General features: G+C 37.2%; 5 protein-coding genes across 7 annotated transcripts in view; 1 reads left to right on the forward strand and 4 right to left on the reverse strand.

Annotated features, from left to right (window-relative positions):
- Positions 1 to 8,958: 8,958 nt before the first annotated feature.
- On the reverse strand, positions 8,959 to 15,124 carry LOC110809870 (protein SLOW GREEN 1, chloroplastic-like). 2 transcript variants are annotated; one of them, XM_088209504.1, is made up of 2 exons: positions 13,987 to 15,124; positions 8,959 to 9,521 (listed from the first exon to the last, which is right to left on the reverse strand). In XM_088209504.1, the coding sequence occupies exon 1, from the start codon at positions 15,044 to 15,046 to the stop codon at positions 14,018 to 14,020; it is 1,029 nt and encodes a 342-aa protein (XP_088065630.1). In that variant the 5' UTR covers positions 15,047 to 15,124; the 3' UTR covers positions 8,959 to 9,521; positions 13,987 to 14,017. The 2 variants fall into 2 exon arrangements, with proteins under 2 accessions (XP_088065630.1, XP_021891528.2); XM_022035836.2 differs by lacking the exon at positions 8,959 to 9,521 and adding an exon at positions 9,548 to 9,723.
- A 9,458-nt stretch (positions 15,125 to 24,582) lies between these two features.
- On the reverse strand, positions 24,583 to 26,407 carry LOC110809895 (argininosuccinate lyase). Its single transcript, XM_022035865.2, has 3 exons — positions 26,163 to 26,407; positions 25,945 to 26,050; positions 24,583 to 25,366 (listed from the first exon to the last, which is right to left on the reverse strand). The coding sequence occupies exons 1-3, from the start codon at positions 26,202 to 26,204 to the stop codon at positions 25,224 to 25,226; spliced, it is 291 nt and encodes a 96-aa protein (XP_021891557.1). The 5' UTR covers positions 26,205 to 26,407; the 3' UTR covers positions 24,583 to 25,223.
- Positions 26,408 to 29,931: 3,524 nt separating this feature from the next.
- On the reverse strand, positions 29,932 to 36,572 carry LOC148240407 (uncharacterized). 2 transcript variants are annotated; one of them, XM_088209917.1, is made up of 3 exons: positions 36,213 to 36,572; positions 35,932 to 36,002; positions 29,932 to 35,706 (listed from the first exon to the last, which is right to left on the reverse strand). In XM_088209917.1, exon 3 carries the CDS (start codon positions 34,190 to 34,192, stop codon positions 32,819 to 32,821), a length of 1,374 nt encoding a protein of 457 aa, XP_088066043.1. In that variant the 5' UTR covers positions 34,193 to 35,706; positions 35,932 to 36,002; positions 36,213 to 36,572; the 3' UTR covers positions 29,932 to 32,818. The 2 variants fall into 2 exon arrangements, with proteins under 2 accessions (XP_088066043.1, XP_088066042.1); XM_088209916.1 differs by having other exon boundaries at positions 35,932 to 36,572.
- Positions 36,573 to 65,358: 28,786 nt separating this feature from the next.
- On the reverse strand, positions 65,359 to 69,567 carry LOC110825472 (serine/threonine-protein kinase AFC1). Its single transcript, XM_022055931.2, has 12 exons — positions 69,222 to 69,567; positions 68,565 to 68,739; positions 68,169 to 68,195; positions 67,846 to 67,999; positions 67,715 to 67,763; positions 67,475 to 67,589; positions 67,165 to 67,256; positions 66,885 to 67,041; positions 66,737 to 66,801; positions 66,324 to 66,421; positions 66,133 to 66,238; positions 65,359 to 65,814 (listed from the first exon to the last, which is right to left on the reverse strand). Exons 1-12 carry the CDS (start codon positions 69,330 to 69,332, stop codon positions 65,653 to 65,655), a joined length of 1,311 nt encoding a protein of 436 aa, XP_021911623.1. The 5' UTR covers positions 69,333 to 69,567; the 3' UTR covers positions 65,359 to 65,652.
- Positions 69,568 to 69,929: 362 nt separating this feature from the next.
- LOC110825513 (diaminopimelate epimerase family protein) overlaps positions 69,930 to 72,089 on the forward strand; it is a 4,643-nt gene continuing 2,483 nt past the window's right edge. The window contains exons 1-5 of the mRNA XM_088210118.1: positions 69,930 to 70,305; positions 70,559 to 70,726; positions 71,214 to 71,284; positions 71,399 to 71,456; positions 71,610 to 71,789. Coding sequence (XP_088066244.1) covers positions 70,012 to 70,305; positions 70,559 to 70,726; positions 71,214 to 71,284; positions 71,399 to 71,456; positions 71,610 to 71,789 — 771 coding nt within the window. The 5' untranslated portion in view covers positions 69,930 to 70,011. The remainder of the gene's footprint in view (positions 70,306 to 70,558; positions 70,727 to 71,213; positions 71,285 to 71,398; positions 71,457 to 71,609; positions 71,790 to 72,089) is intronic.

Raw genomic sequence — 72,089 nt, forward strand, 5'->3', positions numbered from 1 at the left:
CCTAGAGTATCCAGTAAACCTTTCATACATAGATTCACACAATTAACCAATTACTAGTTACATACCAATATCTCATATTTATAAATCAACCGTAAGTCATGCAAATAGGCGATACATACATCAAGAAACATGATTGAACCATTTATTGCAAAACAAATCAATAAATGAGGGTTATGCAGTTAGGTAAACTAAATAACGGAGAAAATAATTAAAACTATCAATTTGATGCACATAATATAATAGTAAATATTTTAAGCAGTATAGGAGAAAATAAATAATAAATTAGGACAAATATGCACTGACCAGTTCTGCCTCCACTAGTGACCTGTAATTATTTTTAGAATTTTCTAATTTTTATAAAATACAATATTGTTGATTATTAGGCTTCAATTGCCATAATAAGAAGAAGGATGAGGAATTCTTATCCTAGATCAGTGTCTGAAATACCGTACTTTCCATTATGCCTTCTAGTGGTCCCCAAATTTCTTGAATTTTTCTGCAGAAATTAAAACACTCATCACGTATCCAAAAATATCCCAAAAGGTCAAGATAGGCATTAAAAAACTTTTTCGGCCAATTTTAAGGTTCTGGCACGGTGCCGGCTTCGCTGCCCACGGCGGCATTTTACCTCGGCCAAATCGGTTTCGGTTTGTTTAGGTTATTTTTGACCGATTTTACACGTAAATCTGTAAAAAACTAAGTTAAGAGGCCTCGGTTGGCTGAAAAGGGTAAAAAATCGAAACCCTATTAGTGAAAGGTCTCTGGGTGTGGTGGTTCCACCGATCCTTCTTCACTACCGAAGTTTTTCTTTGGCTATCTTGCACCAGAAATTGACGAAGAACACGATGGTCAAAAAATCATGTGAAATGGGAAAGAGGAAGGGGGTCATCGGAGAGGGTTTTTGGTTTTGGTCGCGGTGATTCACCAGAGTTTTACCCGCAGTTTTCGGCTCACCTATCAACCCTTTGGCTCTGACATTGGTATAAGGAGACTCGAGATTGAATTCTGAGCGAAAATGGAAAAAAAATACTTATTTTGGCATTGGTGGTGGCTTTGGTGCAGCAACGATGGTGGCCAACCTCCTTCTCTGGCGTCTGGTTTTTTCTCTGACCGCCCTTCTTCTTCTTCTTCTCGGGTCACCCCTCTGTCGGCTAGGGTTTTGGTTCTTTGCGAAGAAGAGTTTAAATATTCCTCTCCATCCGATCTTGATTGCTTGTTTGAGTCGACGTGGAACGAGGATGACCATTCGATGATTTTCCGTTCAGGTCGATTGTGTAGACGACTTTGGACCGTCTATCGCGAGCAATCTCATACGTCCGATTGTGTCTAAAGAGGGAATGCATATGGGTCGTTTGTGCATGGGGGATGCAATTTGGGCTGTCAGATTGCCCAAGCACGCAAATCGCCTGTGTGGCCTCCCGTGTGGAGCCGATGTCAGTATATCCGTCACGCGGCGTATCCTAGTTTGTTGTGGCTGCTGACCGGGCCATCCATGTGGCCAAACTTTTCTTTTTTGTGATTTTACCTTATATTTCTAAATTTTCTTTCAAAAACACTCATCATATTCACACTTTCACCTATTTTCCTTAGAATTATTTTTAATTTCATCCCTAATTCATATTTCTAAAAAATTTAACAAAATTTAAATTAAAATAAAATTTTAATTATTTATATATATTTTATAAATTAAACAAATCATCCCAAATCAAATTTTCGGGACCAGGTATTACAATATATATAAAATCTATAGTCCCTGCTATCATAATGCTATGTATATAAAATTAAAGGTTGGTTAGTTTTTTAAATATTAAAATTATAAAATTTTACAAAAACTTTAAATTATAATATATATGTATATATACAAAAGTGGGTCCGATTCAGATGAATTGTTTACTTTCAAACCTGAACTTACTTTACTCCAGTTTAACTTATAACATGTCCCAAACCAGTCCACATCAATTCGATTTCGTTAAAATCCATAAGACATGCAATTTTGGTTTGGTTTTGATGGGTATCAAGTTCTATTACTTTCAATGAAAGGGATTATACGTAGAGATAACACAAAGATGATTTAAAAATTGTGATGGATGGTGAAGGAGAGATAGGTGAGATAACGGAGTTATATTCTTACAATAAAAAAATAAGGATTTAGAGAGGACAAGAGAGAGTTATAGTATAGTGATTTAAGCCAATATGTTTGTGGAGGTACATATAATTTGTAGGCACCAGATAAATAGAAATATTTACTTTATACATGTATCATAAGTTTTTAGCAAATATGTAGATCAATAAATGTCTTTTTCTTTTCCATAGGATTATGTATTATCAATGAAATATTATATTATACAGACATCAATCTCACTCATAAGTCAGTCAAGTTGAAAATCTATAACATTTAAACTATAATCTCTAATCAAATAAAAAAATAGGATATTCAAAATCAATTATAACATAACATGAAAATCGACATTTTGTATGCAAGTTGGACTTGAGGACATGTAGCGCCCGGGAAATTGAGAAAAAAAAAAAACGTGCGCGCTACGTCAGCAGCCACGTCAGCAGACCCAGTCAGCAGTCCTGGCCAACCAGGACCTGCCACGTGGCAAAACCACGTCGACCGGGGACGAGCCACGTTGGCGATCCGCGTGCGCGCGATCGGACGGCTCAGATCAATCGCGCGCACGGACGGCCCAGATTTAATCGCACGGACGGCCCAGATTAAATCAAAAACGGACGGCCCAGATTAAATCAAAATGGACGGCTGAGATCAAAAGGCAAAAGGGTATAAATAAGACCCCCACACCAGACCCCAAACCCTAGCCGCCGCCACCCGCCGCCGCACCGGAGGGATTTCCGACCGCCGATCGAGGTAAATTTCATACCCCCGACTCGTTTTTCCATGCTGATTTCCCCAGTGGCCAAATCGGAGCCAAAATCCCGGCCAAATGGCCGGAAAACACGGCCGAAAGCCAGCGGCACCGCCGCGCCCCTTCTCAGTTTTTGCCTCCGATGAGGCCCTTCCCGGCCTCCGTTTAATGCAATTCTTATATCACTGTGATCACCATTCTTTTCTCTACAGGTTGATCGGAGCCGAATCACCAAAACACGAACTTCACCGGAGAGCCGCCGCACCCGAGAGCACCGCCGCCGGTAAGCTTCGGTTTTTCGTAAATTTTCGGCCCCCTGAGGGCCGTAGAGTTGTTTTATCGCAGGAACCAATGCGAGTGTGGCCGAATTCGGCCGGAAACGGCCGAAAACGGTCAACCCGAGGCGAACCGCCACCACAAGTGGCGGCGCCGTCACCGGAGCACGGCGGAGCAGCCGTGCCGGAGTTGCAATATTGGCCGAAAGGGGCCATGGGCCTAATTTGGGATTTTTTGGAACACGTGCAGGTACCAGTAGTGCGTTTCAGTTTCCCGGAAAAAAATTCAGGGAAAATTAGGTACAGCCTGCAAGCGCACTGTGAAGCCGTGTTGGGACCCCGAAACGAGTAAGGACCCCTCACCCTATTTTCTATCACGGTATTAAAGTTCAATAATGATAAAATGGTATTTCTTGAATCAATGAATGTGTGAAATTGCTTAAGGTCGCTAATGGAGCCCGAGTCTAGTGTGTTTGTCGGTTAACTGTTATTTGGCATGTTTTACAGTTTTAAATGCAGCATGAGGTTCGATGTTTTCATTTCATAGTTTCGTGTGCATATTTTACTGTTTTATTGATTATGAATTGAATGACTGGGATATTGATGCTGTATGTTATCTGTTTGGCATAAATTATCGTTTTGCTTGTTTGTATGTGATTGATAATGCTGACTGAGGGAAAAGGAGAATGAAAGATTATGTAAATGGAAAATTGTATAATGTGGTCAGCTTGACTAGATATCCTGAGAGATGGTGGACGGATCGGGTCCGTAGGGAACCCTACCGGGATTGTGGTCTCCCATACCAGACGGGGTATGGAGATCTTATGTGTTTTGGCGCCCATACCGGACGGGGTATTGGGACGGCCCGTTTCACCCTCATACCGGACGGGGTAATGAGGTTTATAGTTTGGCGCTTATACCGGACGGGGTATGGGGACGGCCCTGGAATATGATTTCAAGTGTTAAGGGTTAACGGGTAGCGGGACCCCTATGGATCCCCATGGATACTAGTGGGCTGGTAAACGAGGAAAAATATGTTGTGTAATGATTGAATTACGAGAGACTTGATAAGTATTATGTCATACAGTTTATATATGATTTCATGATGATGATGATGTTATTGCTTTCGTATATTGTTTTAATGAATTTCACCGAGGTAAGTGAATGGTAAAGGTTTTATTATTGATAAAAGGATTTGTTGTAAATTATGCTCCATTGGTCTTTTTGTGTTTTCTACCCACCTTTACCTCCGTGACGGTGAGATATCGTGATGTCTTTACTGGGCTAGTGTAGCTCATTCCTTATTTAATCATTTCAGATCAGGAAGACATTGTTCCCGAGCCGGTTCCGCAGGAGGACGACGAAGGAGACGCCTAAAGACTCCATAGTCACATTCATAACTTTTACTTTCAAGTTTCTCATTTAGGTAGTTTAATCTTTTATATTGTGAGCACGTTTTTTGTTTTAGTGTAAGGGATGTTAATCGAATTTTTGACTTCGCTTCCGCATTTGATATTTTTAATATACATTTCATTTTGAATTTCCGGGGCTGTTACAGGACATGCATTTTCACTACTATAAAAAGACATTATTGTTTAGATTTAAACTTTCGATATGCATAAAAAATATAGAGATAATAGATTCTTTCTCATTTAATTCACAATATCTAATACTGTTCTAGGTGATATGCCATAAAATTTGCAAAATGCTTAAATTGGTTTAAGAATTTTGAAATTAGACTATTCTTGAATTAGATTAAATTAGTAACATTAGCGGTCGATGATCTAATTTTTTACATCTTTAATTGAATTTGAATATTTATAATAGATAGCTGATATTTAGAAGCAAATCATTAAATTTTTCTTGAAGCTTAATCTTTCAATCGAATGCATCTTTTTATTTGGGTATTTGGATATTTATTACTTTGAACTCAATATTGCATCTCTTTATTTTAACTAGGAGTTTCTTGCATGTAATTTTTTTCCCCCTTAAAATTGTACTTTTTTAATCTTTAAAGTTGAATTTAATTTTTTTTAATTTTTTTTTGAAAAATGATATTTCAAATTAAGGAGATAACCAACATATCTCTCAATATACAACTAAATGTATGGTACTATTCTAAATAATTAAAGAGAATTACATATTTGTAATCTAATTTTTTAAAAATTAATGTGTCGCTCAATACATGGTATCATAACATACAACTAAAAGAGTTAAAGAGGCAAATTACTTATTTTTTTTTTCTTCTAATTCTTTATGTCCAATAACGTGATTCACCTTTGTAGTAACACACGAAAGATCTAAATGTCTTGAACACTTATTCCGTAGGGTAAATTATCAAATTAATATTTGAATTTTGGTATCTATTATAATTTGATCTTTAATTTCTTTTTATTACAATTTTATTTATAATATTTTTTTATTTGTTCCAAGAATTTTAATAACCTTTTAGATTTTCTTGGGCTATAGATTCGAATTCTTTTTTACAAAACTTGAAAGTTGTTGCAATGTAGAACTCTCTTCTTGTTTCTAATTTAGTCTTCACATTCCTTGAAATCCTTCGATCAAAATATCCTTCCTTAATAAATGTTTTATATTTCATTTAACATAAGCTCATAAGACACTCATTAGCACAAATAAAGTATTGTTCCTTAATAAACTATCTTTTTTTAATCTTACCGTCCAATCTCTTCATCAGAAAGTGCCAAGAAAATTCCCATTCTCTTGAATTCTACAATCATCTGTTACTATTTGTCGTTTCATTACCAATAAAACAAACACAAACGTCCCTATTTATATTTCTTGAGTAGTAGAAGGAGAATGATAACATGACAATGTTTATATAGAGATATTTGTATTTGTTTTATTTTACAATTAGGGAACGTATAGTTTGGAGAACGGTAAGATTATGCACTTATTGATTTTTTTTTTCTACAAACGTCCATATCCATTTTATTAGTACGTTGATTAAGTCATAGTATCGGTTGACACTAAATTAATTTGCATCTATAATATGTGTCTTCATCACATCAAGTCTTTTCCTCTAATCTAAAAACACTTGTTTTTTTTTTTCAACTTTTTCATTATTATTATTACTTTAGGTATTATAATAACTCATTTCGGACAAAATCTAACAGTTTGTTTATCTAAATGCTTAAGAAAAAAATATTAATTTTGAAATTCTATTTTTTATAGATAAATTATTTTCAATACCCAATTCAAGAATTACAATTTTTTCTTCAATCTTCCTTATCGACACATAGGAGATTCCTTAAATTATAGCATCAATTAATTTTTCTTAAGGAAAAAAGATATAATTTAATATTTATTATAGGTTAGTTAAAGTTACACATATTTGATATTTATAATAAAATAAACTTAAGTTAGGTTAATAGAGCAAATGAACAAATGCTCTTTCTTTTTTTTTTCTTCCTTTTATGAAGAACAAATGCTTTGTCTATATATTTATACCTCCTCCAATATAAGAATTTCCCTGTGTGTGTATGCATGCATCTTCTTACCCTAGGACCCAGAAGGCATCTATTTCAGTGTAAAATATTATTAGTATTCCACCATGAAACCTCTGGTTGTCCCCCAATGTCTAGAAAGAAAGTTGATTTAAAGTTTTAAGAGCTGGGTAGGTTATGGTCTCTTTCCACACATCACCATGATTGATGGGTGTTTCTACAATCAATATGCTTTTCTCATAGAGACATCCAAAGGAGATTTGGTTCATAAAAGCACCCACCCACCCACCAATAACTTCATCAAATAATATTCATGTATAATCAAACCACAATTAGTTTTCAATTCCAATCTTCACTATTTTTCTTTTCTAAATGGAATTAGTTTTCTTTCTACTTAATTCTCAAACCTCAAATACAATATTGAGAATCATTTCAATTTTTACGAAGAAAACCCCCTTTAGTGTATGAGTGTTACTAATCGATATTTTGGATGTCTTAGATTTGAAGTTATCTCGAATTATCAATTTGAAAAAAAAAAAAAAAAATTCGTAATAAATTATTACTTTAGTTCATGAATTAGGAGTTAATTTGTAATTTAGTTTCTTAACCTTTTTTTTTCGTTACAATTTAATGTTTGAGTTAATAAATTATTTTAAATTTTAATTTTAATTTTAATTTTAACGAATTTTTTTTTACCAAAATAATTTAAAATGTTTTATTTACGAGCCATCAAAATAATTTAAAATATTTAGACTAGAAATTCAAAATAATTAATTAATGAATGGAGTGAAAGATGTTGAGCTTAAACATGAAGCAAAGAAAAGAAAAGAAAAAAGAAATGGGGGAAAAGGGAAAGCAAATTGGATTGACTAGAATAGAAGAATCAACAATTATTGTCTTTGAAACTCTATAATTATCTCTTAATCTTTTAACACAACGTTGTAGATGTAATCTACCCGTGTTTTCCTAACTACGTTAGAATAGTAATTAATACATACAAAGGTTATATAATCAATTTGTGAAAGTATAATATTCTTAGTTGTTGAACGACAACTATCGTGTAAACTTTTTTATTTACTTGTTTTTATAGTAGTTACACTTTTCAAGTAGTTGCGATAGATAGCACCGTGGTATAACTAACGCTGATTAAGTAAACAATGTATAGTTATGCGAGTAATATAATAAAATGAAAGAGTAACATGTTAAATCACTACTATAAAATGTTTAAAGAATGAAAATTAACACACGGACAAAACCGAATTGCTCCAACCTCGAAACAAATCCCGCAGTTGTAGCTTGAAATTTTCATAGAATCGAATCAAATAATTATGAGTTGGTTGAGAATTTGTAAATCCACTTGGCAAATTTGGTGTTACAAAATCCAACCAAATTGTAACCTTGTGGGACCAAAATTAATAAAGTCAATATGATCAAATCGCCATTATAAACTATTTTAAAATATGATTGTTAACAGTTGACACTACAAATTACAAAATTAATTTTTGAAATTTGATATTTTTATTATAATTTAATTTATAATATTTTTTTATTATAATTTGGTTACGGATATTCTTTTATTATTTTAAACCTTCAATTTTTTGTTTTTTTTATGAAAAAAGAAAATTAAAATAGTTTAATAATTTATAATAAATATCAAAACTTAAAAAATTAATTTAATAATTTAACTAAAACTCAATTAGAGCATATTAGTTCTAGTTTATTATATAACTATAGCCCTTATACTAAGCATTGGTTAAATCTAATTATTAAAATGTAAATTATAAAATTTAGTCAAGAAACTACCGTAAGATATATATATATATATATGCACACGTCCACGTGTATGCATGCATCATATAAATGATATGGTAGCAAATCCCGAAGAAACAAATGGGTTTGTCCATTCCCTTAATGCAGCCATACGCACAGAACAGACATTTTTATTCTCTCGATAACATATCTTTTATCATATTATATACGAATTTCCATCAGTCATTTCACCGACTTGATATGAACAAAATTATGACTTTCACTTAAACAATGATTTTCATCTCCCAGATGCTTTCTAATAAGTGGTATATGGACCACTTTTATGTTGAATTATTAAGTTTTAGTTTATATATATATATATATATTATTGTTCATGACTGTGGATGTTTTTTTTTTTTGTGTTGAAATTCTTCTTAAAACTCTTGTAAGTTAAGATATAAGAAATAAGAATGAAGCTTACGACATGAAGAATCTAAAGAGAAATGATGAATGGAAATGCATCTTGGGAAGATCAAGAAGTTATACTTGTTCTGTTGCTCGCCATATATATATATATATATGAAAAGATTAAGCTTCATATCTCAATAAATATAAATTCTTAAGCTTAAAAACTCAACAAAAAAAAAAAGAAAGTATCTTAAAATGAAGAAGGCTTGTAAAGGGACTTCAATACATATGTTCTGAGTCACCTTTGAAATATATTCAAGTCAACAAAGGACACAGAAGAAGTTTGTCAAACATTACAGAGAAAAGATAAAAAGAGAAATACTCCATGGTCATCCGTGGAGAACATGTACTACTGACTCAAGACAACGGGAATAGACTGCATTTTCAAACTTCCAAGAAACTGTATACATCCACCTGCCGTATGACATAATTAATGGATAGTTTCAAGAAGTTGTATACCCTCATCTATCTTGTTGAGTCTGGAAAAAAATCTATTCTTTTTAACACTTATTTACTCTTGAAAGAGAAAGGGCAATCCTTGTTCTTCAACTCTACAACCTTAAAGAGGGAATTTCCACAAAGGAGTGAGTGGTGTAGTGTGCTCTTTGATTGTCAGAATTGTTTGGTGACACACTTGTGAGGGGTGTAGCTAGTCACCTTGATAAACAAATTGTGTAGAAATTGAAGGTTGGAACCTTGTGAAAAAGAAGTTGCATAAGAGGTGAAGTTTGACACCTTGATAAACAACCATTATAACAAATATTCTATACCGGGGACTTGAGGAGAGGACGTAGGCACACAAGGAATGGTTGAACCTCTGTAAATCAGTTTTTTGTCTTCTCTATCTCAAATCAATTCTTACTTCTTTGCTTGTTACATTATTGTATTCAGGCATTTCTAGAAAGCAGAGAATATCTAATCATATATTTTATCACATAGACATTAAACACATTAACTAATCAAGTTAAAATAGTAAAAACAGAGAAAGATTATAAAATCTAATTCACCCCACACTTCGGTCACATTTTATTAAGAACAAGTGGCATTAGAGCAGGTATCTAATCTTACTGATGTCAGTGTTCAAAGTAAAGATCTCAGAATGACAAATATGTGTAGTGGATGTCAATCAACTAACAGACTTATCTTGGTGGATGTGACAACCTATGGAGACTCAAAGGCAAGGATGAAGACAAATACATAATTGACAGATTATAATGCTTGGAAAATCGTAAGAATGGACCTTATGTACCCTTTAAGAACATAGATGGAATAGTTATAGTAAAATAGAAAGATGATTGGGATGAGAAAGATTGTAGGTCAGTATTTTTTTTTTTCCGAGATAAATAGTAGATTAGAATTATCAAATGAAAAGACTGTAAATATACTCTACTTCGGATTATCCTTAAAACGAGTATAACAGATTCTCCACATGTGACTTGACCAAAGAAAAATGTTATAAGATTTAAATAACCTGTCAAGGAACTAAGCAAGTAAAGGAATTAAAAGTTAACTTGTACATGATTATGAATTATTCAAAATGAACGAGCATGAATCTGTCTAAGTCATATTCACAAGATTTACAAATATTACATGTATCTTACAGTTACATGACAAAGTCTACTCAAGTGACGAACTTGTTTAGATGTTTGGCCAAGATCTTAGGATCCAGAAGTGATAACAATTCAAAAAACCAAAGATATAAACAAGCTCAGCTTAGATGAACTTCTAGGATATATCATGAGTCATGAATTGATGATGAAGAGAAAGAGTATGAGGATGAAAAGAAAGGAAAAACTCTCGCACACCAGGCTTCAGTAACTATGGATAACAGTGAAGAGAAAAGCTGTGATGATGAGGAAATTGCTCCTCTCAAAAAGGCTACAGAAAGTCATCAGGAAGAAGAGATCATCTCACGGAAAAAAGTTTCCCTCAGAGAGATTCTGGCAAAAAGAGAGTAATTCTACTTTGGCTGTAATAAGCCAAGACATGTGCTGATTGATTGCTAAAGTAAGAAAATGAGATAAGAGAGCCAAAAAGAAGGTTTTGGTTGCAACCTGGAATAATATTAAAGCATGTAGCTCCAGTAGTGAATATGAAGCCACTATGGAGAATATTTGTCTCATGGCATTTAATGATAGAAATCAAGCTCAATCTTCTCTGAATAAAATGACTTGTTAAAGAAGAAAATCATGCTTTGATAATAAGACTAAACAAGCCTAATATTTATGAAATAAGAAATGAAAATGATGCATTAAGAAAGAAAGTTGAATATGTTGATGAGACACTATCTAAATTTGTGCAAGGAAAAAAACACCTTGATATGAATTTGCCAAAGCAACGGAGTGTTATGATAAGGCTAGATTGGGATGTAATCTCAAAGAAACAAAAAAATATTAGAAATTTCTCTGTAAAAGCTAATAACACAAAAAGATCTACAACCATTGTGGAAACACTGGACACACATCACATGAATGTTTCTTCAAGAGAAATGCTTATAGTAATAAAACAGAAAGAATTTAGTCTACAAAAGGAATCACTTTTTCTAACAAGCAAGGATCCAAAATAACATGTATTCCAAAATAAAAGGGGTGAATAGTGTCTCTTGTATGTGATACTCCTATTTAAAAAGATATTGGTATCTAGACAATGACTACTCGAGACACATGACTGGAGCACAAAAAGAGCCTTCAAGGAGTTGAAACCAAATAAAGGAGGAGAGGTAACTTTCAAACATGTTTGAATTGTTATACACATTAAATCATTGTTTATTAGTCGGGGCAAAATTTTCATTGACTTTTCTCTCAGAAAAAGTTAAGGAACTTCAAACTCAGCTCAATAATATATAAAAGTATAAGATTGACTTATAACTTTGTTATTATATATGAAGGAGCTTTGCTACAACATCATTTGGCAACTGATCTTAAACTTTCATTGAATTATACACAAACTACTCACAGATAAAGTAAAGTTCCATAGAGTCCTGACAAGATATACCCAAAGCAACAAGATGAAAATGAATAAAACACATAACTTTTCCGAAAGATCCTAGAATGAAGATGTCAGCCAAAAGTACCGTTTATGAAATTATGTTCAAATAATGATCATGAATACATAATACGCATGCATGTTGGTAACAGAATTCCATGCTTGTACCACTAAATAGGAAGTACAATCAGAAGCATTGACAATTGAAAAAGCACTTCCAAACACCAGAGTTTATATGCATTTTGCTGCGCCGCGTACGGAACATTTAAATAACTATAGCACTATGATCATTAGCAATGTTTTGACTTACATTGGAAGAGATAAATAAAGAAGAGCACCCAGAGGGATACATAAGGCAAAATTTCAAACATTTACTTAGGCATCATAACAAAATTTATCTAAACTTTTCACTATTCTATCTGTGCCTTCAGACATGCTTGTGTCAATAGTTAATAACTACTTGTCCATCTGATCAGTATGTGTGATCTAGAGTCTAACAGCTATGAAATCTATCTATTACATTCCAGATACCCAACTCTGCTTCTCTATATCCAATCTCACATGTATCCTTCAGTTTTTCTAAACTCTACAGTGAAAGGTTCGGATAGAATGTAAAAGAGCTATGAGCTCTTCACTTGTGAATTGCCATTTCAATTGTAAAATGTCAATCAGAAACATTTCATACATCCATAAAACAATAGCAGTAACAGGAAAAGATTATGAATATTAAAATATCAACATCCAAGAACAAGCTTACTACTTCACTATATAGTCTCCATTTATAGAAAAGAAAATATATTTTTAGTATTAAACCTATGTTTTTTTTTTATTTTAAAAAAAAGTATTAAACCTATGCTTTTTGCTTCCAGCCTTCTCTAGCAGGTAGAACTCTCAGTAGCTAGCACCACAATACTAATTCATTGTAATGCCGGCATCCCTTATTGGTATTATTGTGTTCAAACCAGAGCACAGACTTTACTTTCCTCTTGGGTAGAAAACCACAACGAGAAATAACATGAAGATTCTTTAGATGTTATTCTGCAATCAACAAATACGGTAATTATCTAAAAATCTTAATTCAATCTTCTACGTCCTCGCTATATAGCCATCCTTGGCAACCTAGAGTTTATCATCTATTAAGAAATAATTTATGCTATCCTACTCCTGCAAAGGGCTATTTCTAAATACTGAAGGATAGGTAAGATCATACTACAGGAAATAGCATCAAGTGACTGAAGAAGAAAGAGAAAGCAATAAGATTAAGATTATCAATTTGCAACTGCTTCCTTCTAACATGAGCTGACACATTATTTAGTTCAACAAAGACTTGTTCATTTCCATTATTGTTAAAAATTCAGGTATAATCATACTTCAGGCAACAGCATCAGATTACCACGTGGCAAAAGCTTCATCCTAACATGAGTACTCATAGACTTTGGGATAATGAAGTCTGTGAACGTCTTATTTCATTTCTTAGCTCCTATAAATGCTAAGAAATTTTAAAACTTAGGTTCTGATTAAGCAGTAGAACCAATAAAGATTTTGAAATTCAACTAACAGAACTAAGATAGCATACAGAAGTGTTTGATATATCTCACTCAAGGGTTTAAGCAGTAAAAGTAGCTTGGTTTCCATTTGAACATAATATCCAGCAATACAAGCTGCCAGCCAAAGCTAAACTGACCTAACAAAACAATTAAAAAACTCAAAATGCATTTCACCTTTCAGGCAAAGACTGAAGCTATTTTCAAAATCAACTTGAAGAACCCCCAACCCATGTGCAACAACATGAAGCATGCACACAAATCTGTTTAAGTACAAATAGAATAATGCTTCAACCCCTATGCGGCCTTTGAACTACCTCCAATTAGATATTAATCATTGTGAGCATAACTTCTGTAATGCCACTGAGAAACAGAGGTCGCTTTTCAGCCATGAATCTATAAAACTAACTGGTACTATTCTCCCCGCTATTTTCCCTTAGAACTTAGACAAAGATAACCATTCAGCTAAAGATTAAACATTTAGCCTCCCTTTTATGCATGATATCACGGGAAGCACCTGCAGATTTTAATTCCCCTACTACCCAAAAACATTAGCCAAAGCAGAAACAGAAACCAAGAAACTTTCCAAGAAATGAGAGAAGGATCTAATAGAAAAACAACGACTATTCACCTCAAATGAACAATCAGAAAGACTATTTCTCTCAACTCTTGGACCCTGCTGTCTCCCTTTCCGCCTTCTCCGCAAAAAGCTTTGTGGCAATCATGTTGTCAACAAAATACTCCCTGTAAGGGTGATTCCTCGGAACAAGCCTCCGGAACTTCTCAAATTGCTTCTCAGCCTCATCTTTCTTCTTCAACAATGAATATATAATACCCTGACACAGGTATGGCCTAAAATCCCTAGGCTCTTCCTTTTCCAGCTCCTGATAAACCTTCAAAGCCTCAGAATGGTTACCCTCAATGACCCGAATTTGCGCGACCAGTAGCTTGAAATCCCTGAAATCCTTCTTCTTCTTCTCCTTCTTACACTTATCCATTGCTACCTCAATCCTCTTCTCTAAATCCTTCAACTTAAGACCCGACTCCGAGTAGGCCATTACTAGCCCGTGATAAGCCTCCACTCTAAGTGGGTCCTTCGCCAAAATATCCTCGAACTCATTTTTCGCCGGGCCGAAATCCCCACTATAGCTATGAATTTGGGCTTTTAGTAACGGCCATTCCTGTTCCTCTGGTTCCAGCTCGATCAACCGGTCGATAACCTGTATCGCTTCTCGGAGCTTTCGCGATTTGATCCTCACCTCCATGAGGGACCGTAATGCTTCGATATCGTCAGGGAAACGAGCCAAATGCTGCTCAATGTTTCTCTCCTGCTCTTCCAGTGTAAGATTTTCAGTCGATTCACTAGTAGGCTCCACTGTGGATGTTGTTGTTGTCGTAATTGGTGCTGCAATAGCAGGTCTAGCGTGAAGGCGCATGAAGAACAACGCTGCCGCGGCTACAGTGATGCAGGTGGTTTTGAAAAAGGAAGATGAGAGGGTTTTCATAGTTTCGATGTTTTGATTGAATGGCTCGGATGAAGCTCTAGGGACAAGCAGCTTGAAGGATACGACTGAAGAGGGAGGGGTCTTAAAGGAAAGGGAAGAAATCGGTTTGCGAGATGAAGGACGGAGAGGATTGACGGAGAGGGGGAAGGGTTGATGGCGGAATTGGAGCTTAGCAAGAGATTCCATGTCTGCTGATGGACAGAGACAGAGGGCTAAAACCCCAAAACCCTGAAGAAGATGATAATGGAAGAACAGTGTGTTCAAAACCTTAGACAACATGCGACTTGATTATTCGCCGTGTTACACTGTTCTGACATAGAAACGACACCGTTTCAAGAACCTCTGAGACGAAGAAACGACACCGTTTCAAGCACCTTTGAGACGTAGAAACGACACCGTTTTCGACCAACTTGGAGACGAGCTTCCCCCTTACCGGATGATGCCCCAAACATAATTGCCATTGGGCCCAAATATAAACAATCATTTTATAGAAACCATATTTGTAAAAGAATAATATATATATATATAAAGAATTTTAATAAACAGCTTAATAGTTTTTGTGGTTAAGACTTTTCAATTAAATGGGAAAAATTAAAAATATTTTGGGTAATATTTAAAGCTAAAATATTTTTTGAACAAATATAAACATAGATTATATACTTTAAACAATTATTTCCATTTTCAAAAAAAAAAAATCACACATTTATTTCCAAAATTAGCCTCATTCAAATTTTTTTCATTACATAAATTATTTAAATATCTATGACCATTTAATTTATAGATATTTTACAAACTTAATATAATTATTTTAAATTATTTAAATATTATTGAAATTTAAAATAAATAGTTTAATTAGCATTTGTTTATTAAAAACTAAATAATTCTTACACCCTTTGATAATTTTAATAAAACTATTTTCAGTAAATACAACTAATATTTTTTTTATAATTATTTTCATTAAATACACTATTTTTTTTAAACTAAAAATTGTATTATTGTGAAGTTATTTAGTAGTACTTTTATTACTATAAACTATGCTTAAAAGGCCTATCCCCCTCCCCGTAAAACGACGCGTTTAGACTCACTGGCTTTCTTTTTCTGGTGATCGAGGCTTTAGGTTTCAGTTTTTATTCATCATTCAAATGGAAAAAAGGACCAACAACAGATGGTGCTCTTAGGATTCTGAAATGGAAAAAAAAAAAGAAAAAAAGATGAGAGGGAGGTCGCTCAGTATGGCTGCTTCAGGGCGTTCGATGAGGGGATAATCTAATGATAATGATCATTTTCTTAAGATAAAACGAGGAAGAAGACAACAAAAGTTCAGACAATTGAAGGAAAAAAAAGGTCTGTTGAGGAAAGGACAAGGAGAGCTTTTGGGAGGGAGGGAATAGAAAAGAGTTTGAATTTTTAGATGAAGGTCTCAGCGAACCACCATCAAATGAATATATATATATATATACAATTTTGTATTCATTTTGTTTGCCCACCTGGGTAGATATTGATTCTGTGCTCATTAAGGAATATGATATATATATATATATATATATACACTTAATTTTTTAAAAAGTTTTTCTTAAAGTCATTTCACTTTTACTCTGTTATTTTAAAGCTTTTTAAGGCTTTTTCAAAGCCATTATTGGAATTTTTATAGCTCTTTCTTGGTTTTCTTTCACAGATTTTTTTAGGCTCATTTTAGAACCTTCAGCATGCGAGGCTGGTGTAATAAACCCACTCTTGTTTCAATTCCTTTGAAAAGAAATTCGAAACTATATACTTTGTAGGACATGCAACCTTAACTCCATCAAAGTGCCAACTTAATTCTGTACATTTTTTGTAACGACCCCGAAAATAAAAAATGAAATATATAATAATTTAAGTACGAAAACGAAATAAAAGGTTAAGGTTTACATCCCTTACACAATAATTTAAAAGTACTAAACAAACATCACAGAATGAATTTTCTGAAAGAAACACGAGAAATGAGAAAAGTAAACGAAAATATAAAGTATTTAGCATCTACTCGCAATCTTCTTGCGGATCGGACTCGGGAACCAGGTACTCTTGATCTGAAATGGTTAAATAAGGGGTGAGCTACACTAGCTCAGTAAGGATATCGCACTATATCACTAGCACAGAAGTAAAGGTTGGTAGAAAATAAAAAATAACCAATGGAATATTAGATTTAAAACAATACATTTATTTAAAATAAAATTATTTACTCTTTTACTTACCGTTGGAGAATTTATGAAAATAAATTATAAAAGTAATAATATCATACAGATCATAACTTCATGCACGATCAGTAACATAGAACATATCATAAATTCACATTTATTAACAATAAACTAAATTATAACCATTTTTCGTTTCACCAGCCTACTAATATCCATGGGGATCCATAGGGGTGTCTCCGCTACACGTGAACCCTTTCTCTTAACAATCTTAATTACATAACCGACCCCATACCCCGTACGGTATGAGCACTAAGACATTAAATCTCAATACCTCATCCGGTATGAGGGTGAATCGACTGCCTCCATACCTCATTCGGTATGGGCACTAAATGACCAAGTCTCCATACCCCGTCCGGTATGAGACAACGTTCACGGTTGCAGTTCCCTATGAACCCGGTTCGTCCACCATCTCCCAGGATATCTATTGAGGCTTTCGTCTTATCTGTTTATTTGATCACACCATTTTTCCTGTTTTTTCTTAGTTTCATTATCAAATCAAATATAATCACATAAACAAATAAACATGCATCTGTTAATGCCATCATCTCTTATATCTGAAAATCAAACAGTAGTCAAGTAAGGCAATAATACATGCATTTCAACCATAAAATAGATAAACCATAAACCATCATGCTTTTAGACTGCAAAATAAACCAACAGAAATCAACATACAATAATGTCTAGTTCGGGCTCCATTAGCAATCCGTAATTAATTATACATATCTATTTAATTTGTATAAAATACCGTATTATTATTTATTCAAACTTCAATCCATGATAGAAAATAGGGTGAATGGTCCTTATTTGATTTGACGTCGAAAAACTAAATAGTTTACTGTGCCTACGGGCAGTTCTTGGCTTCCATGAATTTTTCTTCAGGAACTGAAACATGCTTACGGTACCTACAAATGTCCCAAATAAATCCAAAAATCACCGTCCAATCGCGATTAAATAGGGAGTGAATATGTACCGTTCATCACAATTCAATCTGGGCTGTCCGTGCGCGCAGGAACGGATCTCAGCTGTTCGATCGCGCGCACGCGGATCGCCCACGTGGCTCCCCCCTGCGTGGCCTCCCGCGTTAGCACCTCTGCCACTTAGCGTGTCCTACTTGGTTGGGGCTGCTAACCGGGCATCTGACGTAGCATAATTTTTTTAAATTGTATTTTGACCACCGATTTCTGATTTTTCTTTCAAAAATACCCACAAAATCTAAATTTTCACCTTTTTTTTCAAAATTATTTTCAATTTAATCCTTAACAAATTTTTACCCATTTTTTCATTAAATTAAAATAAAATAAAATAAATTAAATTAAATAAATAAATAACTATATTTAAAAAAATAAAAATAAAAGCAATTATTGGGTGTTACATTTTTCACCTAGAGTTTTGGTAGATTTTAAAGATATTTTTGAGCAATATCTAACCTAAAAATTAGCCATCATATTACTAAAAAATTAATGTCAAAATTTCATGGAAAATCGAATTCAAATCTCTCAAGGTTTACCTTTGAAAGATTTCTTCCTCTTTTCCTCTCTTCTTATTTTCTTCTTTTCTTTTTTTCCTCTCTGTGTTTATCCTTCCTTCCCTCATCCCCTATCTATAAAAGAGGGGAGCCTAACGTGTTGATTACCTAACTGATGTGGTAACCTTAAACTTCATAATTGATGTGGGACTTTTATTACTTTAAAATTCCTAATTGATGTAGAACTTTTCTAACTCAAGACTTCCTAACTGATGTTAGAGTTTCACCACTCTAAAATTTCTATCCGAAGTGAGATTTTTGTCACTTTAAAATTCCTAACTAATGTGAGACTTTTTTAACTTTAGACTTTCTAACTAATGTTAAAGTTTCACCACTCTAAAATTCTTAACTGATATAGGACTTTAATCACTTTAAACTTCTTAGCTGATGTGAAATTTTTGCACCATAAACTGACATGTATCATCCTTAAGGCTTCTTCCCACTCTAGAGGCTTCTAAACTTATCCACACTCCTCCCATCGCCTTAGCCTCCTTGCAGGTACTTCCATGAAAAATTTGGGCCCATTCGAAGCTTATTTGGGTCACCTTAGGCCCATATAAACCTATAAGGCCCAAAACCTCACTCCATGCACATGCCTTCACTTCCAACGACCATATCTCTCTTGGTTCTTATGAATTTTTAGGCCATTTTTCCTTCACATACTTTGGTTTCAGCTACTTGTCCACCAGATTTGGGCTCAATCAGACCACATTTGTCTTATCTAGGCTCATTAGAAGCTCAAAAGGTCCAAATCGCAAGTAAGGATAAGTCAATGCCCATACTTTCACAATCCCATAACTTACTCAATTATTAGTAATTTTAGTAAACTTGTGCTTCACGTGCTCTTTAAATAAGCAGTTGTCACATAATTTTGGTTTAAGCTTAATCAGAGTTCATTTGGCCCACTTATGGCCCAAATAAATCCAAAAGATCAAAATTTCCCTTATTTTTATACCTCTCGAGTTAGGGCTTATTTCTTTTAAATATTCTTCCATAGAGATTTTTCTCTTTTTACATACTCTTCCTCTATGTCTTGGCTAACTCTCGACCAAATTTGAGACTAAAATTCCATGTATTTTGATCTCAGGACCCAAATCAAGTCGAAAGGAATTAGGGCTTTTCAAGAGATTTTTCTTCTTCACTCAAGAGATTTTACTTCCAATACTAAACCCGATTGTTTTCTCGTATTTCTAAAATAATTTTTTGCCTTCTTTAATGCCATTTTGGCCTCGAGAAACATTCTTGGTCCTAAAAAACTCGGTTATCTTCTTGAAAAAAAGTTATCTTTTTAAAAGGTTCCTTTTATCTTAATTTCATCGTCTTCATATCATTTGATTCAAAACTTAATCCTTAACCTTATTACATCTTCCTTCATAGATATAGATGTATGATCGACTATACCAAACTCAAGAGTTTAAATCGAAAAAAATCCTAGCTATTACACAACAAGCTCTGAATCCAAGGAAACCAACTTGACTACTCCCCCTCTACCTATATTTACCCTTGTTTTAATGTCTTTGGTCTTGCCTCTACTAACACCACCAATCAAAGAAGACCAGCAAGAGTTTGTTTTGTCGCAAGCCATGTCCAACTCCAGCAATAAGTTACTCACTTATCTAATTCCTCTTTATATGAGGATAAATCTAACATTCTTCTCGTGTTCATTTTAGAATAAAGCACATGGTTAGTGTTCAAGAATGGGAATAATTTCTGAGGACTAGCCACACGATTCATCCTAGGCTAAATTATTTAAGAAAATCTTATGCGAAATCCAGAATCAACAACACAATTTAAAATCCCACATATAATGATGTGGAACTCAGGATCAACTAAGTAATGAAAAATCCCACATATACACCAGCAACCAAAAACTCAAAACCTTAAATAAACTCTCCTTACTTGACTGACACTCAACAGGAAGTGAAAATCAAGATAATAAAGATAAATGAATTAATTACAATACCATAAGAAAACTTTGATAAATTAAAATTAATTCAAGAAAGATATTGATAAAAACGCCACAAGTTACTTTGATAAGTAAACACCAATTCCTCACTCAACAAAAAGGTTCAAGAAAATCTCATTAGTTGAAACTAAAACTTTGTAATTTTATTATTCTTAGAACTTTAATTAATACAACTGTAAATTGATGACCTATTTATAGTGTAAGCCATGTGAATAATAAATAATAATAATATCCTATTTTAATAGTAAAATTACATTAAAAATTAAATATATATTAAAATATAAAAGTTACAACAATTAAAAAGATTATTTTCTAAAATAAGATAGATATGATTTTTCTTTTTAAATGAAAAATATCTTAATTAATTATGGAGATGATTGAGTAAAGAATTAAGGAAGATTATGATCAATTTGGAAAATGATTAATTTCTCATAATCTCCCAAAATCCATGAGATTCAATCTCCAATTAAGGCATGAGATTTATTTTCCTCTTTCTCTTGATTTCCTTTACGGTTTAAGAAAGAAATCCACCCCTTGGTTAATTCTCCCTTTAAGAAGAAATTCTTTTCCCTTTCCTTACTCACATTAAAATATGTCTAGTGTGTCTAAAGAAAAATTTCATTCTAGGATAAATGTAGACCTCATAATAGAAAATCTAGGAAAAAGATGTGTGTGCTCACAAAAGAGACAAAATTCTATGAGTTGGGTAGTTTACCAAACAAATTTCCTGGGTTTTAACATGTTAAAGCCCTGAGAATAATTATTAGAGGTGCATATTTTTCTAAGTTTAGATATCCTTCAGCCAACATGCTCATTGAGAAATTCAAGTTTTACATCATATTCTGGAAATCAATTCAATGTATAGCTGAGCATTTGATTATCTATCCATTATGGAGATTTTATTTCTTTGACATATGCTTCAGGATAAACTTATGTGTCTTCGTGATATTATTTTTCAGGAAATGTGAGAAACTAAACCCACCTTAGTCCTTATTCTTTATGGATCCTTAATCTCCTGCGTACTCTTTTAAAAATTTTCCCTAAAACATTAAGAATAAAAGAATTCATTAAAGTTCCAAGTAGTTTGGTTTATGATTAAAACATGATCAAGTAAATAAAAGGTGGCTCTTCGTCTTCTCCAGCATGACGACAAAGCTCTCTATGCTACACGACCAATGGCCCCCATTTCTAGTGCTGCCCTGATGACTTATTTGTCCACCTCCAAGTTTTTAAGAAAAATCTAAGAATCTTCAAGTAGAATCAATACATTTTATCTAAGATGAAGGCTATACGGGAGTATCTAGGAATACAACAATAGTTATTTTGTAAACCATTGAGAAAAAATTAATTATGTGAAAATTTGATTATTTATGTGAATCATTTGATGTAATAGATAAGATATGGTACTTCTTATACATATGCTTGGAGTTTGTTATAATAGCTCTTGAGAAGCTTTATTTTGTATTGAACACATATTTTGAACTTTCTTTTGGTAATCTGAAATGAGTTAGTTTATTACACAAAATTATGGCCAATGTTCAGTATTTATGCTTTTTTTTTTAATTTTTAAAGTGAGCAAGCACATGGCTTTGAATGTTTTAATGCAAGAACATGGTTCCTAGCATCATTAGATTCATGTTATCCATTTTACTCATTGCGGCTTCCACCTTTGCTTTCTGATTGATGAGAAAAATGAGAGTAACATGAGAGAATCATATTAAAAGAAAATTCCTCTCCATGAAAAGTTGTGAAAAGCTATGTATGTTGGATTCATTGGATATTTATTGATATGTATATCTAATAGGTTTGTTTTGGGTTAATTGAAGATAATTATTTACGCACTTAAAATTTGAATACCGATAACTTTTTTTTTGTTTTTAATTTTTGATTAATAAGTTGGAATGGGGAGCATATAATATGGGGAAGCTTTCTCATGCAAGAATGTTATTCTTTTACCTTTTTCAAATATACTTTAAGTAAATTATAAAAAATAAAAAAATTAAATTTTGTCATCTATTAAAAAGGAGGAGTTTGTGGGAATCTTTAATTTTGATGAATTACAAATACTTAATTTGTATTAATATTTCTTGAATGAGCCTTGAAAGAAAAGTTATAGAAAAAGTTAAAGAAAAAGAAATGGAGATTGAAGATCTCATGAGAAAAGGTGAAAGAGAAGAATAAACCAAAAGACTTATGCATAAAGTACATTAATATTTGTGTAAGTGTTTCTTTCTATGTTTGGCTCAAAGGTTTTTTGGTACAGTTAGTGAAAATTTAAAAAAGAACTAATTTAAGATTGTTAGAAAAAATTTTCTTAGAGTTTTATGTAAAAAGTAATTTTAAAATAATGTTTTAAACGTATCAAAGTCAGAAAAAAAAAATCGAAACAAATTTATAGAACTTTTTTCAACACGTGTCAATGTGAAGTGTTGAATGCATTACACAACTTATGCACACATAGAGTTGTTGAGGGCATATGATATTTAAATATGCATCATAATTTTTGCATGCAAAGAGTTGCTGAGAAAATGTGATGTGATGAAATGCATTACAGTATTTCCATACACAAAATTTTTCATTTTAAAACGCATGTGTAGAAGCGATATGGTACTCCCACGCATCACACCTGTGATTGCAACTTTTAGGAACAACTTTTTCAAATCTTTTAAGCATTTAATTCTCACACATAACTTCTTTTTCCTCCCAAATGTTGTACTTTTTTGGATCTTTAAATTTCTTCTATTTAAAATATTTTTAAGAATATTTTGAGATTGAAAGTCAAATGAAAATTTTTCTCTTTCTTCTTGAGTCATTCTTTGAATCCGTATATGAATTTTATCTTAAATATTCACTCTCCTTGAGATATTCTCTTGAAATTTCTTCTTTAAATATCTTTAGATTTGTGAAAAATGTAGTAAAATATTCTTTTAAGTGATATTATAGTTAAGAGAAATACTTATATACGTATATTGACAACTCATAAACTGGCTTTTGTTAGAAATTTATTAAAAATAGCAAAAAATTCTAAGTTCTTTACTTTAAAAGATAACGTAAACATACATTAAGTGGTCGAACCTCTATAAATTAATATTTGTAATCTTTTAATCATTCTTTTATTTACTTATTATTATATTTTTTCTTTATATATTATTATATGACGTATTTCGTTTGTGCATACTATTTATGTTTTAAAGTGTTTAAATTTTTAAAAACTCAATTCATTCCCCGTCTTGGATCTAGTTTGATATTAGGTTAACTGTTTTCACAATATTTATAAATTAATTTTTCATGTATCATCTTTTACTTCTAAAAAAAAATTATAAACTTTACTAGTTCGTTATCCTTTAATACTAATTTTATTTTCATTCTCGATATTACGTTCTTTGAAATTAAAAAGAACTACTTAGACGGTCATTGCAATTATTAACTTTTAAGTAGCAAATTGAACAAGAATATTATAACTATCATGACATAATCATGCTTTGGCACAAAGAAAAACATGAGCTAAAATGTCAAATGTTGTATTCTTGAATAAATGAATACTTCAAAATCTACCAACGATCAAATATTATGATCTAGTGGAGAGAGACACATCCGCATCATTGTACTTGGTGAAAACGTACAAATTACTAATCAAAAGAAATTTCTTTCTTCCATGGAGGAACTGGTGGAAGTACGATATTGACGTACATATATATATGTGTGTATATACGAATGTGAAAGAACTTTTGGCAGGGTTCTCCAAGTAAATTACAAGTTGTAGAGACAACCCTCCACCCCACCAATTTTTTGAATGAACCCAAACCATAAAAGGTAAGTTTGTGGATGGGGACAACCTTTTTGTTCAAATCTAGGGTCCCCCAATTTTCCCGATTATAATAACAATTATTATAAACATATTCATGTAAGCCTTTTCTTTCTCGAGATTTTCATTTATTACATCAAAAAACAATACTAGAATTATAAATATATATATATATATATATATATATAGTACTTCACACAACCCTAAATTATGCCAAAGTTTTTATTTTCAAAAACAAAATAATAAGCATACGCTCTACACGCAAGCAAATTAATGACGAGGGCGGCGCCACGTGCCATGACTACTTCCTACCTCAGCCACCACACGGCTTGTCCACATGCTATCACGCTTCCCTAGTACTGTTTGGCTTCTTTCTCCGCCTGATCTTATTCAACCGTGGCCAATACGACGCCGTTCCTAGATTCCCTTCTTCACTCGCCTTCTACCTTGTAGTACTACTACCTACAACTTGCCTTCTATTGACATATGAGCAGGCAATAGATATATCTAAAAGACATAGGGATTATATATATATATATATATATACTGATCTTATTCAACCGTGGCCAATACGACGCCGTTCCTAGATTCCCTTCTTCACTCGCCTTCTACCTTGTAGTACTACTACCTACAACTTGCCTTCTATTGACATATGAGCAGGCAATAGATATATCTAAAAGACATAGGGATTATATATATATATATATATATATTCTCCCTTTTAAAGAAAAGAAAATTGGGTAAACCATATATGATCATAAAAATCATTATATATATATATATTTATGATCATTATATGGAATTGTAGGAGTACTGTTGATAATGGGCTCTTGCTAGTTCTTCTTGTCTCTCAAGGAGGGGTTACCCAGCATGTTTTGGATGCTTCGTGTTATTTCCATTTCATTTGCTCTTTGTTCTCTCTTCCTCGTGTAAGCCTCGAAGAACTCCTTGTTCTCTTTCTCCAGTTCTTGCCACACTGATTCATATAATAAACCACCGGACATGGAGATATTAATTTCAATACAACATCACATGAGTCCTGTATATATATTTTATATATTTATATTATGTGGAAGAAATTATAAAAATATGTCTCCAAGGTAACACTCGTCATAATTTTTATTTTTTTAATTAAAATTTGATTTTTTTTTAATGTTTTAAAGAAACTTTTTCTTACATAAAAATTAGGTAATATTTAAACGTTTTAAGAATAATTTTAATTAATTAACTAATAGTATTATTAAACTTTATTTTATTAAACTTAATTAATTAATTAAAATTAATTTTTTGGAACTTTTTTATCATCAAGAAATGAAAAAAATCTAAATGTTTGAAATATATGTAAAGAGATTATGGATAAAATTGTAATAAAAAAATTAAAGATCACAAATTCTGAAAATTAACTTGTTAACTGCTAGTATATTTCAAGCTCTGATAACGTATATACATATGCAGTACTGTGTATGTACGTACTTATATATATAGCCTTAATTAATTTCAAAGGGTAGGTTTACTAAGTTTTGAAGAGAGAGAGAGAGAGAGAGAGAGAGAGACCTGTAGAGGTAATCACCGGCTTGATATTTGCATGCTTGGAGAGAGCATCCATGCACTCTTCTTTACTCATGTTAAACAATAGACACTCTTCTATCAGATGATGAACCTGCGTCATCATCACATCATCAAAACCCATCATCATCAAGAAATACAGATTAAACCCCAAAATTCAAGAACAAAAACCAAGAGAAGCATGATTAATTAGCAAGATTACTTACCAAATGAATATATGAAGCAGAAGCCTCGTCACCCATGAGCATCTATAAATTACTTCTCTGCAAATCCTTTAAAACCTAGATTCCCAGCTTGCGAGAAGACCTATATTAGCATAATTAATAAAAAGAAAAAAAGGGAGAAACTACTACAGGGAAAGTAGGGGAAAAGACCAGAAAAAGAAAGAGGGAGAGTGAAGAGGAAAGATCAAGTTACTTTGATCAAGGAAGACAACTGATAAATATATATGTAGTGCGTGTATAATATATAATATATAATATAATGACTGTGGTGGAACGTGGAGCGTTAAAAATTTTATGTACTGCATTGCTGTAAAGAATTAATAAAGTTTAATTAGTGGAATACTTAAAAATCTAATATGGGTTGTGGGGCCTACAATCCCACGTGGGTCGAGGATTATGATTGGTGGAGAGGAGATTGTAGATGATTTTATAAGCAGGCATTATTTGTCGCTTACGTGGCCACTAGGCCAATGTCCACGTGACATGTGGGACCCGCTCATCTTCCGTCTAGGACTTCTAACTTAGTATGCGCCTTCCTCTGTTCACGCTCCTTGTGGGGCCTACGTGGGCCCTAACTACCAACTTAGAGTAACATATAAATATATGTTTAGTTTGGAATATAACAAAATATAATATATATATATCTATATAAAGAACATAACCTAAAGAAAACATTTTACAGAAACAAAAGAATATATATATATATATATATAATAACACCAGTAAAAAAATTTCTAGCAATCAAAAAAGAAAAAAAACAAATACAATTACAAAATTCACTCTATCTGAACTGACAACCACATGAATTAAAATTATTATACACTTTTTATTTGGATAAATTTTAGTAATAATTAATTAATGTATGATAATGACAGTAATTGAATAACAATCACATAGGATGGGGATGACAAAATTTTTTTATGTTTGGATGATTGTATATTAATATATATTAATAACATATTTTTATTTAGATAATAAAATAATATGATTGTATTTTCAGTCAAATTATTAATTTATCCATACTTATGCATGTAATAGTAAGTAGTATATAAGAAATATATAATAAAAAAAAATTTAAATTATTTACTAATATAATTATATTTGTATTTAAATAAATAATTATTAAAAATTAAATTTTTATATTTAATAAAATAAATAATAAATTGTGATAATAAAAATAGAATTAAGTATATTATATGAGGGTATAAAGGAAAAAAAAGTAACATGTCATTCACATACTACCGATTCAGTGCCTTTAAATTCATCCCAAAATTTTCAATCAGATACCGTTTGTTACCATTGAAAGTTGAAACAATTATAATTTTTTCATACCCGTAAAATACCATACATTAAAATTTTATAATTTATTACGATCCGCGATGTATGCATCATCATGTCAAAATTTAAAATGCAAAATCTTCTATACGAACATAAGCTACAGAAAAACTCTTCTATTCAAGTTAGAAAGACTTGTCACACTCTTGTATATGAAAACACTCAAAATTTAAATCTTGACCCTCCTCAATCATGGATCAAGAATGTAACGGCCCCGGAAAATATTAAAAAAGAAATGAGTATTTAAATATATCGAATGCGGAAGCGAGATCAAAATTTCAGTTAACATCCCTTACACGAAAAACCAAAAAAACGTACTTCAAATATAAAAGGTTAAACTAACTAAGAAAGAAAACTCGAAAATAAACTATGCGTATGACTACAGAGTCTCTAGGCATCCCCTTCGTCGTCCTCCTGCGGAACGGGCTCGGGAACCATGTCTTCCTTATCTGAAATGGTTAATTAAGGAGTGAGCTACACTAGCCCAGTAAGAACATCACGATATCTCACCGTCACGGAGATAAAGGTGGGTAGAAAACCACAAAAAGACCAATGGAGCATAATTTACAATAAACTCGTTTATTAACATGAAAACCTTTACCATCCACTTACCTCGGTGGAATTTATGAAAACAATATAAGAAAAATAATAACATTATCACAATCATGGAATAATATAAGCTGTAAAACATAGCACTTATCACGCCTTTTGTAATTCAATCATTATACAACATATCCTTTTCTCATTTACCAGCCTACTAGTATCCATGGGGGTCCCTAGGGGTCCCGCTACCCGTTAACCTTTAACATTCATAATCAGTTTCCAGGGCCGTCCCCATACCCCGTCCGGTATGGGCGCCAAAACCATAAACCTCAATACCCCGTCCGGTATGAGGGTGAAACGGGCCGTCTCCATACCCCGTCCGGTATGGGCGCCAAAACCATAAGATCTCCATGCCCCGTCCGGCATGTGAGACCACAATCCCGGTAGGGTTCCCTACGGACCCGGTCCGTCCACCATCTCCCAAGATATCTAGTCAGGCTGACCCCGTCATACAATTATCAGTCTATACAATGTTTCATTTCCCTTTTTTCCTCAATAAGCATCATCAATTCACATTTAAACAAGCAAATCGTAATTCATGCCGAACAGACAACATAGAGTATCAGTTCTTCAGTCATTCAACCCATAATTAATAAAACAGTAATATATGCATTCGAAACTATAAAATGAACACATCAAACCCCATAATGCATTTAAAGCTGTAAAACAGTGTAAAACATGCCAAATAACAGTAAATCATCAATCACACTAGACTCGGGCTCCATTAGCAACCTTAAGCAATTTCACACATGCGTTAATTCAAGAAATACCGTTTTATCATTTTGAACTTTAATACCGTGATAGGAAATAGGGTGAGGGGTCCTTACTTGTTTTCGGGATCCGAATACGATTCACAGTGCGCCTGCAGGCTGTCCCTAATTTTCCCTGAATTTTTCCCGGGGAACTGAAACACGCTAACAGTACCTGCACGTGTTCCAAAAAAAATCCAAATTAGGCCTAGGGCCTCTTTCGGCCCAAATCGAAACTCCGGCACGGCGGCTCCGCCGTGCTCCGGCGACGGCGCCGCCGCTGGCGGCGGCGAGTCGCCTCGGGTTGGCTGTTTTCGGCCGAATTCGGCCACACTCGCATCGGTCCTTGTCAGAAAACAACCCTAGGGCCCTCGGGGAGCCAAAAAATCACGGAAAAGCAGAGCTTACCGGCGGCGGCGCTCTCGGGTACGGCGACCCTCCGGCGAGGTTCGTGTTTTGGTGATTTGGCTTCGGTCAACTTGTAGAGAAAAGAATGGTGATCACGGTGATATAAAAATTGCATCGAACGGAGGCTGGGAAGGGCCTCGTCGGAGGCAAAAATCGAGAGGGGGCGCGGCGGCGCCGCTGGGCTTCGGCCGCGTATTCCGGCCGTTTGGCCGGGATTTCGGCTTCGATTTGGCCATAGGAGGAATCAGTGGGGAAAAACGAATCGGGGGTATGAAATTTACCTCGATCGGCGGTCGGAAATTTCCCCGGTGCGGCGGCGAGTGGCGGCGGTCGGCCTCTGGTTCGTCTTCTCCGGCGAGCGGCTGGCGGCTAGGGTTTGTGGTCTGGTGTGGGGGTTCTATTTATAACCCCTTGCCTTTTGATCACAGCCGTTCATTTCATTTTAATCTGGGCCGTTCGTTTTTGATTGAATCTGGGCCGTCCGTGCGTTTGAATCTGGGCCGTCCGATCGCACGATTGATCTGGGCCGTCGGATCGCACCCACGCGGATCGCCAACGTGGCTCCTTTTGGAGTGACGCGATCTTGCCACGTGGCAGGCCCTGGTTGGCCGGGACTACTGACCGGGCCTGCTGACGTGGCTGCTGACGTGGCCCCCCCTTTTTTTTTTTTTCCTCCTCCTTTCCGGGTGCTACAACTCTCCCCCCCATAAAGAAATTTGGTCCCCAAATTTGCCTCATTACTCTTGATCAAACAAATGAGGATATTGGGCCCTAAATTCTGATTCCAGCTCCCAAGTCGCCTCCCTAGGCGTGTGGTTCTGCCACAAGACTTTTACAAATGATATTTCCCGGTTACGGAGTATTCTGCTTTCTCGGTCCGTGATACTGACCGGTACTTCTTCATAAGACAAGTCCTCTCGGAGTGAAAGCGGTTCATGAGCCACGACATGAGAAGGGTCCGGATTGTACTTGCGCAGCATAGATACATGAAACACATTGTGAACCCGGGAGAGCTCAGGGGGCAGTGCAAGTCTGTAGGCAGTGGTACCAATCTTGTCTAAGATTTCAAAGGGTCCAATGTATCTGGGGTTTAATTTTCCCCTTCTGCCGAACCTACTAATTCCCTTGAAGGGGGTGACTTTAAGAAACACACGGTCACCTTTCTCAAAGGCCAGGTCTCTCCTCCGGGTATCAGCATAGCTCTTTTGCCTACTCTGAGCTATCTGGATGTTCTTCTTGATCTTAACTATCTTGGACGTGGTTTCTTCCACTAAATCCGGGCCAAACAATCTTCTATCGCCCACTTCCTCCCAACAAATCGGTGACCTGCACGGACGCCCGTATAGCGCCTCGTATGGGGCCATGCCGATGCTTGCTTGGTAACTGTTGTTGTAGGCAAACTCTATCAGGGGTAGATGGTCGTCCCAATGGCCTCCGGAGTCAAGGACACAAGCTCGGAGCATATCCTCCAGCGTACGGATTGTCCTCTCTGATTGTCCATCGGTTTGGGGGTGGAAGGCAGTACTGAGGGACAGCTTTGTTCCCATAGCTTGCTGGAAACTATTCCAAAACCGAGAAGTGAATCTGGGATCCCTGTCGGATACCACTGTTACTGGGACCCCATGCAGTCTGACTATTTCCCGGACATACATTCTTGCCAACTTGTACAACGAATCAGTCATTCTGATGGCCAGGAAGTGGGAAGACTTAGTGAGTCGGTCAACAATTACCCATATGGCATCGTGTCCCGATCGTGCCTTGGGTAGTCCCGATACGAAGTCCATGGTGATGTGTTCCCACTTCCATTCTGGAATCGGTAAAGGCTGAAGCAACCCCCCTGGGCGTTGATGTTCTGCTTTGACCTGCTGACATACCAAGCACTTAGATACAAAGTCGGCTATATCTCTCTTCATCCCATTCCACCAGAATCGGGGTCGCATAGTTTGGTACATTTTTTGTACTTCCTGGATGCATGGCGAACCTTGAACTATGGGACTCTGTCATGATGTCTCTTTTTAATTCATTGTCGTCTGGGACACACATTCTGTCCTTGGAACGAATCAATCCGTCGGCAGAGATCTGAAATTCTGAGTTCACTCCCTGTCCTGCATCCTTCTTGCGGTTTACTAGGGCGGGGTCGATTGACTGGGCTTCCTTTATTCTTTGGATTAACTCGGGTTGGACTGCTAGGTGGCTCAAACATGTGGCCCTCTTCAGATCTTGCAGTCGAACCTGCTGCGTAGCCCCAATGGACCTGCATTCCGAAACCATCAGATGGGCTAGGGTGCCTGCACTCTTCCTACTGAGGGCATCGGCTACTACGTTGCCCTTACCTGGATGGTATAGGATGTCACAATCATAGTCCTTGAGGAGTTCCATCCACCTTCTCTGACGCATGTTGAGATCCTTCTGAGTGAAGATGTGCTTCAAGCTCTTATGATCGGTGTAGATCTGAAAGGTCTCTCCATACAAATAATGGCGCCAGATTTTCAAGGCGTGTATGATTGCGGCAAGCTCCAAATCATGGGTAGGATAGTTCTTCTCATGATTCTTTAGCTGTCTAGACCCATATGCTATAACCTTTCCATGCTGCATCAGGACACAACCCAGGCCCAGATAGGAGGCATCACTATAAACTGTATACCCTCCTGATCCACTCGGTAGAGCCAGCACGGGTGCAGTAGTCAGTCACTTCTTCAATTCTGAAAAACTCCTTTCGCAGTTCTCATTCCAATCAAACTTTGCATTCTTCTTTGTGAGTCGGGTTAGAGGGGCCGCTAGACTGGAGAACCCTTCGACAAACCGGCGGTAATAACCCGCCATCCCTAGGAAACTGCGAATTTCCTTAACTGTTGTCAGCCTTTCCCAACCAAGTACCGCTTCAACCTTTTCGGGGTTCACCGACACCCCTTCCTTCGATATAACATGTCCTAGGAAGGCGGTTTGCTCGAGCCAAAATCCACACTTGCTCAACTTTGCATACAACTTCTTTTCCCTGAGTACCTGGAGGACTTGGGCAAGATGATGAGCATGTTCTTCTCTACTTTTTGAGTAGACTAAGATATCATCGATGAACACGATGACAAATTTATCCAAAAACTCTCTGAAGATTCTGTTCATTAGATCCATAAAGATGGCCGGGGCGTTGGTTAGCCCAAACGGCATAACCAGGAACTCATAGTGTCCGTACCTGGTTCGGAATGCCGTCTTGGGGATGTCTTCTGCTCTCACTTTTACCTGATGGTAACCTGATCGTAGATCTATTTTAGAAAAGACCTGTGCACCCTGCAACTGATCGAAAAGGTCATCAATCCGGGGGAGAGGGTACTTGTTTTTAATTGTTACCTTGTTTATCCTTCTATAATCAATACACAGTCTCAACGTTCCATCTCCTTTCCTTGTAAAAGTAACCCCGGCACCCCATGGGGAAATGTTGTGTCTAATGAAGCCACTGTTTTGTAGCTCAGTGATTTGTTTCCTTAGCTCTTCCATTTCGATGCGGCTCATTCGGTAAGGAGCTACCGAGATGGGTTGGGTTCCTGGCTATAAGTCTATGGTGAACTCGACCTCCCTGTCCCTTGGTAGACCGGGCAGTTCATCCGGAAATACGTCTGGAAAGTCTCGGACTACTGGAATCTCTTGGATACAAACTTCTTTCTTGGGTTTACCATGTACCACGTCCGGGTCTGCGTCGGCATCCTTCTGGGTAAGATTGTAAACTCTGCCCTGGATTGGAGGCCTTCTCTGATTCTGGTTCCTGGGGCATTCCCTTGCATAGTGCTGGGCACTACCGCATATGCGACAGGTGTCGTTGAGGCGGTAGCAGGGTCGGTCCCCGTGATCCCTGCCGCAGTGCTGGCAGATCTTCCCACGTGCTGCCCCCATAGCCTGAGGAGGAGCCTGAACGGCAGGCCTGGGCCTCTTACTGGGTTGGACAGGCATGGTAGGCGCTGGCCTGCGGAGCGGGGCTGAGGGTCGGGAACTTCCCGCTAGCTGAGGGCGGGTGTCGAAGCTCCTTTCTATGATCTGCGCCTTTGCCAGGACTGCCGAATATGTCTCGAGCTCCATCACCAATAAGTGCTGTCTGATCGCCGGGCGGAGGCCCCACTGGAATTTCCTGGCCTTTCGGCCCTCATCCAACAATGTCTCCGGGGCATGTCGGCCCAGCTCCAGGAACTTGTGGGCATACTCCGACACTATCATATTACCCTGGACCAATTGCGCAAATCCCAATTCCTTTAAATGTTGGATGTGTTTAGGGAGATACTCCGCATGGAAGGCCGCTAGGAACTGCTCCCAAGTAACTGGTACAGGCAGGGTGGCCCGCTTGAGCTCCCACCAGCGTACCGCTTCCCCTACCAGCATGTAGGAGGCAATGGCAGTCCTCTGCTCAGGAATTACTCCCAAGGTCTCGAAAGCTCTCTCAGCCTCTGCCAGCCAGTATTGGGCTTCTTCGAACGAGGATCCCCCTGAGAAGGTAGAAGGGTTCAGTCTCCTGTACCTCTCTATGAAGCCGGGGTCGATCAAGGAAGGAGCAGGGTCCCGGGGTAGAGGGACTGGGACCGGCTGAGGGTGAACTGGGGGACCCTGTGGTGGCGCCTGCTGATGGGGTGGGGGCACTGGAATGTGCTGTGGCGGCGCCTGCTGGTACCGTGGCTGTGGTACAGGGTCGTACCGCGGCTGTGGCGCCGGGTGGTACTGTGGAGGAACAGGCTCCTGCCGGGGTGGCTCGGGATCAGCCTGCTGTAGCGGGGGCTCAACCTGCGCTAGCGGAGGAGGTCCGGGTAACTCCCTTCTCTCCTTTTGCCTTCGCTGGGCAGCTACGAGAGCCTCCACCATCTCATACAGTCTGTCAAGATTCTCCCGAAGCGAATTATCCTGAGCCGCTCGGTTTAGTGGGGGCCTTCCTCTCCTCATTCCCGTGTACTTGCATTCATAAGGAATGATTGAGTAACGATATATTGGTGAGTATTTATCTAAGACACTTTCGTGTAAGGGATGGGTCCGAGGAAACCCGGCTCTGATACCAACTGTAACGGCCCCGGAAAATATTAAAAAAGAAATGAGTATTTAAATATATCGAATGCGGAAGCGAGATCAAAATTTCAGTTAACATCCCTTACACGAAAAACCAAAAAAACGTACTTCAAATATAAAAGGTTAAACTAACTAAGAAAGAAAACTCGAAAATAAACTATGCGTATGACTACAGAGTCTCTAGGCATCCCCTTCGTCGTCCTCCTGCGGAACGGGCTCGGGAACCATGTCTTCCTTATCTGAAATGGTTAATTAAGGAGTGAGCTACACTAGCCCAGTAAGAACATCACGATATCTCACCGTCACGGAGATAAAGGTGGGTAGAAAACCACAAAAAGACCAATGGAGCATAATTTACAATAAACTCGTTTATTAACATGAAAACCTTTACCATCCACTTACCTCGGTGGAATTTATGAAAACAATATAAGAAAAATAATAACATTATCACAATCATGGAATAATATAAGCTGTAAAACATAGCACTTATCACGCCTTTTGTAATTCAATCATTATACAACATATCCTTTTCTCATTTACCAGCCTACTAGTATCCATGGGGGTCCCTAGGGGTCCCGGTACCCGTTAACCTTTAACATTCATAATCAGTTTCTAGGGCCGTCCCCATACCCCGTCCGGTATGGGCGCCAAAACCATAAACCTCAATACCCCGTCCGGTATGAGGGTGAAACGGGCCGTCCCCATACCCCGTCCGGTATGGGCGCCAAAACCATAAACCTCAATACCCCGTCCGGTATGAGGGTGAAACGGGCCGTCCCCATACCCCGTCCGGTATGGGCGCCAAAACCATAAGATCTCCATGCCCCGTTCGGCATGTGAGACCACAATCCCGGTAGGGTTCCCTACGGACCCGGTCCGTCCACCATCTCCCAGGATATCTAGTCAGGCTGACCCCGTCATACAATTATCAGTCTATACAATGTTTCATTTCCCTTTTTTCCTCAATAAGCATCATCAATTCACATTTAAACAAGCAAATCGTAATTCATGCCGAACAGACAACATAGAGTATCAGTTCTTCAGTCATTCAACCCATAATTAATAAAACAGTAATATATGCATTCGAAACTATAAAATGAACACATCAAACCCCATAATGCATTTAAAGCTGTAAAACAGTGTAAAACATGCCAAATAACAGTAAATCATCAATCACACTAGACTCGGGCTCCATTAGCAACCTTAAGCAATTTCACATATGCGTTAATTCAAGAAATACCGTTTTATCATTTTGAACTTTAATACCGTGATAGGAAATAGGGTGAGGGGTCCTTACTTGTTTTCGGGATCCGAATACGATTCACAGTGCGCCTGCAGGCTGTCCCTAATTTTCCCTGAATTTTTCCCGGGGAACTGAAACACGCTAACAGTACCTGCACGTGTTCCAAAAAAAATCCAAATTAGGCCCAGGGCCTCTTTCGGCCCAAATCGAAACTCCGGCACGGCGGCTCCGCCGTGCTCCGGCGACGGCGAGTCGCCTCGGGTTGGCTGTTTTCGGCCGTTTTCGGCCGAATTCGGCCACACTCGCATCGGTCCTTGTCAGAAAACAACCCTAGGGCCCTTGGGGGGCCAAAAAATCACGGAAAAGCAGAGCTTACCGGCGGCGGCGCTCTCGGGTACGGCGACCCTCCGGCGAGGTTCGTGTTTTGGTGATTTGGCTTCGGTCAACCTGTAGAGAAAAGAATGGTGATCACGATGATATAAAAATTGCATCGAACGGAGGCCGGGAAGGGCCTCGTCGGAGGCAAAAACCGAGAGGGGGCGCGGCGGCGCCGCTGGGCTTCGGCCGCGTATTCCGGCCGTTTGGCCGGGATTTCGGCTTCGATTTGGCCATAGGAGGAATCAGTGGGGAAAAACGAGTCGGGGGTATGAAATTTACCTCGATCGGCGGTCGGAAATTTCCCCGGTGCGGCGGCGAGTGGCGGCGGGTGGCGGCGGTCGGCCTCTGGTTCGTCTTCTCCGGCGAGCGGCTGGCGGCTAGGGTTTGTGGTCTGGTGTGGGGGTTCTATTTATAACCCCTTGCCTTTTGACACAGCCGTTCATTTCATTTTAATCTGGGCCGTTCGTTTTTGATTGAATCTGGGCCGTCCGTGCGTTTGAATCTGGGCCGTCCGATCGCACGATTGATCTGGGCCGTCGGATCGCACCCACGCGGATCGCCAACGTGGCTCCTTTTGGAGTGACGCGATCTTGCCACGTGGCAGGCCCTGGTTGGCCGGGACTGCTGACCGGGCCTGCTGACGTGGTTGCTAACGTGGCCCCCCCCTTTTCCGGGTGCTACAAAGAAACTATTGGATGATAGAGAGAATTCATTGCTGATTTGGGGACCATTCTAAGGTCATTAATTGAGAATTTCGTATTTATTTTAATTAAGACCTAACTTCCTTTGATATTATGTTTAGTAACAAAAATAAATATTTTTTTGGTGCAATTATAACTTTTATTGTGAACTGTAAAAATGTTGTCAAAATAACCTTTTAGTAATAACATTTTTAATTACTCTTTCAATGTAATTGGAGTTTTTGCTGCGACTGATAAAAGCATGATCAAAATAATTTTTAAGTAAAAATATTTATAATAAGAGGTTACTATGCATTTACTAAAAATAATTGTAAAAAGCAATATTTCTTTAAAAATTAAAAAATATTATATTTGATAGTAATAGTTGTTGCTAGTAAAATGATTAAAAATAATATTAAAAAAAAGAATTAACTAAAGCACAATTTGTTTTATTTGACAAAAAAAATTTAATTTATATTATTATTTATATAGTAGTATCAATAAATGTAAATTAATTAATTAATTAATTAATTTTTCAGTTTCAATAATATATAAATAACTAATAACAAATATAAATTAAAACCTTAATTTACTAAAATGTATGTGCAATAAATCACATAAATATACACAGTTAATTTGGGTTGTGTATTTTCCAATTTAAAGTTCATGTTTCCCTCCTAAATTGTAACACCCAAAACTTTTTATTTTATTATTATTGAAATTTTGTTTCATTTTATTTTATTTTAATAATTAATTTATAAGACTTTAATTTAATTTTATTTAATTTAATAGAAATAAAAATAATAATAATGATAAAATAGGGTAAAATTATTTTTGAGATTTAATTGAAATTGATTTTGAGAAAAAATTGTGAAAATTTAGATTATAAGAGTGTTTTTGAAAAGAAAATCGAACATTGAAGGTCAAAACGCAATTTAAAAAAATTGCGCCACGTCAGCAGCCACATCAGTAGCCCGGTCAGCAGCCCTAGCCAACCAGGACACGCTGTGTGGCAGCGACGCTGACGCGGGACGAAGACACGTGGGCATCCGCGTGCGCGCGATCGGACGGCCCAGATCCGTTCCCGCACGCACGGACGGCCCAGATCAAAAGCGCGCATGGATGGCCCAGATCTCACGAGTGCGGGTGGTTCAGATTTGATCACTTACGGACAGCCTAGATCGCATCGCGATGGACGATCCAGATTTATTTCTAATTTAATCGCGATCGGACAGCCTAGATTAAATCGTGATGGACGGCTCAGATTAAAAGAAAAATGTTATCAATAATCGCATCTACACCCAACCCCAAACCCTAGCCGCCAGAACCCTCGTCGGAGAAGACGACCCAGCCACCGGAGGAACCGGCCGCCGCCACCCCCCGCTGCACCGAAGGATTTTCTGGCAGCCAAACGAGGTAAAATTTCTTCCTTGGCTCGTTTTTCAATGCTAAACCTCCCTGTGGCCAAATCGGAGCCAAACCACCAGTCAATTGACTGGATAACACCGGCGAAGTCTAGCAGCGCCGCCGCGGGTTTTCTCAGTTTTTGCCTCCGATGAGGCCGTTTCCGGTTCTCGTTTGATGTAATTTTTATACCATTGTGACCACCGTCCTTTTCTCTACAGGTTTACCAGAGCAAAACACCAAATCGCAACTCACGCCGGAGGAGCCGCCGCACCCAAGAGCTTCGCCGCCGGTAAGTCTCAGTTTTCTGGAATTTTTTGGTCCACCAGGGCCCTAGGGGTGTTTTATCACACGAACCAATGTAAGTTTGGCCGAATTCAGTTGAAAACAGTCAAAAACGGCCAACTTGAAGCGGATCGCCGCCATGGGCAGCGACGCCGACACCGGAGCACTGCGGAGCCGCCGTGCCGGAATTCTGAAATTGGCTGAATAGGCCTTGGGTCTGATTTGAAGTTTTTGGGGGACATGTGCAGGTACCAGAAGTGTGTTTCAGTTTATGAGAAAAAATTCAAGGAATCTAGGGACTGCCCCTAGGCATAGTGAGAACCCGATTTCAGACTCCGAAGCAAGTAAAGATCACTCACCCTATTTCCTATTACGACATTAAAGCTTAATAAATGATAAAATAGTATGTTATGAATTAATAGATATGTATAATTAATTAAGGTTGCTAATGGAGCCCGAATCTGATGTATTCTTCGGTCAGTTGTTATTTGATTTATTTTACAGTTTTAAATGCAATATGGTGTCTGATGTATTTATTCTATGGTTTCCTATGCATGAATCACGGTTTCAGTTATTATGGTTTAAATTATTGTGAACTCGATGTTATGTTGCCTTGTTTGGTGTCCATTACTGATTTATGTGTTTATGTTTGATTGGATAATTGAGACTAAGAAAAATAAAAAAGGGTATGTGAATTGATAAATAGATAATATCGACAGCCTAACTAGATATCCTGAGAGATAGTAGACGGACCGGGTCCATAGGGAACCCTACTGGGAATGTGGTCTCTCATATTGGACAGAGTATGGAGACTTTATGTGTTTTGGCACCCATACCGAATGGGGTATGGGGACGGCCCTGAAATTAAGTTATTAATGTGAATGATTCACGTGTAGCGGGGACCCCCTATGGGTCCCCATGGATACTAATAGGTTGATAAAGGAGGAAATTTGTTGCCTGATGATTGAAATACAAAAGTATGATATGTGTTATGTCACAGAGTGTGCATGATCTTATGGTGTTTATAATGTTATTGTTTCTCATGAGTTGTTTTTATGAATCTCATCGAGGTAGGTGGACAGTAAAGGTTTTTATTATTAATAAATGAGTTTATTATAAATTATGCTCCATTAGTCGGTTTTGTTTTCTACCAACTTTTACTTCTGTAACAGTGAGATAGTGTGATGTCTTTACTGGGATATTGTATCTCATTCCTTACTTAACAATTTCATATCAGGAAGACTTGTCTCCCGAGCCCGTCCTGCACGAAGACGGTGAGTAGATGTCTAAAGATTTCATAGTTTTATTTATAATATTCATCTCTTGTATTTACTTTATTTAGTTTATTCTTTCATATGTTTAGTACATTTGGATTATTGTGTAAGGGATATTAATCATAATTTTTATTTCGCTTCCGCACTTAGAATTTTTCTTATATATACATTTCCCTTTAAAATTTCAGAGCCGTTACAGTTGGTATCAGAGCCGCGTTTCTCGGACCCGTCCCTTACACAATAATACTTAGAGGAATACCAAACTGAGAATTATTACTCAACCATTCCTTGTGAAATGCAGGTGCAGAGAGATGAGGAAATGGAGACCCCCACTAAACCGAGCAACCCGGGATGATTCGTTTCGAAAAAATGTTGACAGAATATTTGAGATGCTCAAAAGGATCATTGCATCTCAGCAAGGTCGAGAGGAGAGAAGGGAATTACCCGACCCTCCCCCACTACCACAGTTTGAGCCACCGCTGCAGCGAGCGGATTCTGAGCCACCCCGGCAAGAGCCTGCTCCTCCACAGTACCACTCGGCACCACCGCTGCAGTATAATCCGGTGCCTCAGCCACAGTATTGCCCGGCACTGCCACAGTATAATCCAGTGCCCCCACAATATTAGCAGGTGCCACCACAGGGCCCCCCAGTCTATCCTCAACCCAGCCCAGTCCCTCTTCCACGGGACCCAGCTCCTTCCCTAATTAACCCAGGCTACGTAGAGAGGTACAGGAGACTAAACCCTTCCACTTTTGTAGGGGAATCCTCTTTCCAAAATGCCCAGCACTGGTTGGCAAAAACAGAGAAGGCTTTCAAGACCTTAGGAGTGGTTCCTGAGCAGAGGGTTACTCTTGCTTCCTATATGCTGGTGGGGGAAGCAGATCGTTAGTGGGAGCTCAAGCAGACCACCCTGCCTACGCCAGTCACTTGGGAGCAGTTCTTAGCAGCCTTTCATGCGGAGTACCTCCCTGAGCACATCCGACATTTAAAGGAGATAGAGTTTGTTCAACTAGTCCAGGAAAACATGACGGTATTGGAATATGCTCGTAAGTTCCTAGAGCTGGGCCGATACTCCCATGAGACATTGATGGATGAGGGCAGAAAGGTCAGGAGGTTCCAGTGGGGCCTCCGCTCAGAGATCTAGCAGCACTTATTGGTACTAGAACTTAAGACATATTCAGCCGTTCTAGCAAAGGCGTAGATCGTGGAAAGGAGTTTCAACACCCTTTCTCAGTCAACAGGGAGTCACAGACCCTCGGCTCCACCTCACAGACCAGCACCTACTGCGCATGTCCAACAAAATAAGAGGCACAGACCAGTTATCCAAGTTCCCCCTCAGGCTCCAGGGGCAGCATGTGGTAAGATCTGTCAGCACTGCGGCAAGGATCACGGGGACTGACCATGTTATCGCCTCAACAACACCTGTCACATATGTGGTAGTGCCCAACACTATGTGAGAGAGTGCCCGAGGATTTTGATGTAATTTTAGGGATGGATTGGCTAGCGGCGTATCACGCCACCATAGATTGCTTTAACAAGAAGGTTGTATTTAATCCTCCCAATGAGGAGCCATTTACAAATTAATAAAATCATTTGGTATTTATTCCTTGATGGCAAGTTTTTCTTAATTTTCAAGTACTTTAACCTTGTTATTTTCTCTAACTAGGCAAGCCCAATAAGGAAATTTGTATCCAAGAGATTCCGATAGTCCGAGACTTTTCAGATGTATTTCTGGACGAACTACTCGGACTGCCAGTGGACAGGGAAGTTGAGTTCACTATAGACCTCCAACCAGGCGCCAGCCCATTTCAGTTGCTCCTTACCGCATGAGCCACGTTGAGATAGAAGAACTGAGGAAACAGATCACTGAATTGCAAGACAGTGATTTTATTAGACACAGTGTATCTCCTTGGGGTGCTGGAGTCATTTTTCTAGAAAGGGAGATGGAACGTTGAGACTGTGTATGATTACAGAGGATTGAACAAAGTCACAATCAAGAAGAAATATCCCCTTCTCAAAATTGATGACCTCTTCGATCAGCTGCAGGGTGCGCAGGTTTTCTCCAAAATAGACCTGCGATCAGGTTACCATCAGGTGAAAATAAGAATAGAAGACATCCCCAAAACGGCTTTTCGAACCAGGTACGGACACTATGAGTTCCTGGTCATGCCATTTGGGTTAACCAACGCCCCAGCCATCTTTATGGATCTGATAAACAGGGTCTTCAGAGAATTCTTGGATCAATTTATTATTGTCTTCATCGATGACATCTTGGTCTACTCAAGAAGCAGAGAAGAGCATGCTCACCATCTAGCCCAAGTTTTGCAGGTCTTTAGAAAAAAGAAGCTATATGCAAAATTGAGTAAGTGTGGATTCTGACTTGAGCAGACCGCCTTCCTTGGACAAATCATATCGAAGGAAGGAGTATCAGTGAACCCCGAAACGGTTGAAGTGGTACTTGGTTGGGAGAAGTTGACTTCAGTTAAGGAAATTCGTAGCTTCCTGGGAATGGCAGGTTATTACCGCAGGTTCGTCGAAGGATTCTCTAGTCTAGCGGCTCCCCTAACCTGACTCACAAAGAAGAATACCAAATTTGAGTGGAATGAGGACTGTGAGAGAAATTTTTTAGAATTAAAGGAGCGACTGACCACTGCACCCGTACTAGCTTTACCGAGTGGATCGGGGGGATATACAGTTTATAGTGATGCCTCCTATCTAGGCCTGGGTTGTGTTCTGATGCAGTATGGGAAGGTCATAGCCTATGGGTTCAGATAGTTAAAAAATAATGAGAAGAACTACCCCACCTATGACTTGGAACTTGCCGCAATCATATGCGCCGTGAAAACCTAGTGCCATTATTTAGACGGAGAGACCTTTCGGATCTATACCGATCATAAGAGTTTGAAACATATATTCACTCAAAATGATCTCAATATGCATAAGAGAAGGTGGATGATACTCCTTAAAGACTATGATTGTGATATCTTGTATCATCCGGGTAAGGGCAACGTGGTGGCAGATGCCATCAGTAGGAAAAATGCAGGTATCTTAACCCATTTAATGGTTTCAGAATGCAGGCAAATTGGGGCCACACAACAGGTTCGGCTTCAGGACCTGAAGAGAGTCACATGTTTGAGTCGTATGACCGTTCAGCCCGAGTTAATACAGAGAATAAGGAAAGCCTAGTCAGTCGACCCCGCCCTAATAGCCCGCAAGAATGATGGAGAACAGGGAGTGAGTTCAGAATTCTGAATCTCTACCGACGGTTACTTCGGTTCCAGTACAGAGTGTGTGTCCCAGACGATAGTGAGTTAAAGAGAGACATCATGACAGAATCCCACAGCTCAAAGTTTGCCATGCATCCTGGAAGCACCAAAATGTGCCAAAGCATGCGACCCCGATTTTGGTGGAATGGGATGAAGAGGGACATAGCTGACTTTGTATCTAAATGCCTGGTATGTCAGTAGGTCAAGGCAGAGCATCAATGCCCAGGCGGGTTACTTCAGCCCTTACCGATCCCGGAGTGAAAATGGAAACATATCACCACAGACTTCGTAACAGGATTACCCAAGGCACGTTCAGGACATGATGCCATCGGGTAATTGTTGACCGACTTACCAAGTCTTCCCACTTCCTAGCCATTAGGATAATCGATCCCTTGGACAAGTTGGCAATAATGTATATCCAGAAAATAGTCAGATTGCATGGAGTTCTAGTGACAGTGGTATCCGACAGGGACCCCAGGTTTACTTTTCGATTTTGGAGTAGCTTTCAGCAGGCCATGGGAACAAAGTTGTCTCTCAGTACTGCCTTCCATCCTCAGACTGATGGACGATCAGAAAGAACAATCCGTACACTTGAGGATATACTCTGAGCTTGTGTCCTTGACTCTGGGGGCCATTGGGACGACCATCTACCCCTGATAGAATTTGCCTACAACAACAGCTACCAAGCGAGCATTGGCATGGCTCCGTATGAGGCGTTATATGGGCACCCATGCAGATCGCCGATTTGTTGGAAAGAAGTGGGCGACAGAAAATTATTCGGCCTAGAATTAGTGGAGAAGACCACGTCTAAAATAGTTAAAATCAGAAAGAACATTCAGACGACTCAGAGCAGGCAGAAGAGTTATGCGGACACCCGGAGGAGAGATTTAGCGTTTAAACAAGGCGACCAGGTGTTCCTTAAGGTCACTCCTTTCAAGGAAATTAGTAGGTTCGGCATGAGGAAAAAACTGAACCCCCAATTTATTGGACCATTTGAAGTTTTAGACAGGATTGGTATTGCTGTCTACAGACTAGCACTGCCTCCAGAGCTCTCCAAGGTCCACAATGTGTTCCATGTATCCACGCTACGTAAGTACAACCCGGACCCCTCTAATGTCTTGGCTCATGAACCGCTTCCACTCCAACAAGACTTATTTTATGAGGAAGTACTAGTCGGTATCACGGACCGAAAAAGCAGAATACTCCGCAACCTGAAAATATCATTTGTAAAGGTAGTGTGGCAGAACCACTCGCCAAGGGAGGCTACCTGGGAACTAGAATCAGACTTTAGAGCCCAGTATCCCCATTTGTTCGACCAAGAGTAAGAGGCAAATTTGGAGAACCAAATTTCTTTAAGAGGGGAGAGTTGTAACACCCAAAACTTTTTATTTTATTATTATTGGAATTTTGTTTCATTTTATTTTATTTTAATAATTAATTTATAAGGTTTTAATTTAATTTAATTTAATTTAATTTAATAGAAATAAAAATAATAATAATGTTAAAATGGGGTAAAATTATTTTTGGGATTTAATTGAAATTGATTTTTTTAAAAAAGGTAAAAATTTGGATTATGAGAGTGTTTTTGAAAAGAAAATCGAACATCGGGGGTCAAAACGCAATGACCATTTCGGTTGCTCCTTACCGCATCGAACATCAGCAGCCCCAGCCAACCAGGACACGCCACGTGGCAGGGACGCTGACGCGGGAAGCCACGCGAGATGGAGACACGTGGGCGATCCGCGCGGGCGCAATTGGACGGCCCAGATCTGTTCCCGCGAGTACACACGGCCCAGATCGCATCGCGATGGAGGGTCCAAATTTATTATTAATTTAATCGCGATCGAACAGCCCAGATTAAATCGTGATGAACGGCTCAGATTAAAAGAGGAAGATTATAAATAATCACATCCACATCCAACCCCAAATCCTAGCCGCCAGAACCCTCGCCGGAGAAGACAACTCAGCCACCGGAGGAACCGGCCGCCGCTACCCGCCGCTGCACAGAAGGATTTTCTGGCCGCCAAACGAGGTAAAATTTCTCCTCTTGGCTCGTTTTTCGATGCTGAACCTCTTTGTGGCCAAATAGGAACCAAACCACCGACCAATTGGCCGAAAAATACCGCCGAAGTCCAGTGGCGCCGCCACGAGATTCTTCAATTTTTGCCTCCAGTGAGGCCCTTCCCGGTTCCCGTTCGATGTAATTTTTACACCACTGTGACCACCGTCCTTTTCTCTACAGGTTGACCGGAGCAAAACACCAAATCGCAACGCGCGCCGAAGGAGCCGCTGCACCCAAGAGCTTCGCCGCCGGTAAGTCTCAGTTTTTTAGAATTTTTTAGCCCACCGAGAGCCCTAGGAGTGTTTTATCACACGAACCAATGCAAGTTTTGCCGAATTCAACTGAAAACGGTAGAAAACAGCCAACCCGAGGCGGATCGCTGCCGTGCCAGAATTCTGAAAATGGCCGAATAGGCCTTGGGTCTGATTTGGAGTTTTTTGGGGACATGTGCAGGTACCGAAAGTGTGTTTCAGTTTTCGAAAAAAAAAATTCAGGGAATCTAGGGACTCCCCGTAGGCGCAGTGAGAACCCGATTTCAGACTCCGAAACAAGTAAGAATCACTCACTCTATTTCCTATTACGACATTAAAGCTTAATAAACAATAAAATTTTATGTTATGAATTAATAGATATGTATAATTAATTAAGGTTGCTAATGGAGCCCGAATCTGATGTATTTTTCGGTCAGTTGTTGTTTTATTTATTTTACAGTTTTAAATGCAGTATGGTACCTGATGTATTTATTTTATGGTTTCGTATGCATGAATCATGGTTTCAGTTATTATGGTTTAAATTATTGTGAACCCGATATTGTGTTGCCTTATTTGGTGTCCATTACTAGTTTATGTGTTTATGTTTGATTGGATAATTGAGACTAAAAAAAATGAAAAAGGTATGTGAATTGATAAATGGATAATGTCAACAGCCTAACTAGATATCCTGCGAGATGGTGGACGGACCGGGTCCATAGGGAACCCTATCGGAAACGTGGTCTCTCATATCGGACGGGGTATGGAGACTTTATGTGTTTTGGCGCCCATACCGGACGGGGTATGGGGACGGCCCATTTCACCCTCATACCAGATGGGATATTGAGGTTTATGGTTTTGGCGCCCATACCAGACGGGGTTATTAATGTGAATGGTTCACGTGTAGCGGGTACCCCCTATGGGTCCCCATGGATACTAATAGGTTGATAAATGAGGAAATTTGTTGCCTGATGATTGAAATACAAAAGTATGATATGTGTTATGTCACAGAGTATGCATGATCTTATGATGTTTATAATGTTATTGTTTCTCATAAGTTGTTTTTATGAATCTCACCAAGGTAGGTGGACAGTAAAGGTTTTTATTATTAATAAATGAGTTTGTTATAAATTATACTCCATTGGTCGTTTTTGTTTTCTACCAACTTTTACTTCTGTAACAGTGAGATAGTGTGATGTCTTTACTAAGCTAGTGTAACTCATTCCTTACTTAACCATTTCAGATCAGGAAGACTTGGCTCCAGAGCTCGTCCCGCAGGAAGACGGCGAGTAGATGTCTAAAGATTTCATAGTTTTATTTATAACGTTTATCTTTAGTATTTACTTTATTTAGTTTATTCTTTCATACGTTTAGTACGTTTGGATTATTGTGTAAGGGATATTAATCAAAATTTTTATTTCGCTTCCGCACTTAGATTTTTTCTTATATATACATTTTCCTTTAAAATTCCAGGGCCGTTACATAAATATTATTCTATCTAGTTAAACTAGCAACATATTCCTTAGCCCCTACAAACTTATTGAGTTCTTTAGTTCTTTCCTTCGTCTTATTTAGGTATTTCATTAACTTTCTTTCACCGAATTTTCCTATTTATGTTTGCACTTAGTGCTTCTTCCCATAATTTTGTTTTCCCTACTTTTAGCCTTATGTCTTCTCTTGATAATTTAAACATAGTCATTCAACAAGCAAGTCAATTATCATGCATAGGTCAAGAAGACATTATAGATTAAGATTAAACTCAAATCAAATGGTCCAGTGCACTTATAGGCAAAACACTTTTCATAATTGTCATTTTCGCTTTTGTTATCACAAAAATCCTCAACAACCTCTAGAAAGTTCACTAATTTACAGAAGTAAAAGGATTATGACCAAACTTTTTTCTACTTTACTTTGCACATCAAGTTTTTAAATAAAACTTTTTGAATTGAGAAGTATAGTCAGCACAATATAACATTTTACTTCTTAAAACCTATTCTCATCAAACTGTTGCGGACTCCATCGACTTCAACATTGGTTTTCTCTACTTTAGAGACAAAGGGTTGCCCTTAGGAATGATGAACACATATAATGCCACACAATATGAAAGAGAAAAACTCACACAAACAGATTAAAATAATTCAAACTGAATAGATTTATTAACTTATTATTTTTTAAAAAATTTATATATTATATATTAAATATTATATAGACATAATTATCAAGTTTATAATATATATTATATATTTGTAATAAAAGAAAATCTAATCAACCTAGAAATCACCCTTAGTTAAATGCTCAACTTAACATCCCTCCCTCCTCTCTTATGCCTCAGTAAAAAAACTAATTCTTCCTCTTCCACTCAGCCTCCATCATGTCATCGTTCTAGGTCTTGAACTCCCTCACATTATCGCTCCATACTCCAAAGTGAGGCCTTCAACTCTTTCTATTCGTCTTCTTAGGTTATAAATAATTTTAATTTTAGGATTAGGAGCACTAAAAAAGAACTTCTCTTCCTTTTCTCTCCTTTATCATTTCATTTGCATCATTAAATTTGGCCACTAAAATGCATTAATCTCTCACACGATTTGACATGTGTAATATTATTCTCTTGCATGGTTTTTTTCTCTTGCAAGATTTAGGAGCACTAAAAAAGAAATTCTCTTATCATTTTTCTTTTATTGTCATTTCATGTGCAACATTAAATTTGGCTATTAAAAATGTATTTGTCTCTTGCATAATTTGATATCTGTAATATTGAATTTAAAGAGCTATTAAGGTCATTAGAAATGCATAAGTAGTCTTTTAAATTTAATGTTGCATACTTAGTAAAAGCTAAAAAAATGAACATGTTTTAATTATCAACTGAATTTGCCGAATATATTCAATCTATTTGATTTCAGTAAATCACATATTTTGGTTCAATTAGTTTGATTATTCTAATTCAATCAATTTTTTTTTATTATTTTTAAGAATTTTCTAATCGAACCAATCAAATCAATCTTTTGCTCACTTCTTACATAGAATAGACAATATGCTACATCCAGGTCAAGATATTTAAATTTTAATAGATTCTAGCTTCATTAGATTATTTGCTACATAAAACTTGACCTTCATGTCCTATCATTAAGTACAACTATGTCTCCTCAAGGCAAATTCCTTAACCCTTCGATACATGGATAAAAAATTGGTGTTAATTGCCCTAATTCCCTTCATGTTTGGGTCAAAGTTGCACCTCTATAAGTAAAGATGGCATGGATAGCCATCCATGAAAATTTCCTCATCATTTTCATCTCAAATGCCACTTAAGCCTATTGTCTGCCTTTCTTTACTTATTATACCTTTCCTTAATCTTCTTAAACCACCTCATTTCCCTCATCCACAACTTCCATCTCATCACTTCATCATTCATCACCTCTTTCCCCATTATTTGTTCTAATTACACATTAATCCCTTACTTCCATACGTAGAAAGGTCATCACCATTATCTTTAGCTCATATAAACACTCACCTCCTCATTCAGCTGCATCCATACCATCTCAAATTATTATTCTCCTTTCTTCAAAGACTTCTTATCCCTTTTTCTCACTCCTCTGTTGGATTTGCCTCACCTCTACTTTTGGACTCCAAGACTCAACCCATAAGAAGCCCATCACTTGTTCTATTTTTGTGATATTCTAGATGCTAATTAAGGTATGTTAGTGTCAGATACAAAAATAGAATTACGAGTGCATGATAAAAATTACATGTAGCAAAATAAATTAATACAAATCTCTTACAAATATATGAGTTTCAATTGCATAAATATAATTGAGCCTAGAAGTGACTGTAAAATACAATGTCAAAATATAAAAGAGGGTCACTTCTATCATTATACTATTGGACTCATCAAAGTGCGGGGATGATCATGTACTCAAGGTTAGCGGATCTACGGGATCCTCATAAACTTCAATGGGTAGGTCAGCTAATGGTTCCTCATTTTCTTCCTCATTTGGGGAGGGGTCATGGAAAAAGTGAGTTTCAAAAGCTCAGTAAGAAAAATAGTATTCAGATAATATCGTAAAGTTTTAAAAGGTTAATTATTTTAACATAAACACTTACCATTTGGTTACGTCATGAACCTATCTTGCTTTATGAAGACAATTTATTTATTAAAGAAAAATATTGCATTATAGCCAATAATCAAAATAAAACATACAACATACTAAACAATAGAGAAAATCAAATAAATCATGAAATGTTCAGATTTTCGTGTCATACTTTGCAAAGTCGTTACAACTTCTATATCTGAAGGTAGCTACAGAATTTCGACTACCCATGTGAAATGACCAAATCAGATACAGATAATGACAATTTGCTCATATACATTTTTGGTTTGCTAAATCATTACATGATCTATGACCACAGTCATACCAACCATAGTGGTCTTATCAAATATTCTATGGTCACGAAAATACTTAGCCAAAAGTGACCCCTATTTGATATTCACGTCATCACTCTAGTCAAAAGATACACTGACATCCACATGGGGCAATCTTCTTACGTCTTTCTAAACAATATGGAGAAGGGGAAAAATAGATACTCCGGATGGGGATATGAGAACAGATATCTCTCAGAGATAAAAAATCTAACGAGACATTTAATGTTTTATGCATGTCAATATAAATACATACTTCAGATCATTCATGCTTAATTCCACTTTTTATTTCTTTTTTTTTCTAGATAACTTTACCGATTTTATATTATTTTAATTACATACAAATCATCAAGTGTCTATCACTCACATAGCATGCTAGAAATCAAGAATAATTCAACTTATTAAGCCTACAAAAACAAAACATGCAAAACAAGAAAAATTATAGAATTATCAATTTAATCTTCTCTTTTGTCTAAAAATACCCCTTAAAACGTTTAAAAAAATACTAAATTTCTTAACAAAATCTTGATAATTTCTTCTACACTGTTCTTCTTTTCTTTCTCTCCTTTCTCTATATCACTTTCTTTCTATCTCTCTCTCTAACTCTTGATAATTTCTTCTACACTGTTCTTCTTTTCTTTCTCTCCTTTCTCTAGATCACTTTCTTTCTATCTCTCTCTCTAACTCTTGAAATGTGGAAGAATGAAAGTGTGGAGAAAATGAGAGGAAGGACCCATATTTATAGAAAATGAGAATCGTTGGATTTGCGCCAAGTGGCAAAATTTGGTAAAAAGAAAGAGTAAAAAAATAATTGACATAAAAAACAGAGGAAAAAGGCCTCCTCCATCGGCGGCAGCGGCACCACAAGTGGTGGCACGTTGCCCGAGGTGGGCGGTGACACATTGCCTAAGGTGGCAGTGGCCACACCCGCTCGGGGCGCACGCTGCAGGCTTTGCCTGCAGGCGCCGCACTACTCTGCCGCTTGCAAGGGTTGGCCTACGCGTAGGCTATCCGCATAGACCTGTTGTGCAAATGTCACGCACACAGTGTGCGACAGCTGCCTGTGATGTAACATGCGCGGACGGGTCCTCCCTGCGCGCGATAAGACGCATGTGCAGGTTTACCCTCTACGTTGCACGCAATGGGACCTGTGCACTGTGCACACGTCCTACGCTTGTCACGCGTGCACGGGCGCTCGCGCGGGCAGCCCATCCCTGCAGAATTTTTTTCACAGGATTTTTCCTCCCCATTTTTGATTTTTTACTGTAAAAAAATAACGATAAAATAATTAAATAAAAATAAAATTAGATAAAATTGAATGAAGTTAAATAAAATCAAAATAAAAATTAGCATAATTTACAAGTTATGATAATAAGCTGTGGAATAAAATAAATGAGTTCAATATGGCCCTAAGGCTTGAATAAATAGGATTTTTCAAATACAAATTAAACACAGTGGTGAGTGGGGTGTTACAACTTCCCTGCATGCAAATGTACAATCTAGTACCAGGGTTAAAAGTCAAGAAAACTTAGAGTTAACTCTTTTAAGTATTGAACATATAACTTATAATCCGGATATAACTAAGAAAATGGATATTTACTATAATAGATGTTAAAACGATATAAAATTTGGATTTTTAGAAGATTAGAAGAAATTACAAATCATAAATCAATCAGAAAAAACAGTTATAAACTTACATAAATGAGAATTGAGAAAGTAAAATTGTTATAAGTAGGATTAGTAATATATTAAAACAAAAGTACTTGCAGAAGATATAGAAGGTGACAACCTATGCATTGATCTTAAATGTAAAAGACATATAGATCTTTAAGATCTCCAATCAACACTCTTCGCACTTACATAGGGTACCGTAAGAAAATTGAATTAAGAATATATAGTAGGATTCTTTTATGTCGTTCTTTATGACTATGTATCATTAACTAAAAGGAAATTAGTGAAATCATTCTCTAAATCTATGCACTAAGAACAAACTACATACGTGGCTCATGCTATGAACCTATAAAGAATAAATCTACAAATGATGCTTACGAATGTTCTTGAGAACAAATGTTCATGGGAATCTCAAGGGCATTAAGATTTAGGCGATGTATTGTGATAACCATCTTGTTTTTTAAAGATCTCACTTAGTATGAAATCTAGAAAGTTCTGATGATGTATATGTAACATAGACCCTTCTCACATGACCTTCTAACATTTGGATATTAGCAGTTGATATGATGTTGTAGAATAGATTACATCATCTTATAGGAGCGTGCCAATGAGCAAAAAAAAGGAAAAGAAGGGAAAGAAGATGAGAAGAAACATATATAGTTCAGATATAGACAGCAAAAATTAATTATTAAGTTGATAAATCTCCATTTTCTTTTCTTTTGTTTTAAATAAAAAGATCAAAGAATTTGCCTAAGTCAAGTGCCATTAAGCTCATTGATTTTGGGATTACGTCTTTTGAACATCAAGATCACAATTTTGTGGTATCAAAAAGACATTATCGTGCCCCGGAGGTTACCTTGGGTAATTGTTACCACCTGGTGACCTTACGATTTACTTTTCTCATGTAATATTGCGTTTTGCTAATATTTTTTGCTACATTTTCTCAGGCCTTAGGTGGCATTATCCTTGTGATTTATGGAGTGTAGGTTGCATACTTATTGAACTTTGCTCTGTAAGTGATTCCTATTTATATTTTTCCTCCATTTTACTTCCATCCATCCATTTAACATGACAAGTTCCAAAGCTAGTGATCTTGACGAATGGTGTCATGATTGTTCTACATTTTAAATTTAAAAAGAAAGTTTCCAATGGGATGATGGCTTGTAAAAATGAGGAATTTTTAGTTGTGAAAGTTCTTTCAATCTTTGTTCATGTATAATAGTTTAGTGAATGTAAGTAGAGTCTGAAAGTAGCTATTAAAAATTGCATTTGTATTCGCTTCCATCAGTGTTACTTTTTCATATTTGAAATATATTGCTTTTGTTAATATTGATCTATTATGACTCATACTTTTTAAATTCTTTTAATCTTCCTTGAATAGGGTGAGGCACTTTTTCAGACTCATGAGAACTTAGAACATCATGCCATGATTAAGAGAGTTTTAGGGCCACTACCTGTTTGAAATTGAGTGTTCCATGAAATAAGTAGTTGATATTTTTGTCATTTCAGCTCCAGACTTTATGTTTAGTGTTTTCTTTTGGTATTGACAGCTTTTGATAACAACTGTCAAATAGGAATAGAGCTCCATGTTTTTTGTTCAGCTCTATATTTTCTATTTAAATTATAATATATATCAGAGTTGGTAGGATTAGTTGAGTCTATAAACTTTTTCTTACACTTTGTATATTTATATATATATGTATGAAATTAATGAAAAATGTATGTCATTGAACACTTTCCCAGTAGCAAAAGACTCCTATTTTTTCTGTAATTTTTCCCTCTTCACTTTCTTCTATATTCTTCCATTTTCCATAAATTTAATTAACTAATATCTCAACAGTGGTATCAGAACTACTATTCTTGTAGGCTGTGAGGAGTTAAACAAGCTTGTTCTTTGATTAAACTTCATCAAGTTAACAGAAAATGACCATGAATATGAACTTACCTACACCACCAGTGTTCATGGGAGAAAATTATGATTATTGGGCTATAAGGATATAATCATATTTGCTTGTTTATGACTTGTGAGCTACTGTAGAAGAGAATTATGTTAGGGTGCTTTTACCTAAAAATCCTAAATTAACATAAATTCATCAAGATGCATAGGGCTCCATGAAAAATTTTAAAACTCTATCCATTATCCATTCAATTGTATAAGAAGATATTTTTCTAAGGCTGGTTGGTTTTGGAATGGAAAAGAAAGCTTGGAATTATTTAAAGGATGAAGATGTTGGAAGTACAAATGTGATAGGTGTAAAATATTAACATTAAAGGGGGAGTTTGAGCTGATGAAGATGTAAAAAGTTGAAAGTGTTAAACACTACTCTATCAAGATTATGAATCTAGTGAATCATATCAGATTGCTTGGAGGGGACTCCAAGGATCAAAGTGTAATACCCTAAATAAATTTTTAATGTAGTTTAAGATTTATTTATAAATATAATTTCTTAATTTTTTAATTTTAATTTAGAATAAAAATAAAGTAAAATTGATGAAGGATTAAATCGAAAACAATTTTGGAAAAAAGTGGTGAAAATTTGGGTTCTGGAATTTTTTTTTAAAAAAATCAAAAAACGGGAGTCAAAATACAATTTAGAGAAGTTTTGCAACGTAGGATGCCCGATCAGCAACCCCGATGAAGCAGAACGCCCTGCGTGGCAGCAAATGTTGACTCGATACCACGCGGGAGGCCACGCGGACGATCCACGTGCCCACGATCGAACGGCTAAGATCCGTTCTCGCGTGCACGAACAGCCCAGATTCGTTCCCTCCCCAAACGCGATCGGACAATCAGATTTGAACGTTATTAAACAGTTCAGATTAGATCGCGATGAATGGCCCAGATTGGGTCGTGATGAACGGTGCAGATTCACTCTCTATTTAATCCCGATCAGACATCCAAATCTAACGCGATGGACGACCCAGATCAAAAGCGAACGGATATAAATAACCCCCATCCACACCAAACTCTAACCCTAATCGCCAAACCCCCTCGCCGGAGAAGAAGACCCAACCACCGGAAAGGAGACCACTGCCACCTGCCGCCGCGCCGGAGCCCTTTCCGACCGCTAAAAGGGATAAAAAATTTCTTATTTGCTCAGAATTAAATTTTAAACACACCCAAGGCCAAATCAAAGCAAAAGAACCGGCTGATTGGCCGAAAAATGTGGGTAAAGCCACGCGGCACCGCCGCGAGGAATTCCACAAAACGCCTCTGATGAGACCCTTCCCAATTCCTGTTCTGCGTAATTTTTTCACCGTTGTGATTACTGTTTCCTTCTCTACAGGTTGATTGGAGCAAAACACCCAATCGCAACGTGAGCCAGAGGAGCCGCCGCATTAAAGAACTCTGCCGCCAGTGAGTTTCAGTTTTTTATGTTTTTTCAGACAATCGAGGCCCCTTAACATGTTTTCTAGCAAGGATTGATGCAAAATCGATCAAATTCAGCCGAAAATGACCGAAAATAGCCGACCTGATGTGGACTGCCCTTGCGGGCGTTAGTGCCGTCGCTGGAGCATGGCAAAGCCGTCGTGTCGGAAATTTGAAATTGGCCAAAATGGGCCCTGAGACTGATTTAGGTTTTGTTTGGGACATTTTTAGGTACTTATAACACGTTTTGATTCTCGAAAAAAAATTCAGGGAACCCGGGGATCGCTAGTGGGCGCAGTCAACAATTTAGCTTTTCGGACATCAAATTGAATATGAATTCCCCACCCTATGCTCTTTTATAGAATTGAAGTCTAATTAACAATAAATACGGTATTTTGTATAATTTATAAAATGTTTATGATTAATTACGGATTGGTAATGGAGACAGAATCGGAAACTATTCTCTATGGATTCTGTTGATTGTTTTTACGGTTTAAATGCATGATAGTGCCTTATTGATTTATTTTATAGCTTTGATTGCATGTATGTTATTTTACGTGTTTACAGTTGAATTGAAAAAATAGAAGTTAAAGGTAAACAGAAAACTTGTATGATTAATTGTTTGGATGAAACGGCAGCCTTACTGGACATCCTAGGAGATGGTGGACAGACCGGATATACAGAAAACCCTACCGTGAACGTGTCTTATACCGGACGGGATATGTAGACTTAGTAACTTGGTGCTCATACCGGACAGGGTATAGGGACGACCCGCTTCACCCTTATACCGAACAGGTTATTGAGGTTTGGTAATTTGGCGCTCATACCGAACAGGGTATGGTGACGACCCGCTTCACCCTTATACCGGACGGGTTATTGAGGTTTGGTAATTTAGTGCTCTTACCGAACAGGGTATGGGGACGACTCGTAATTGAGAATGTTAAAGAAAAAAGTTCACCCGTAGTGGGGACATCCTTATGAACCCTCAGGGATACCAGCAGGGTGGTGAAAAAAGGGGCAATTGTTGTTTAATGATTTGAATATGAAAGTATAATATGTGTTATGTTGTCAATTATATACAGAATCATGATATATATAATGTTATTATTTTCTATAGGTTGTTTTCTATAAATCTTAATATGGTAAGTGGACGGTAAATAGTTTTATTATTGATAAATAAATTTACTTAATTTAGTGCTCTATTAGTTTTTTTTTTAATTTTTTCTACCAACCTTTATTTTTATGTCAGTAATATAGTGTGATATTCTTACTGGGTCAGTGTTGTAACGGCTCCAGAAATTTAAAATGAAATATATCTTAAAAATATCAAATGCGGAAGCGAAGTCAAAAATTCGATTAACATCCCTTACACTAAAACCAAAAACGTGCTCACAATATAAAAGATCAAACTACCTAAAGGAGAAACTTGAAAGTAAAAGCTACAAATATGGCTATGGAGTCTTTAGGCGTCCCCTTCGTCGTCCTCCTGCAGAACTGGCTCGGGAACAAGGTCTTCCTGATCTGAAATGATTAAATAAGGAATGAGCTACACTAGCCCAGTAAAGACATCACGATATCTCACCGTCACGGAGGTAAAGGTGGGTAGAAAACACAAAAAGACCAATGGAGCATAATTTACAACAAAACCTTTTATCAATAATAAAACCTTTACCATTCACATACCTCGGTGAAATTCATAGAACGATATACGAAAATAATAACATCATCATCATCATGAAATCATATATAAACTGTATAACGTAATACATATTAAGCCTTTCGTAATACAATCGTTACACAACATATTTTCCTCATTTACCAGCCCACTAGTATCCATGGGGATCCATAGGGGTCCCGCTACCCATTAACCCTTAACACTTGAAATCGTATTCCAGGGCCGTCCCCATACCCCGTCCGGTATGGGCGCCAAAACTATAAACCTCATTACCCCGTCCGGTATGAGGGTGAAACGGGCCGTCCCCATACCCCGTCGGGTATGGGCTTCAAAACACATAAGATCTTCATACCTCGTCCGGTATGGGAGACCACAATCCCGGTAGGGTTCCCTACGGACCCGGTCCGTCCACCATCTCCCAGGATATCTAGTCAGGCTGACCACATTATACAATTACCCATTTACATAATATTTCATTCTCTTTTTCCTCAGTCAGCATCATCAATCACATACAAACAAGCAAAACGGTAATTTATGCCAAACAGACAACATACAGCATCAATATCCCAGTCATTCAATCCATAATCAATAAAACAGTAAAATATGCACACGAAACTATAAAATGAAAACATCAAATCTCATACTGCATTTAAAACTGTAAACAGGCCAAATAACAGTTAACCGACAAACACACTAGACTCGGGCTCCATTAGCGACCTTAAGCAATTTCACACATTCGTTGATTCATGAAATACCGTTTTATCATTTATTGAACTTTAAGACCGTGATAGGAAATAGGGTGAGGGGTCCTTACACGTTTCGGGGTCCGAACACGGCTTCACAGTGCGCCTACAGGCTGTCCCTAATTTTCTCTGAATTTTTCCCGGGGAACTGAAACGCACTACTGGTACCTGCACGTGTTCCAAAAAAATCCCAAATTAGGCCCAAGGCCCCTTTCGGCCAATATCGCAACTCCGGCGACGGTGCTTCACCTCGGGTTGGCCGTTTTCGGCCGTTTCCGGCCGAATTCGGCCACACTCGCATTGGTTCCTGCGATAAAACAACCCTACGGCCCTCGGGGGGCCGAAAATTTACGGAAAACCGAAGCTTACCGGTGGCGGTGCTCTCGGGTGTAGTGGCTCTCCGGTGAAGTTCATGTTTTGGTGATTCAGCTCCGATCAACCTGTAGAGAAAAGAATGGTGATCACGGTGATATAAAAATTGCATTAAACGGAGGCCAGGAAGGGCCTCATCGGAGGCAAAAACCGAAGAGGGGCGCGGCGGCGTCGCTAGATTTTGGCCGTGCTTTCCGGCCGTTTGGCCGGGATTTTGGCTCCGATTTGGCCACTGGAGAAATCAGCGTGGAAAAACGAGTCGGGGGTATGAAATTTACCTCGATCGGCGGTCGGAAATCCCTCCGGTGCAGCGGCGGGTGGCGGCGGCATTAAATCTGGGTCGTCCGTGCGCGCGATTGATCTGGGTCGTCTGATTGCGCGCACGCGGATCGCCAATGTGGCTCGTCCCCAGTCGACGTGGTTTTGCCACGTGGCAGGTGCTGGTTGGCCAGGACTGCTGACTGGGTCTGCTGACGTTGCTGCTGACGTGGCGCGCGCGTTTTTTTTTTTTTTTCCTCTTCTTCTTCAATTTTCCGGGCGCTACAAGTGTAGTTCATCCCTTATTTAACTATTTCAGATCAAGATGATCAGGATACAGAGCTCGATCCGCAAGAAAGTTGTGAGTAGAATGCTAGTTTTTTTTTTATTTTTCGTTCATTCTCTTATTTCTTTATATTTCTTTCAAAATGGTGAATTCTGGAACACTAATTAGTACTTTAAGCTATTGTATAAGGAATGTAAACCTTGAACATTTATTTCGCTTCCACACTTTAATTATCATTTATTTCTTTTGAATATTTCTGGGGTCATTACATAAAGAGTAGTAAAAAATATGATAATTAGCTTTCCAGAGGGGTTTGAATCAAAACTCTCAATGATTGAAGAAACTTGCGATCTGGAAAAGCTGTCAATAGCAGAGCTAATAAGTAGGTTGCAAGCTCAAGAGCAAAAAACTTCTATTAGAAACGATAATGTTGTAGAAAATGCATTCTAAGTTAGACAAAATGGAAAGCAAGTTGCTACAACCTTAAAAGAAACTAGTCAGTCTTTTGAGCCTGAAAGTAAAAGAGTAACAAGGCTCAAAAGAGTCAAATAAAAAGGAAAAACTTCATGTTTGCAGCCTTTGTAGCAGGAGTGGGCATTTGAAGAGTAAATGCTGGAAGAAATTGCAATGTAAAGTTTGTAAAAAGACATGACACATTGCAAAAGTTTGTTGGAAAAGAAATAAAAAATTACAAAATTTACATCAGCAACAAAACAGTCTACTGAGCAACAAGCTAACTCTGTGGAGAATAAGACACAGCAGGAGAGCCATTTGTTTATGGTTACTCAAGACCTTTATGTATTTGATGTTGATATTTGGTACATTAATAGTGGTTATACAAGCCACATGGCTAGAGATTGAAGATTATTTTCTAGTCTAGATTCTAGGTGCATAACCAAAGTGAAACTTGAAAATGAGATGATTGTGGAAGCTCAAGGCAAATGTTTAGTGCCAATTCACACTAAACAAGGTACAAAATTTATTATTGATGTCTTGTTTATTCTTGGCTTAGAACAAAATTTATTGAGTGTGGCTTATATGCAAAACAAAAGATATTCAATTTTATTCAGAAATGATTGAACCATGTATATGATGTTGCAAATGTTGAGATTGTGAGAGTTTAAAAAGTTGATATAGTTATATTTTATGTTTGAAGCATGTGAATCAAATTGCCTTATATGTTAAAAATGATTAAACATGGTTGTGGCATAAACATTTTCGTCACTATCACATTGATGCATTAAAATTGATGTAGAAGAATGGTATGGTGAATGATATGTATGTTATTTCTGGTGGAGAAAAAGTATGTGTAGCTTGTCAGAATGGTAAAATGCATAGGACTTGTGGAGTTATTTATGCGACAAAAAAAATTTTAAACTAATTCACTTTGATGTCTGTGGGCCTATGAGCGTTCGTTAAGCTACAATAAATATTTTATTCTCTCTGAAGCAAGGTTCAGGTGCTTTCTGTGTTTAAAAAATTTAAATCATATATAGAAAAGCAAAGTGGACGTGTGATAGCAAACTTAAGGTCTGATAATGGCAGTGGATATACTTCATCTGATTTCAAGAAGTTTTGTAATAATTGTGGTATATTGTAGCAATTTATTGTTGCTTATTCACCTGAACAAACTGGAGTTTCAGAAAGAAAGAATAGGACAACAATAGAGATGGCTAGATGCGTGATGTTAGAGAATGAGTTGCCCAAAATTTTTTGGGCTGAAGTTGTATGTACTTTAGTCTATCTGCTTAACAAACTTTCCACCAGATTCGTTAAAGAAAAAATTCTAATTGATGCATGGAGTGGTTCAAAGCCTTCAGCAAAATACTTGAGGATCTTTGGCTCAATTTGCTATATACTTGTTCCTTCTGTGAAGAGGACCAAGTTAGATGACAGAGCTTAAATTGGTATATTCTTGATATATTCAGGACAAACAAAAGGTTATAAAATTTATGATGTACATTCTGGTAAATCGTATGTCAGTAGGAATGTAAGATTTGATGAACAAGCTTATTGGGATTGGGATAAGAAGCAAGTTAAAGCCAAAAAATTAAAGAAGGCTTAGTTTCTTTTGAGTCTACATCAGGTCCAAGTAATTCAGTTCAACATGAACAAAGCGACCATGATATTGATTTAGATCTTACTGTTGATAATCCTACCAAAAAAATAAAGTCACTTGCTGAAATTTATGAGAGATGCAACTTAGTAGTTATAAAACCATCTAACTTTGATGAAGACTCAAAATATCCTGAATGGAAAATGGCTATGCAGGAGGAGTTTGACACAATTTGCAAGAATGAAACATGAGAGTTCACATCAAGACCTATGAACAAGAATGTGATAAGGGTAAAGTGGGTTTACAGAACTAAGTTTAATGCTGATGGGTCAGTCTTCAAACATAATGTAACGGCCCAGGAAATTTAAATGAAATGTATGTATTAAAAATCTCAAATGCGAAAGCGTAATAAAAATTTGATTAACATCCCTTACACAATAACCAAAACGTACTTAAAACATGAAAGAACAAACTAACTAAAAGAGATACTCGAAATAAGAACTATAAATATAACTATGAAGTCTTTAGGCGTCCCCTTCGCCGTCTTCCTGCGGAACGGGCTCGGGAATAACGTCTTCCTGATCTGAAATGATTAAATAAGGAATGAGCTACACCAGCCCAGTAAAGACATCACACTATCTCACCGTCACGGAAGTAAAGATGGGTAGAAAGCAAAAATGACCAATGGAGCATAATTTATAACGAACTCGTTTATTAACATAAAAACTTTTACTGTCGACTTACCTTGGTGAGATCCGTGAAAACAACATATGAAAGCAATAACATTATCATCATCATGAAATCATATAAACTTTATAACATAATACATATCATACGTTTACATTTCAATTATCAGAAAACAGATTTCCTCTTTTACCAGCCTACTAGTATCCTTGGGGATCCATAAGGGGTCCCTGCTACACGTGAACCATTAACATTACAACTTGATTCCAGGGCCGTCCCCATACCCCGTCCTGTATGGGCGCCAAAACACACAAGGTCTCCATACCCCATCCGGTATGAGAGACCGCGTTCCCAGTAGGGTTTCCTACGGACCAGGTCCGTCTACCATCTCCCAAGATATCTAGTCAGGCTGTCCACATTATCCATTTATCAATTCACACAACCCTTTTGCCTTTTTTTCTTATCTCAATCATCCAATCACACACAACATGTAAACCAGTAATGGACACCAAACAAGACAATACAGTATCGGGTTCACCATAATACAAACCATAATAAAAGAAACCATGATTCATGCATACGAGACCATAACATAATTACATCAAACATCATACTGTATTTAATACTGAAAATTAGATCAAACAATAACATACCAACACTGTATCAGACTCGGGCTCCATTGGCAACCTTAATCAATTATATATCTATAAAGTCACACAGTACAATTTAATTATTTATTTAGCTTTAATACCGTGATAGAAAATAGGGTGAGGGGTTCTTACTTGTTTCGGGGTCTGAATTCGACTTTACAGTGTGCCTACAGGCTGTCCCTAATTTCTCTGAATTTTTTCTGAAAAACTGAAATGAACTATCAGTACCTGCACGTGTCCCAAAAAATCCCAAATCAGACTTAGGGCCCCTTTCAGCCAATATCGAAATTCCGGCACGGCGACTCCGCCGTGCTCTGGCGACGGTGCCACCGTCTGCGGCGGCGATCCGCCTCAGGTTGGCCGTTTTTCGGTCGTTTTCGGCTGAATTCGGCCAACTTGCATTAGTCCCTGCGACAAAACAACCCTAGGACCCTCGGTGGGCTAAAAAATTACGAAAAACCAAAACTTACTGGCGGCGGTGCTCTCGGGTGCGGCGGCTCCTCCAACGTGAGTCGCGTTTTGATGTTTGGCTCCGATTAACCTTTAGAGAAAAGAACGGTGATCACAGTGGTATAAAATTTGCATCGAACGGAGGCTGGGAAGGGCCTCATCGAAGGAAAAAACAGCGGGGGGTCGCGGCGGCGCCGCTGGACTTCAGATGGGTTTTCCGGCCGTTTGGCCTATGGTTTGGCTCCGGTTTGGCCATAGGCGGACTCAGCATCGAAAAATGAGCTAGAGAGAGAAAATTTACCTCGATCGACGGTCGAAAACTTCCCCGGTGCGACGGCGGGTGGCCGTAGCCGGCTCCTCCGGCGTCTGGTTCTTCTTCTCCGGCGAGGCACTGGCGGCTAGGGTTTTGTGATCAAGTGTGGGTGGGGTTATTTATACCCTTTGCTTTTTAATCTCAACCATCCATCAAGATTAAATATGGACCATCCGATCGCGATTTAATTGGGATTAAATCTGGGCCGTCCATCGCGATACAATCTGGGCCGTCCGTGAGCATGTTTGATCTGGGCCGTCCGTGCGCGCGAGAACGGATCTGGGCCGTCCGATCGCGCGCACGCAGGTCGCCCACGTGGCCCGTCCCCTGGTTAGCGTTTCCTTACCACGCGAAGTGTCCTGGTTGGCCGGGGCTGCTGACCGAGCTGCTGACGTGGGTGCTGACGTGGCACAACTTTTCTAAATTACGTTTTGACCTCCGGTTTCCAATTTTCTTTTCAAAAACACTCACAGAATCTAAATTTTCACTCTTTTTTTCCAAAATCAATTTCAATTAAATCAAAATAATATTTTTACCAAATTTTATCATTATTATTATTTTTATTTTTATTAAATTAAATTAAATTAAATTAAATCAAATTAAATTAATTAAAATCTAAAAAATTCAAATACAAAAAAATAATAATAAGAATAAAAATTAAAATACTTGGGTGTTACACATAAAGCTAGACTTGTGGTGAAGAGGTATGCTTAACTTGTAGGAGTTGATTTTGGTGATACTTTTGCACCAGTTGCAAGACATGAAACAATAAGGTTACTTGTAGCTCTTGCAGCAAAGAAAAGTTGGAAGTTGTTTCATTTAGATGTGAAGTCAGCTTTTTTAAATGGAGTCTTGGAAGAAGAGATTTATGTGGAGCAGCCACATAGTTTTCAGGTTTTTAAAGATTGTGATTATGTGTATAAGCTAAAGAATGTCTTATATGAGCTTAATCAAACTCCTAGAACTTGGTACACTAGAATTGATTCATATTTGATCGACATGGGTTTTAGGAGGAGCAAAACTGAAACAACTATTTATGTGAAGGACACTGATGATAACAATCAACTTATTGTATCAATATATATTGATGATTTGCTGGTGACAGGAGGAGACTTAGAGCTGCTGATGCAATTTAAACAACATATAATGGCAGAGTTTGAGATGTCGGATCTTGGGGAAATGACTTATTTCTTTGGTACGGAGGTCAAACAACTTGATGATGGATTTTTTTTTTCTCAAAGAAAGTATGCTTGGAATGTCTTAAAGAGCTTTAAAATGGAGAATTGCAAGTCAACTGTCGTACCATTTTCTGCAGATGAAAAGCTAACAAAGTTTGATGAAGCTGAGAAAGTAAATACAAGTTTTTACAGAAGTTTAATTGGAAAATTCATTTCTTTGATTGCTACCAGGCCAGATTTGATGTTCTCAGCTAGTTATTTATCAAGATTTATGAATTTACCTAGTCAAAAGTACCTTGGAGCAGTAAAAAAGATGCTGAGGTATTTAAAAGGAACTACTGGTTATGGTATTTGATAATCAAGAGAAGAAAGTGGTGCATTGCAAGGGTATTCTGATAGTGGTTGGGCAAGAAATTTAGATGATTGCAAGAATATTTTAGGATTTTTTTTTTTTCATTTGGTTTAGGTGCTTTTGCTTGGAATTCAAAGAAGCAGGAGATGGTAGTTCAGTCCACTACTGAGGCTAAATATATAGCAGCAGCTGCAAGAGCAAACCAAGGTGTATGAGTCAGAAAAATTTTAAATGAACTTAATATGGTCCAGGAGGATCCTATTGTTATTTATGTAGATAATAAATCTACCATTGCAATTGTAAATCACCCGGTTCAGCATGGAAGAACAAAATATATTAAAGTGAAGTATCATTTTCTTCATGAAGCTGAGAAAGATGGTGAAGTTCATCTAGTGCATTGCAATTCAAATTATCAAGTTGCTAATATAATGACCAAAGCTCTGCTTAAGTGTAAATTTGAGAATTAAACTTAGTTTGTTCAATGGAAAACTCAAGGAGGAGTGTTGAAGATTGAGTTTTTTTATGGAACAAAGAGTTGATTTTTTTTGTCATTTCAACTCCATATTTTATATTTATTGTTTCTTTGTGGTATTGACAACTTTTGATAACAATTGTCAAATAAGAAAAAAGTTTTATGTTTTTTGTTTAGTTCCATATTTTTTCTCCTTAAATTATGATATGTATAAAAGTTGATAGAATTAGTTAAAATCTATAAACTTTTCTTTTCACTTTGTATATATATATGCATGAAATTAATGAAAAATGTATGTTATTGAACTCTTTCCGTGCAGAAGACAACTAATTTTTCTACAATTTTTCCCTCTTTACTTTCTTCCATATTCTTCCATTTTTTAGAAATTTAATTAACTAATATCTCAACATACGGTGCTCAGGGCTGAGTAAGAGCAATTTACATGTTATCTAAAGTAGATTTGAACTATATTTAAAGCAAATGAGTTCAAAAGTTTCATGGCCTTGTTATAGTCGCCGTGCCGTGCAATATTTTAAGAGGGGCACAAAATTGGATTGGCCTGATGGTGCAGCTGCAAGAGAAAGCATAATATCTCCTCGCAAGCCTCGAGTAGAGAAGAAAAACAATTCTTTCTTCTTCACCTGCAATAAGAGAAAGGAAAAGGTTGAAGGTGGCGTGAGACTAGGATTTCCAGTAGTAGCTCCACAGACTGACAAGCAAGAGAAAACCCGCATGCAACAGGCTCAAGGATGGCATGAAAAAGGGAGATCCAGAAGAAGGGTGCAGGGCTTTTGTTTGCTTGGAGGCCGCCAAATTAGAAAGAAGATAAAAAATGGAAGAGGGAACAACAGCTAGGCTAAGAAGGGAAAGGATGAGGGCTGAATGCAAAAACGTTTCTTTCCTTGTTATCGATGGTGCTCTGTTCGAGGCAGATCAATGAGAAAATCAACAGAACCCGGGAGATTGGAGACAAAGAGATGGAGTCCTGAGCGTGAAAGTGACCTAACTGAAGAAAAGCTTCAAGTTTGCAGACTCCTGTAACTTTCCGAGGCCACTTTCAGTTATAGGAGAGGATGCGGGGAACAATGCAAGTATATTAGGATAAAAATTTTCAATTATCGACCCCAGCCAACCAAAATGTTGATTTTAATTGACTTAAATTCAAGAATTTCATAAGTGATGATACATAAAAGACATAAACAGGTATATCATGCATGCTTAACTTATATACGATCAAATTGGTTCCTTCAGATGCCAAATCTGAAAAGGGATGCTAGAAGCACTCATTTGAAGAAGCGTTAAGAATCCAGTTATAGTACTTATCTCACACCCATTATATTTGCTTCAACATCATAGTAAACAAACAAAAGAAGAAACATATATCAATTGAATACAGCTCTTTTAGGATCACCATACAATAAAAGGATCTGGAAAAAGGAAATGATTCTCAATGCCTTTCACTCGCTGTACAGTAACAAGAATTCCTGTCATTTGAAAAACACTTGTTGCCTTCTTTTCATGGTTGCTCCAGCTTAATGTTTGGTTAATAATGATTTTATACTGAGTAACCAGATGATCTTCTCAAATCTCTTGTAAAGAAGGGATGTCTTAGTGCTTCCCTTGCTTTGAGTCGCTCTGTCGGGTCATAACGCAGAAGCCCTTGCAACAGGTCTATCAAATCACCAGCAGAGTGATCAACATGCTGCATTACCAAGTTCTGCAACATACAATTCAAGATATGGCTTACATATCAAGTAATTTTTTCATAAAACCAAGGGTGAGTATGCCAAAAATCCAATATGCAACAAACTTCAATTCTGAAATGCAGATGGTGACAAGTCTTAGAAGATAATAGTTATTTTAAAAAAGGGGGGAAAAAAGTTGGGGGACGATGTATTACTATTTTCCTATAAAAAATTAATGTTTAAGAATAGGGAAAAGAAAGAATAACCTGCAGTAATAGAAAGTAATCGGCAATGTCTAGTTGAATACAAATACAATAAGCAAATGGAACTGGCATGATATAAATAACTACCGGAAGTCGAGGCAATTTCCAAACAGCTCTCATGCTTTCTCTTGAAGTTGCACCATCAGGCCAATCCAATTTTGTGCCCCTCTTGAAATATTTCTCAGCACGGCGACTGTAACAAGGCCAGGAAACTGTTGAACTCATTTGCTTTCGATATGGTTCAAATCTACTTTAGATAACATGTAAATTTCCCTTACTCAGCCCTAAGCACCATGTGTTGCGGTAGTGGCCCTAGAACTTTCTCCATCATGGCAAGATGTTCTAAGTTTTCATGAGTTTGGAAAAGTGCCTCACCCTACTCAAGGAAGATTAAAAGAATGGAAAGGGTATCAATCATAACAGATAAGTCTTAACAAATGCAATATAGTTCCAAACTGAAAAGGTAGCGTTGATGAAAGTGAATACAAATGCAACTTCTAACAGCTGCTTCCAGACTCTACTTACATTCACCAAACTATCATACATCATTCCATTTGAAACTTTCTTTTTAAATTTAACAGGCAATACAATCATGATACCATTCAGAAAGATCATCAGCTATGGAACTTGCTATGTCAAAAATATGGATGGATGAAAGTAAAATGGAGAAATATAAATGGTAATCACTTACGGAGCAAAGTTCAATAAGTATGCAACCCACACTCCATAAATCACAAGGATAATTCCATCCAAGACCTGAGAAAATGTAGCATAAAATATTATCATGCAATATTACATGAAAAAAGTAACTAGCATCATCACCAGGTGATAGCAATTACCCAAGATGACCTCTGGGGCACGATAATGTCTTGTTGATACCACATAACTGTGATCCTGGTGTTCAAATGTTGTACTCCCAAAATCAATGAGCTTAATGGCACTTGACTTGGGCAGATTCTTGAAATAGGAACCATCCTTTGTGGGCCGTGATAGAAACTGGATTTGCAGCATAATTAAAAAAATGAAAAATCAATTTAGTACATCCCCTTGAGCACATAAACTGAAGCTCAATTATGACTACCTTGAATGCAAGAAAATGACTTAAGATTGATAAAATACCTTGTAATCTGGCACTTTGACATATTCAGAGGACACGAGAAGAATATTTTCTGGCTTTAAATCGGTGTGGATTAGACGTAAATCATGCATAACTGTGAACAAACAAAACAAATTAGTAGATTAAAAATGAAGCTAATTATTATCGTAATCATTGAAAACATGATTCTCTAAACTTTTTGTTGAAAATAAAAATAAAAAAGGGGAAATTATCATAATTAATTTTTGCTGTCTGAATCTCAACTATATAAAGAGAAGTTGAGCTGCGACTAAACACATCATATAGAAAATGGTGCAAGAATTGTCCACACACATGCTACAGACTCCAAAAGTTGTCTGCCAAGCTCCCGAACAAGATCAATGGGAAATGAACGATAGCTGTTTTTGCGGAGAAAATCATATAAGCTTGGCCCAAGCTTCTCAAACACCTGTCCAAACCATTTAAATTCATCCGCAAGTTTTTTTTTTAACTCACAGAATATAGAGACATGAAGCAATATGCATTGTCCCTTCATATCAATCAAATCATGAATACTTCACAATAAATACTTACAATACAAATATGATTACGATAGTCAAACCAATTCCGTATTTGCACACAACTGCAAAGAATAAAACCACTTACCAAAATATTTCCAACGCAACATTAAATAAAGAAAGATAAAGAAAGTACAGTATGCTTACCGAGTGCCACCAACATCATGCCTGGACAGTCTTTGTAAAACATCAATTTCAATCACGGCAGCTTCACGATACTTGTTTATGGAACGAACAATTTTGATTGCAACTACCTCTTTATTTTCATTGTCAAAACATTCCAAAACTTGCCCAAATGTCCCTGCAGGAATACCATGCACGGGATTACAATGAGAAAGTCATCCCACAAAACTCACTTCTGCTTTGAGTTTAAACAACCATGCATCCTGATAATTTAGATATGGAAATACAAGTAGCAAAGGCATCAATTACGACAAAATAATTACTTCAAAAACCTAATCAACACTGACCTTCACCCATTTTGCCAAGAATCCGGTCTGCATGAAAAGAGGAGGGAAGAAAGGAACAGCAGCAAATTCGTTATTTTCACAGACAACCAATGTAAAGAAAATTATAACAATGAATAAAATACTATATGCAATGCAATTCATAACTTTGACCGCCTACCAAATCCCACAGATTGCAGGGACATGAGGAAGAAAAATGTCTTAAATAAGGCCTTAGCTGTGATATAATATAATGAGTTAGCAACCCAATCAAACACTGAAACACTTGGGATCCCATAAGATGATAGCTCAAAATTCTCAATTGCAAACAAGAAGCTAACACTGTTGTCATCTCCAATGCATGCTTTCAAGCCTAAGCAAATAAAACAAAGTTTAAAGAGGTTATAGAAGAAGCCTCACAACGTGAAGTTAAATTTTCCCCAACGGCAAACACATAATGACCATCTTTATTGTCTGGTCTCCAAGGAGGGGAGACATGCCGAGGAACTCCCCTATAAAACATGTTCGGGTACACATAATTGGAAATCCCTTCATTTTCAAACTCCTGACCGCAATATAATGCTGGTGGAAGGACCTGGAAAGAAAATTCAATGTAAATTGATGCCAAAAATAAGTAAATGCAATCCCACAACAACATTGACAACAATAAATCCTATAAATCCGTAAGTTTCTGGAACGTGATCTACATAGATCAATATTCATATGTAACACCACATAACAATTAATCACAAAATAGCAGCACCTCCTTGGCAAAATTTTGTTAATTCATAAAAGAAATAACTAACTCTCAAAAAATTTTATATATTTTTCATTTATCATATTGAAATATAACAATTCGGCAATTGTTTAAAACGTGAAAGAAATTAAACCATATTAACATAGTCAGAAAGTCAGTAACATTGTTCAAATAACAAAAGATGATGAATTCACCAGGAAATATAATTTTCCACGAAAATATAAACGCGTAGCCGAATATGTATCTTTGTGTGTGTGTGTGTGTATTTATAGAGAGAGAGAGAGAGAGAGAGAGATAGATGGGGAGAGTTAAATCAGAACCTTCGGAGGAGAAGGAATTGGAGGGGGCACATCCCATGTCAAGCGAGGTCTCTTTCTTGGGCGTTTGTCCATGTTCTTATGTGGGAACTCCATAATCGTCTGCGTTTCCATTGCTCCGTAATCGAATCCCCTCTTCTTTATATGCAGAATTGGCAGCGCAATGGAAGGAATTCAAGCAATCATGGAATCGACGCGAATCGTATTACCCAAAAGACAAGCAGAAGAGATATGGAATTTGCAAGATTAATCCAAAGGAACAGAGGATAAGATTCGAATATGGAAACCCTAAAGACGATCTGAAAGGGATCTGTAGCTAAAGCTGATGTGATGAGGAGCAGAGATCAGATCAGAGGGTTGACTTAACCCGATATGGCGTTAGGTCTGTAACCAGGGTTAAGGAGATGGGGCCCACATTTTCAAATATTTTGATCATTTGTAATATCTGGGTACCGGTTTTTCGGCGACGCGCACCACAAGAACCATGGGGCTGGGCTTCTCGTCTGATAATGGACCCTGCGCGGCCCAACATAAATTAGTTTTTTTTTTTTAATTAATAATACACTTTCATTTTATAATTATTTTTTATTAAAAAAATTATCAATTTAGTTTCTTTACTCAAAATTGCATTTTAATCTTTTCTAATATAATTTTCTAATTTTTCAATTTTTACAAAATTTTTATGTTTATTTACTAAATTCCACCAATTTCCCCTTTTGAACATTAACGGCATCATTACCAACTATTCTCGAAGGAAGTCATTTCTACCGATTCTTACAAACTACAGGCAGCCATGGCTACAGCCGCCACCTTCTCCGTCTCTCTCGCGCCTCACTCTCGCCGCTTCTCTGTCTCCTCAACCAATCGCCTTAGATCCATTTTGTCCTTTTCTTCTTCTCCTTCTTCACTTCATTTCAGTTCTCTTACCTTAAACTTTACCCTTAAAAACCCTAGCCTTTGCGTCTCTGCATCTGCTATGAGCTTCGAAACTTCTGAGAGAATCTCTACTGCCGCTTTTCTCGACCGCAGGGAAAGTGGATTCCTTCACTTTGTTAAGTACCACGGTCTTGGCAATAACTTCATTTTGGTAAATTTTTCCTTTCTTTTCTGTTTTGTTTCCGAAAACATGTAGCAATTTTGTCAGTACGGCAAAACACTTAAGAATTTTTAAATTTCAGTGATTTCTGAAAAAATGTTGGGGGAGAGAACTTTGATGGGGGATGCTATTATTTCCATATTTTCCTTTTAATGTCTCTTCTTCGTATTCGAAGGAATTTGGGATGCTTAATGTATCCTATTGACTTTCTTTTTTTCTTTTTTTATTGCGCGAGATTGAATAGATTGATAATAGGGACTCTGCAGAACCTAGGATCACACCGGAACAAGCTGTCGAGCTGTGTGATCGGAACTTTGGCGTTGGTGCTGATGGAGTAATTTTCGTCATGCCTGGAATCAATGGCACTGATTATACCATGAGGATATTTAATTCTGATGGTAGCGAACCAGAGGTAATTCCAAATTTCCTGAGTGGAGGATCTTGCAATATTGCAATTGTCCGTTTGGCATGCTTTCTCCATGTTGTAACTGTAGCATATCATGTTGATGCCTTAGTTTTGCTTCCACTATTTTTTGGACCAAAACATGTAGAAAATGTCTTTTGCTTAATTTTTTTTTTTTTCAAAAACTTTGGGATTCATTTGGGGTGAAATGAATTACATGTGTTTACACTTTTGTTTTCTCAAATTTAGTGATGCAATAAAATTCTGTAAAATATTTAAAATATCATGGATGGTTTAAAAAATGTTTTGAAATGAATTAGTCACTGACAAATCAAATGGCATTTTGTTGTTCAATTTGTTCCAAACAACGCCTTAGTTATATAATTTTTTATTTTGATTTCGGTTGACACCTTCATTTAAAATGAACTGCGCATAGCTGTTGTGGTAAGAATTGGTGAGATTTGATTAAAAAGTGCTCTTTTGTTTTGTTTCTTAGATGTGTGGTAATGGAGTGAGATGCTTTGCCAAATTCATTGCTGAGCTTGAAAATCTGCACGGGAGGCAAAGGTATGACAATTAGCTCAATTGCATAATTGTTTAGGTAATTTTCATTTCAAATCATGTTGTTTTAGCTTGATGACATTTAGCAAATATGACCTGTATGTTATTTTATGAGTGCAGCTTTACCGTACACACTGGTGCTGGTCTTATTATACCAGAAATCTTAGATAATGGGAAGGTACGTCGTATAAAGGCGTAATTAATTTGTGCGCAGCTTTTTGTACGGATCTTTTGCATAAAATCTTGATCAAATTTTAAATTTCTAGCCGCCTTTATGTTTGCATATTACATAGTTCGCAAGTTTAACAAATACTATATATTGCAATTTCAGGTTAGGGTTGACATGGGCGAGCCAATACTTAACGCACCAGATGTACCAACAAAGTTACCTGCAAATAAAGATGACTCTGTTGTTAAATCAGAACTAGTTGTAGATGGACTAACCTGGAACGTGACATGTGTTAGTATGGGTAATCCTCACTGCGTGACCTTTGGTACAAAGGGAGATCAAGTATGTACTCTTTGGGGTTAATGAAGCAACTTAATCTTTATCTGAATTTATGCCATATGTGAAATTTGTTTAAGATGTTCTCATTTGCATTAATAGGAATCTTTACAAAGATATCCTCTAAAGTGTAAATAAATATTAATCTAGTCTATATTTTTTAAAAGAAAAAATTTTAATTCTTATATTCTAATATTTTCAGAAGGTTGATGAAAAGTCCCAAAATTTTCATAAACTATACTCCAGTTGTTTTTTAGAAATTTAATGCGAATGGACAAAAAAAATAAAAGCAGAGAATAATTATAA

This window comes from Carica papaya, chromosome 8 (genome assembly GCF_054855325.1).
Source record: "Carica papaya isolate Zhongbai chromosome 8, ASM5485532v1, whole genome shotgun sequence".
Classification (NCBI taxonomy): Eukaryota; Viridiplantae; Streptophyta; class Magnoliopsida; order Brassicales; family Caricaceae; genus Carica; species Carica papaya.

What these genes read in the sequence shown, in the direction of transcription:
- LOC110809870 (XM_088209504.1), bottom strand. Translation starts at nt 15,046, where the DNA reads ATGGAATCTCTTGCTAAGCTCCAATTCCGCCATCAACCCTTCCCCCTC.
- LOC148240407 (XM_088209917.1), bottom strand. Translation starts at nt 34,192, where the DNA reads ATGAGGAGAGGAAGGCCCCCACTAAACCGAGCGGCTCAGGATAATTCG.
- LOC110825472 (XM_022055931.2), bottom strand. Translation starts at nt 69,332, where the DNA reads ATGGAAACGCAGACGATTATGGAGTTCCCACATAAGAACATGGACAAA. An exon ending in CAATTCCTTCTCCTCCGAAG is followed by an intron (nt 68,740 to 69,221) that starts GTTCTGATTTAA and finishes TTTTCTTTCCAG; the next exon opens with GTCCTTCCACCAGCATTATA. An exon ending in ACTTTTGGAGTCTGTAGCAT is followed by an intron (nt 67,257 to 67,474) that starts GTGTGTGGACAA and finishes GTTTGTTCACAG; the next exon opens with TTATGCATGATTTACGTCTA.
- LOC110809895 (XM_022035865.2), bottom strand. Translation starts at nt 26,204, where the DNA reads ATGCTCATGGGTGACGAGGCTTCTGCTTCATATATTCATTTG. An exon ending in CTGCTTCATATATTCATTTG is followed by an intron (nt 26,051 to 26,162) that starts GTAAGTAATCTT and finishes ATGATGACGCAG; the next exon opens with GTTCATCATCTGATAGAAGA. An exon ending in GCCGGTGATTACCTCTACAG is followed by an intron (nt 25,367 to 25,944) that starts GTCTCTCTCTCT and finishes TATATGAATCAG; the next exon opens with TGTGGCAAGAACTGGAGAAA.